Source organism: Protopterus annectens, chromosome 2.part0 (genome assembly GCF_019279795.1).
Source record: "Protopterus annectens isolate FY-2018-M chromosome 2.part0, PAN1.0, whole genome shotgun sequence".
Classification (NCBI taxonomy): Eukaryota; Metazoa; Chordata; order Ceratodontiformes; family Protopteridae; genus Protopterus; species Protopterus annectens.
The window spans coordinates 189,676,186-189,748,274 of record NC_056728.1 but is presented as its reverse complement, the minus strand read 5'-3'; positions in this window follow the sequence as shown (position 1 = coordinate 189,748,274).

Here is a 72,089-nt window from a genome sequence, read left to right as displayed (position 1 = left end):
AAGACATTGGGAACCTTCACACAGTTGAGCACACCCAGTTTGGCTTTGTCAAATGCAGATCATGCTTCCTGAATTGGGTGGATTTCTTTGAGACAGTTACCCAGGCTACAGATGATTGAAATGAGCTCCACACAGCCTACCTGTACCTCGCTAAGGCCTTTGACACCATTCCCCAGTCAGGTATCATAGATGAACTCACCAACCTGGGGATGAATCCATACATCACAAGATGGATTGCAAACTGGCTCACAGATAGATCCCACAAATTAAGAGCTGCTGGTTACATGTCAGACTCTACACCGGTAACAACTGGTGTCCCCCAGGGTTCAGTCCTGGGGTCCCTCCTGTTTGGTATAGACTTCTCAAAAGTACATGCCAACACAGGAGGGTTGTGGTTGACTAAGTCTGCTGGGAACTGTAAAGTGTTTGCCATAATAGATTCCCCGAATGACACAAATATTCTCCTGAAGGGACTCTATGAGACCGATGTGTGGTGTCAGAATCATGGCCTCAAGCTCAATGTGGAAGAGTGCAAAGTAATCCTCTTTGGTGAAAACAAAGTACCCACAAACTACCACATAAGTGTCACCCCCCTTAAAAATGACAAGGTAATAAGGGATCTGGGGACACAAGTAGATAGTCATCTTTCCTTTGACAACCATGTTGCCAAAGTGATTGGGAAATCCTATGTGACCCACCTAATCAACAAAGGGTTTGTATCAGGATCAAAAGAGGTAGTGGTGGCTCTCTACTCTTAAGTAATCAAACCCATCATTGAGTACAGTGCACCATTTTGGATGTACTCAACTAAGCATATCCAGCAGATGTAGAGACCACAGAGGTACCTCACCAAGAGGATTACTGGCCTCAAACAGTTGTGTTATGCAACACAACTGATAAAACTAAATCTGTTCTCTGTTGCGTACCACCTACTCAGAGGCACACTCTGCCTAACATACAGAGCCATGTCCAACACATAACTGTTGAACATGCTCCATCTACGGATAACAAAATTGAGTCATACTACACACTCCATGGATATGAACCTCATCACAACAGTGAATACAACATGCTGGTGAGATATAGTACCACCCCAGACACTTGCCTTACTGTGGAACAGAGTCCCAATGTACATCAGACAGAGCCCCTCGCTGACACTCTTCAATAGGAACCTTGATGAGTGGATGGAAAACAGACAATTCGCGCTAGCCATCACATCAGCAGCCCCACTAGAAAGGGGCTTAGGGTACTAACTATTAGAACTAGGGCTTGGGAGACTACCCAATGGGGTGGTGAAAGCTGCACAACTTGCCTAGGCAAATATATGCCTTCATGAAAATAGTCTACTACATACCTATGAACCTATGTGACAGGTACATGTCTACATATAGTAGATGTGTACGTCATTGTGCAGTCATGTTGTACAGCAGGCACATGGACCACATACACTGTAATGCTTACAGATACCGGTGGCTGGTCTGTACATTGGGTGGTGATGTGCACCTCATGTCTTTTGTGCCATTGGGATGTGTGCTGGGTGGGACAGTATAGATATATAAAAAAATATATATATATATATATATATATATATATATATATATATATATATATATATATATATCTGCCTGAAGGCATATATTAGTATGGCCAGAGTGTGCAGCTATCACCACACATGGGTTAGTTCCCTAGGCCTCTGTGTAGCAGAGCTGATGAAGTGATCCATGGTGTGACAGTTCAGTTTCACATACACTCATCAAGGCTCCTCTGGAAGAGTGTCATTTAGGGACTCAGCTTAATGTAGGTTGGGAGCCTGTTCCAAAGCAAGGGAAGTCTGTGAGTTAGTAATATATCCCTCCAACATGTTCTATTTATTGTTGTGATGATGATATCCCTAGAGCATGTGGCACGGTGAGCTTGGATTTACTTCAGATAGCGCATGTACATCAGTTCTGCATTGGACATGGGCCTGTCTGTTGGGCAGAGATCTCCTGAGTAGACAGTATGCAACAGAGTACAGATTGAGTTACTTTAGTCTTGTTGCATGGGGCAACTGTTTGAGGCCAGTAATCCTCTTGTTGAAGTACTTCAGTGGTCTTTACAGCTGCTGAAGGTGCCTAGTCAGATTCATCGCAAGTGTGTTGTGGTACTCTCTGATGGGTCAAATGACTGATGAGTAGAGGAAACCTCCTTTGACCTACATGCAAAGACCTTGGCAATTTGTGGGAACACATAGCATGATTTTCTAACCACTTTGTGAATGTGTTTCTAGAAGTAGAGATGACTATCCACATGTGTCCATAGATCCCTTAGTATTATCTCCATATTTAGGGTGTTGGCACCTATGTGGTATTTGTATGACTGTAGCTAGAGGCCATAATTTTGCCACTGCATCTGTCTGACTGAGACCCTTTTTAAGGATGTCTCTGTTGTCTCAGACATCGATTATGACAACCTTTTTGCAGTCATCCACAAACATTGCTAAACATAGCCCTCATGCCTTTGACTGTATTTCTGAAAAGTATACACCAGACAGGAGGGGTCCCAGGACTGAGCCATGGGGGACAGCAGTTGTTACCAGCTTGAACAGGAGACCACAATTCTTACCTTGTGGGATCTATCTGTGCCCCAGTTAGCAATCCATCAGATGACATACCTGTTTATACACAGGTTGTTGATTTTGTGGATACAACATGTGTGTGGGATGTTGGAAAATGGCTTTTCAAGGTCTATGTAGGCCATGTGGAGCTCATTTCATTGATGTATGCTCTGGGTGACTGCCTTGAAAACTGTCTAGCAGGTTTAGGAACCATGATCTGCCCCCGACCAAACCAAAATGGGTAGGGTTGTGTGTTTGTAGGCTCCCAATAGCTCTGTTTATGAGTTCCATAAAGATCGACACCATGGCCTTGCAGATCAGGCTTATTAGGCTTATAAGACTATAGTTTCCATGGTCTGTTGTGCACCAATACTTGTGGAATGTGCCAAACGTTGCTGTAACCTGTTCAACAGTTTCATATCCTGTACAGGGGTGAGTCTCAACAGACTGTTCAGGTGCAGGGTCTGTTTGTTTTGGAGTTCACATATGACACAGCCAGGGACACCATATCATCCCATAGATGCCGTGTTTTTAGGTTTTGATAGAGCTGTTTAACCATTGTATATGTGATTTTTGGGTTTTCACAATCTCCAGGTATGGTAATGGGCCCTTTTGTCAGTGAGAGGGGGGTAAATATGTATGAACCTGTCTGACAAGATGTTGGCAACGTCAGTCATGTACATGTATTCATTTACACTTTGCACTAACTCAGAACGTATATGAGTTTACATTGATATTTATGACATAGCAAAAGAAAGCTTCATGGTTCTCTATGGACTCTTTGATAATATTTTTGCCAGAACATGGCTTGGATAATGTTAGGAGTGCTCATTGTTTCTTGATGATACTGATTGGAGATTTATTGATCTTCTTTGCATTTTCACTTTCATTGAACAACTTAAGTACTTGTAGTACATAGTTTAATTATGACAGGGGTCCAATATATTATATGGGTCTGTTTTCATATCACTGTGCGCGCAAGGCAGGATTGGTGAATAGTGACAAGTGTCTGGACTAAGAACTGCCACTGCCAGATATGTGAGACCCATTGCTGTACTCAGACATGGCCTAAGTGTGTGAGCATGCCCAGTATGACCTTTCAGTATGTTGTTGACTGACATTTGCTAAATTTGTTTAAGTGTGTGAGCATGCCTACTATGTGCATATATACTATATGTGTGTGAAAAATCAAGTTGTTTTTTACTTCAGGGCTTACCTTTGTGTTGTACATCAACAGGAAGCATGCTGTGACTGCAGGGCTTCCATGAGTCAATTTGCATAGACTTATCAACATTTCTACATACGGGGGGACAGCTATTATTTGCACATTTCTACCCGGGGGGCACACCTGATTGTTACTGTGGGTGTACATAGGATGAGGGGTACACCTGACACTTATACACATTTGCTAGGCCTGCACTGCTATGTCAGGTACTCCATTTCAGTCTGTACTGTTGCCTATCGTACTGGCTTGAGGCATACCACTGTACTACAGACCTTAGCTTCAATTAAACGCATATTAGTTTGTGACTTCATAGCCTACCAAACCCTTCACACTGCCTGGCCTGCTGTTATCTGTCTGCATAGGCCTGGGGGGAGGTTACTCATATGCCTCTTCAGAGGGCATGATACAGCATTTGTTTGTGTTTGCATTTGTCTACAATTGTCCTGCTGGCTGTGACTGTTAGGTATGTGACCACAATTGGTATGTATGAGTGACTTAAGTTGTGTCTGTGCCAGTGAAATGCTGTCATGGCTTAGTGGTTCAGTACTGTGACTATAGTGCACAGTATGCTGAGTTCAAGCCCTGTCACTGCTTTTTATTTTCCTGCTGGGCAGACCTGACTGGTTAAGGAACAGTTAAGCAGGTGTGAGCGTGTTTACCCGACTTTGCTCGACTTTGCCCAACATTGCCCAACGTTGTGCTGGTTAGCGCGGTGCGCAGCTGCACCCAATTGTATTTAAATATGCTCAATACTGGTAAAATGTGCTTAGCAGTGCTTTATATTGCTTAAAATAGGGACTCATGCCTCAGGTGGTGCTGCAGGGCTGCCTATGTCGGATGCACATATTACACTCCCTATACATGTTTGAAAAAAGGTAGTGTCAAGTTTGACATCCCTTTTACTGTATGTGCGAGTCAGAGAGAGGTGTCATTTCCAGGGTTCCTCTGAGTCAGTGTATGTGCTATGCGTTGCCTCTTTGCCAAGGCCAGGGCATTCTGGGCATGCCTCCTTCTGCCTACTGGGGCAGGCTCAGGTTGTTCCTCCTCCGAGTCACGCTGTGCCTGTGCAGGCCTTGGCAATGGTGGGGGACTGTTTGGCCCTGCCCCATGTTGTTCTTGCTGCAGCTGTTTCCACAGGATCATATTGTGTAGCATGGCACATACCATGACAGTTTGGGTACATGTGGTTGGTGAGCACTGCAAGACTCCACCAGATGTGTCCAGGCACCGGAACCGTGACTTGAGCATCTCAAACACACACTCAATTATGTTTCTTGTTTGTGCATGTGCCTCTTTATGGAGTTCTTGTTCAGGTGTGTGTGCATTTCTGATGGGCATCATCAGCCATGGCTCCAGTGCGTATCCAGCATCCCCCACTAGGTGACCATTAGGGATATCCCCATTGGCATATCTCTGGTACAGCTGCGTCAGATGCCAGATGTGGGAATCATGATAACTTCCAGGGCAGCCAGCACACACATTCATTATTATGCCCTGGGCATCGCACACGACCTAGCAGTTGATGGAGGGGAAGCCCTTGCAGTTGATGTAGATTCTACCCCGCTCACCAGGTGGTGCTTTGATGTGTCTGTGCGTGCAGTCTATTGCACCCACTGCCTCAGGGTATTCTGCTATTTGGTGGAAAAGATGCATATTGCTGGCCAATGCCTCACGGGAATTGGGAAAATATATGTGCTCACCGACATGTGCTGACATGGCATCCAGGAACTGGTGCAGTACCCTGGATGCTGATGCCTGTGAAATCCCCATCATATCACCAGTTGGTCTCTGGAAGGTACCTGTAGCTAGTATTCCTAGGCCAACACATACCTTGGTATCCACTGGGATGGGTTCCCCTCTGTTGGTTCTGTGTGAGAAATGGCCAGCACAGCTCAACAGTTTGCTGCAGGTGGTCTCTGTTCACCCTATAGCGCTCCACTATCTCCAGCTCATGTAGCCCCTGGTAGGTTACCCTGGGTCTGTACACTCTTCTCTGTCTCCTCACTGTGGGTTGCTCAGCAGCATTCACAACATCACCACCCTCAGCACCTTGCACATGTTGGTTTATGATAGCAAGAGCAGCCCCTAACATTTTGTCTGACTTTAAAGTTTTTAAGCTTTCCCTGTTTGTATACTGCAGTGTTGCAGAGTTCTTGGGAAAAAAAACAGGGAAGAATGCTTTTGCAGAGTTTAAAGTGCTGGGCTGGGCTAGTCTGCTACCTGTGTAATTGGCTGATTCTGATAAATTTCACCTGGAAGCTCTGCTAGTTCTCCTTGGTTAACTTCCTACTGCATCATTTCCTTCCTTTTCCCTTTCTGTTTCTGCCCAGGGCAGCGCCGCGCAAATGAGCGCACACTCTTTGTGCACGTTTGAAAGAAATTTCAGATATATTCACGGCGCACACCTTTGGTTTCTGGTTTTCAAAAAGGACAACTTTAGACACGCCTCTTGCAATCCTGAGCAACTCAGTGCAAACACAAGACACTGTGGTCCAATAAGCTTACAGCCTTTCTGACACACCCCCTCATGATGTTACCTATATTCTACTCTACTACTTACCTACTCCTACACTTACACTCTTGGGACATGGCTCACATGCTGGGGAAAATTGGGATTCACTATCCTTATCCTCATTTGCATAGGATTGCATACTAATGCATGGTTACATCTCTCACACTGAACTTCCCCCCCTTAGCAACCACTACTCAGTGGCCATGTTGTCTTCAGCCTGCCATTCACCTGCATGGCAGGATAAGCTTTTTAGTGAAAATGCCTATTTTTGGATATTTTTAAATTATTTTCTGTTTTTTTAAAGCACTGCATGTTTCCGCGGTGCTGCACTATGCTTAAACATCAGAGATCGGGGAAAAAAAGTTAGATTTTAATAATTTTAAACATTTTTAAATGCCAATGGCCTTATACTTGGCCATTGGCATGCTTCCTCAACTGTATGCATCCTTTATTTGGAGCTGTCATAGCTCCATATAGCTATTTGCAGAACGGTACTCCATTACCAATGGAGTACATTTCTGCAGATAACACTACTCTTCCACGGACAGGTTAGTGTTTCCTGGATTGCAAATTTACCTCATTTGCATAGCTTTCAACAGCAAATGAAGTAATTTGCATACCATGATGCTGTCCATGCAAGAGTAGCTTTAGAAGCTATAGTGCACACTCCTGCCGGCTTTTGCTGGATCGCTCGGCAGACATATTGCCTGTTTGACATCTTACTCTACTCTACAACTCCATGCAAGCTTTCGTAATTCCGGCCCCATAACATCAAAGTTTTGAAAGTTTGAAACTTCAATAAAAATATATTTTTTTTACATTTATGCAGAGGAGCAAGCCCCCTGCACCCTCCACACCCTCTAGTAATTAAATATAGCAACTCTGAGATTGCACTACAGTGAAGAGAACAGTAAATTTCATGTTCTGCACTGTACAGTGATCCATTTAAGCTGTTTGAAGTTTCAAAATTTTGATCTTATGGTCTCAACCATATGAAGTTTGAACTTTTAAAACTTCGTGCTTCTTCGATCTTCAAAAGTAGACCCATACACACACACTCACATATCTATCTATCTATCTATCTATATATATATATATATATATATATATATATATATATATATATCGGTGTGTGTATTCACTTCTTTTAAGACTAATGTACATTTATACCACCCAGCATATATCCATGTTGGGAGGGTACCATGACATATATCTGTTTACAAACTGCTGAAATTGATTGTGCCATTGAGGCAGAATATTTTTCCAGCATTAAAATATAAACTCAACAAAGGCCATGCTTACCAGTCCAATCTATTTATTTAATACAAAGCAATCTTAGACCCCGCCTTAATGGGAATGCTACATATCTGCAAGTCAAGATCCACTCAAGTAACCCACACACATGACCTCTGCCTGGTCTGTGATATCAATAGGACATGTTGGTGATGCAGATTTGTGTCCCAGAGACTCCCCCTTCTGTGGAATAGATCCCCTCTCCACAACAGCAGAGTACCTCATTAACTCTTTTTAAGCACAACCTGGATAACTGGATGGGGAACAGAATATACAACCCTGTAATTCCACCTGTGTCCCTGCTGGACAGGAGCATCAGGTGCTGACTTGTCAGAACATGGGCTAAATTCTTAGCTAGGCTTGTAAGGGCCTCAGGGTCAATAGCCTAGTAACTTCCTATGATCCTATGATAATGTTTGGTGTATAGTTTTTTTGACCAGAGAATCCTCAAAAGCCAGATGTTGGAGTTCAGATAATCTGCTTAGGTTTGCCTAGAAGTCCATAGGTAGGCCTTTGCAACCAATGTGGCATCTGAAATACTGGTGATGAAAGTTGCAGAATTCAGTTGAATCTGGATTAAGCTTTCCCATTGCAGAGGCTCAGGAAGATGCTAGTAATTCCCTTAAAGTGACATCAGTCCTAGAACCTGTTATGCTGGAAAGAAATGTAAGAGCTGATGGGTAACATAAGTTGTGTGAGTTGTTAGCGGAGATCATAGGTTGCATGGGATGCAGGTGGGGACCAAGGGATGTGTGGGTTACTGGTGGGGTCCACAGGTTCTATGAGTTGCTGGTGTGGAATCATGGGTTGTGTGCATTGTGTGGGTTGCTGGTGAGAACCATGATTTATGTGTCTTGCTAATGGGAGTCATGGGTTGTGAGGGTTACTGATGGGGACCATGCATTGTGCAGCTTGCTGGTGGGGGCCACACATTGTATGTGTTGCCTGTCATACCTGTGCGGTGATATCTGTTTATTGACTTCACTGATTAGTTAGCCAAGTAGATAATGGTTGCCCTTTGTTAAAGGTCATGACTATCCAGGATGTGTCTCTCATGCTGTTAAATGTCACAGTTATTCATGATTTGAGCTCATAGTGTTATACATCAGGGCTATTCATGATGTGTACATCATGCAAACCACCATGACTGGTGATGTGAGCTTATAGTGTTATACATCAGGGCTATTCATGATGTGTACCTCATGCATACCACCATGACTGGTGATGTGATCTCATAGCATTATACATCAGGGCTGTTCATGATGTGTACCTCATGCATACCACCATGACTGGTGATGTGAGCTCATAGCGTTATACATCAGGGCTATTCATGATGCGTACCTCATGCATACCACCATGGCTGGTGATGTGAGCTCATGGCATTATACATCTGGGCTATTCATGATGCGTACCTCATGCATACCACCATGGCTGGTGATGTGAGCTCATGGCATTATACATCTGGGCTATTCATGATGTGTACCTCATGCATACCACCATGACTGGTGATGCGATCTCATAGTGTTATACTTCAGGGCAATTCATGACATGTACCTCATGCATACCACCATGACTGGTGATGTGAGCTCATTGCATTATACATCAGGGCTATTCATGATGTGTACCTCATGCATACCACCATGATTGGTGATGTGAGCTCATAGTGTTATACATCAGGGCTATTCATGATGTGTACCTCATGCATACCACCGTGACTGGTGATGTGATCTCATAGTGTTATACATCAGGGCTATTCATGATGTGTACTGCATGCATATCGCCATTAATGGTGATGTGATCTCATAGTGTTATACATCAGGGCTATTCATGATGTGTACCTCATGCATACCACCATGACTGGTGATGTGAGCTCATTGCATTATACATCACGGCTATTCATGATGTGTACCTCATGCATACCACCATGATTGGTGATGTGATCTCATAGCATTATACATCAGGGCTATTCATGATGTGTACCTCATGCATACCACCATGATTGGTGATGTGATCTCATAGCATTATACATCAGGGCTATTCATGATGTGTACCTCATGCATGCCACCATGACTGGTGATGTGATCTCATAGTGTCATACATCAGGGCTATTCATGATGTGTACCGCATGCATACCACCATGACTAGTGATGTGAGCTCATAGTGTTATACATTAAGGCTATTCTGGATGTGTACCTCATGCATACCAGCATGACTGGTGATTTGATCTCATAATGTTATACATCAGGGCTATTCATGATGTGTACCTCATGCATACCACCATGACTGGTGATTTGATCTCATAATGTTATACATCAGGGCTATTCATGATGTGTACCTCATGCATGCCACCATGACTGGTGATGTGAGCTCATAGTGTTATACATCAAGGCTATTCAGGATGTGTACCTCATGCATGCCACCATGACTGGTGATGTGAGCTCATAGTGTTATACATCAAGGCTATTCAGGATGTGTACCTCATGCATGCCACCATGACTGGTGATGTGAGCTCATAGTGTTATACATCAGGGCTATTCATGATGTGTACTTCATGCATACCACCATGACTGGTGATGTGAGCTCATGGCGTTATACATCAGGAATATTCATGATGTGTACCTCATGCATACCACCATGACTGGTGATGATCAGAAGTACTGCCATAACATGGTATTAGCCATGCACAATGACATGATCTCTAACATGCAATAATCTCCTAAGGATCTTACAAGTTAGCATTTGCCCAAGATCAGGCATAGTATAACTGTGCATGGCCATTGCCATGGTGTTGTCTGGACAATGATTAGGGTATCATTGGCTCCAGATATTAGGGTGAGGTTGTACAGTGATACCTTACACACTAAGACATTGCCCTCAAGCTCTGTGCCAAACATCCACATATCATTGTCAAAGCTACACAATGGAAAGTGCCTCCATGCCACCCCTATGGGAAAGAGCAGCTTCAGTGATAGTCTTTAAATTCCTTCAGAGTCTAGCATGGGAAAGTTGAAATGGTAGTTCAGTCTTTGTGTGAATCAGCAGGGGCTACATATTATGGGTGTTTTGCTTAGTGTTGCTGAAGTGTGAAATAACATACTGTTTACCTGATATGAATTGCACTATATCTGTAGAGCAGGAAGACAGCATTATATACTGGGATAAATGTGGAAATAGTGCATCTGCCAGGCTTGATACTACCAGCGATGATAGTATCTGTTTACCATAATGGTTATGTCATCAAAGTAGGCAGGGCTGATGGCTGAGGTTAGTGTTTACTGACAGTGAATGTTATGTATTTTCAGGAGGAGGACTGATGGTTATTTCTACTGATGATGACCATCATGGTCACTCAGTGGGCAAGCAGGTCTGAGGTTGATGACATCTGCTAAAATGGTGAATGCTAAGGTATTCAAATATGAGAGAAGGCAGGTATAATTGTGGTGTCTGTTGCTCCTTTCCCTTAGGGTATCTCAGCAGGTATATTTGAGTTTGGTATCTGCTAATGGTGAAGGTTTGGGTATCCCATTGGATAGAACTAAGGGTAGTCTATGTTGATGATTTAATTCAAGATACCCTTTAAGCAGGACAGTTGGTGGGTAGTGACTGCTGATAGTTATTGTCAAGCCCTCATTATGTTCCTTTTCAAGGGAGACCCAAGAGAAGTTTTTGGTTAGGATGCTCACACAGATTCATATAATACAAGTGGAAGGTAAGGTAATTGAACATACAGTCACAGCATCAGGCCCATTAGTGCCATATAGAGTTATTCCTTTGAGGAAAACTGCCATATGGTAGCATCTAGGTCTGAAAGAGCATCATACTAGTTAATGTCATTGTAAGTAACTCTGCCTTATGATTACTCAGGTCCCCTTTCATCATTTGGGCCCTACCAGACTTTTTGTTATTTCCTCAACATGGTGTGATATGGGAGGGGGGGGCACATTTTGTAAGTTGCTGTTTGGCTCTTCTGCTCCTGTATGCTAGATATGGGGACATTTCTCTCGGGAACTACTGCCCTATTAGCCTGATGAGCCTGGTCTGCAAGGCCATGGAACATATCATCATAGAACTTATAAACAAAGACAACGGTAATCTCCATGCTCTGGACCCCACCCAGTTCAGGTTTGTAAAAAGCAGATCATGTCTCCTAAACCTGACAGACTTCTTTGAAGCAGCCACCAAAGCCATAGACCAGGGTAAGGTGGTTCACACAGCCTATCTAGATCTTGCCAAGGCTTTCAACACCATTCCCCACTCTAGAATTATAAATAAACTCACTAAACTAGGTATAAATCCCTATGTCACAAGATGGGTTTCCAACTGGCTCACTGACAGAACCCACACTGTGAAAGTAGCAGACTCCAAATCCGACTTCAGACCAGTGACAAATGAAGTACAACAGCGTTCAATCCTGGGTCCTCTCCTGTTTGTTATCTACTTCTCTGAAGCACAGGCTAACACAGAAGTTCTTTGGCTAATGAAGTTTGCAGATGACTGCAAACTAGGAGCCATAATCAAAATTCCTAATGATGTGGACATCCTACAAAAACGTCTCACTGTCAAAGCCATGGCCTCAAGCTCAATGCCAAAAAGTGCATTGTTATCCCCTTTGGTAAAAATTCTGCACCCATGAACTACCACATAGGTGGTAGTCTACTTAGCACCAAAAGTGTGATACGAGACCTTGGGATACAGGGGGGCAGTAATCTCTCCTTTGATAATCACATTGCCACAGTAGTCAGGAAATACGTCTATGTGGCACATCTCATCACAAAAGGTTTCTCATCCAGGAAAAAAGAGGTCATTGTTCCCCTCTACCCATCACTCATTAGACCCATTATAGAGTACAAATCCGCTTTTGGTATGTATCTCACAAGACATCTACAACAACTGGAGAGGCAGCAGAAATGCCTCACAAAGAGGATTACTGGCCTCAAACAGATGCCCGACACAGACCATCTAAAAAAACTCCAGCTTCACTCCATCACATATCGCCTACTCAGAGGTGGTCTATGCCTAACATACAAAGCTATGTCAAACCCAGAGCTGTTGGACATGCTCCACTTAAAGAAATCCCAATCCCTCCATGCTACACACTCTAGGGACATAAACCTTGTCACCACAATAAACATAACATACTGGAGGGATAGATTCCTGTCCCAGAGACTTCCCATACTCTGGAACAAACTACCTATCTATATCAAACAAAGCTCCTCATTAGCACTCTTCAAGAAAAATCTTGATGATTGGATGGGAAATAGTAAATTCAACCCGGGGATCACTTCTGTGGTTCTGCTCAACAGGGGCACAGGAAAATAATTTTCTTGGGTGGCAAAGCCAGGGTACTTTTTTGGCTAGACTTATATAGGTCCTAGGGATAATAGCCTAGTACCTGCCTATGAACCTATGAACATCACTTATAGCAGTACTATTTCTAAATTACTTTTTCTATATGAATTTACAAAAAAGGCCATTCAATACAACAAGGCTTATTTAAATCATCTATATTTGCAAGGGTATCATAGTAACTTAGGCAAGTGGTAGTGTCTGATGATAACTGTTTTTAAGATATATCAGTAGGTAGAACTGCAAATGTCTTAGTATCCTGTGAAAATGGTCATAGTATCATGTAGTCTTCTAGTTTTTTTTTATTGGAATACACGCCTTTTGGAGGTGACCTTTCTTATAGAGTGTCTTATTTGTATTAATCCCAAAACATCTGGTTGTACACAGTTTTCACATAATGGTGCCTTTAACAGCTCTTGAGCATTCACCTATATCATACATAGTAATAAATAAAGACAAGGCTGCATTTTTATTAATACAAGTCAGAACAGCAAAATTTGGTACAAGAGTACAATATTGTTCTTTTACCTGTGGAAATTTGTTAAGACCCAGTATATGAGCAATTGATACTGAATTTTCTGGAAGCAATTCAGCAACCATAGAAACTGCAGAAGATGACGAGTGACAGTTGTAATTTGCAACTTCATTGCTCTTGCCAGATAAGAATCAAAATGTAATTTCAAGGCATCTAATTGCATTTCCACATGAGTCATAAATTTCAAACCCCACAGTTACGTTTGGCATCACCAGTGGGTTTCTATTTGTATTCTGTATTGCAAACATTTGCCAAAGCAAGAGCATATGCAAAGCTATCAAAACTGGGAAAATATATAAAGATATAAAATGTTTATTAATCTATGTATGAATGCTATAAGCACGAATTATGGAAACTAAGATTGTCAGCATTGAAATATATTTGTAGCTAAACCATAAAATCATTCAGTGCTTAACAAGCACATTTAAAATAAAATAAATAAAATAAAAATTAAATGCTGTATGACAAAGGGGGACACTGCCAGCACAGACAGCTATCTGGAATTTTGTAAATAGTTATATGCCATTGGTGAATATCAACTTGATTTATCTAAGATGCTTGTGTTACACATGTATTAGAACTGTATGTCATATAAGATGCTTGTGTTACAAATGCATTAGAACTGCATGTCATATAAGATGCTGGTGTTACACATGTCTTAGAACTGTATGTTATATAAGATGCATGTGTTACAAATGTATTAGAACTGTATGTCATATAATATACTGGTGTTACAGATCTATTAGAACTGTAGGTCATATAAAACGCTTGTGTTACAAATGTATTAGAACTGTATGTCATTTAAGATGCTTGTGTTACAAATGTATGAGAACCATATGTCATATAAGATGCTTGTGTTTCAAATGTATCAGAACTGTATGTCATATAAGATGCTTGTTTTACAAATGCATCAGAACTGTATGTCATATCAGATGCTTGTGCTACAAATGTATTAGAACTGTATGTCATATAACTTTCTTGTTTTACAATATATTAGAACTGTATGCCATATAAGATGCGGGTGTTGCAAATGTATTAGCACTGTATGTTGTATAAGATGCTGGTGTTACAAATGTATTAGAACTGTATGTCATATAAGATGCTTGTGTTATAAATGTATTAGAACTGAATGTCATATAAGATTTGTGTTACAATGTGTTAGAACTGTATGTCATGTATGATGCTTGTGTTACAAATATATTAGCACTGTATGTCATATAAGATGCTGGTGTTACAAATGTATTAGAACTGTATGTCATATAAGATGCTTGTGCTACAATGTATTAGAACTGAATGTCATATAAGATTTGTGTTACAATGTATTAGAACTGTATGTCATATAAGATGCTTGTGTTACAAATGTATTAGAAATGTTTGTCATGTAAGATGCTTGTGTTACAAATGTATTAGAACTGCATGTCATATAAGATGCTGGTGTTACAAATGTATTAGAACTGTATGTCATATAAGATGCTTGTCTTACAAATGTATCAGAACTGTATGTCATATCAGATGCTTGTGCTACAAATGTATCAGAACAGTATGCCATATAACATGCTTGTGTTACAAATGTATCAGAACTGCATGTCATATGAGATGCTTGTGTTACAAATCTATTAGAACTGTATGTCATATAAGATATTTGTGTTACAATGTATTAAAACTGTATGTCATATAAGATGCTTGTGTTACAAATGTATTAGAAATCTACTTCATATAAGATGCTTGTGTTACAAATGTATTACAACTGTATGTCATATAAAATTCTTGTGTTACAAATGTATTAGAACTGTATGTCATATAATATGCTGGTATTACAAATGCATTAGAACTGTATGTCATAGAAGATGCTCATGTTACAAATGTATTAGAACTGTATGTCAAATAAGATGCTTGTGTTACAAATGTATTAGAACTGAATGTCATATAGGTTCATAGGGTCATAGGTAGGCATTAGGCTATCTGCCCAAGGGCATTTGTAAGCCTAGCCAGAGTGTGTCAGCTTCCACGGCCCCATTGATTAATTAACTGAGCCTCTGTCAAGAAGAGCCAATGAAGTGATCCTGTATGTATTTTCTGTTACCCATCCACTCATCAAGGTTTCTCTTGAAGAGTGTTAGTGAGGGGCTCTGCCTAATGTAGTTAGGAATTGTGTTCCATAGCATGAGGAGTCTCTGTGACAGGAATCTATCCCTCCAGCATGTTCTATATATTGTTGTGGCGAAGTTTAGCTCACTAGAGCGAGTCTCTCACAGTGACTTGGATATCTTTAGGTGGAGCATGTCAATCAATTCTGAGTTGGACATGGCTTTGTAAGTCAGGCAGAGATCACCTCTGAGTAAGTGATATGCCATTGAGTACAGCCAGAGTTTTTCCAGTTGGGCTGCATAGTACATATGTTTGAGGCCAGTAATCCTCTTGGTGAGGTACTTTTGTGGTCTTTCCAGCTGTTGGAAGTGTCTTGTGAGGTACATCCCAAATGGGGCATTATACTCTATGATGGGTCTGATGAGTGACAAGTAGAGGGGCACAATAACCTCTTTATTTCTAGATGCGAACACTTTAGTAATTATATGGGCTACATAGAAGGATTTCCTAACTACTTTGGCAATATGATTGTCAAAGGAGAGATTACTATCTACCTGCCTCCCCAGATCTCTTATTACCTCTTCTGTGTTAAGGGGGCTGCCACCTATATGATAATTCATGGGTGTTTTGTGTTTCCCAAATGGGATGACTATTCATTTTTTGACATTTAGCTTGAGACCATGAGTTTGACCCCAGGTGTCCATCTCAGTAAGGCCATTTTGGAGAATGTCCGTGTCAGCTGGAGAGTCAATTATGGTTCCCAGTTTGCAGTCATCGGCAAACTTAGTTAGCCATAGTCCTCCTGTGTTTGCCTGTACTTCTGAGAAGTATATGCCCAACAGTAGGGGTCCCAGGACCGAGCCTTGTGAGACACCACTTGTGACTAGTTTAGAGTTGGACCTGGAGCCCACTATTCTTACCATGTGAGTTCTGTCTGTAAGCCAGTTGGTAACTCATCTCGTGATGTAGGGGTTTATGTTTAGGCTGGTGAGTTTTTCTATAATTCCAGAGTGGGGAATGGTGTCAAAAGCCTTGGCGAGGTCAAGGTAGGCTGTGTGAACCACCTTCCCCTCATCTATGGTCTTGGTGACTGTCTCGAAGAAGTCAACCAGGTTTAGTAGGCATGATCAGCCCTTAACAAAGCCAAACTGGGTCAGGTCAAGTGTTTGGAGGTTCCCAATGTCTTTGTTAATGAGTTCCATGATGATGCACTCCATAGCCTTGCAGACCAGGCTAGTCAGGCTTATGGGGCAATAGTTACCAGGATAAGTTGTGGCCCCTCCTTTGTGGAGTGGAATAACCATTGCTGTGTGCCATTCTATGGCCATGTAGCCTGTGGAGAGGCTGAGATTGAACAGTGTGCTTATATGGGGAGTTATTTTGTTCTGTAGTTCATGCAAGATGCAGCCTGGGACACCATCTGGCCCAATTGACGCTGTGCTTTTGGCTTTTAAAAGGGCTGTTTTCACCTGTGCGTCTGTGATTTCTGGGACACTACACTTTTCTGATATTGTTGTGGGCCATTTTAGGGTTGAGAGGGGGTGAAGTTTGCACTGAATTTATCTGCCAGGATGTTGGCAATATCAGTAGGTTCAGTATATTTTGTGCTATTTTTCACTAGCTCAGAGCATATCTGTGAGTTGCCACTTAGATTCTTGACATAGCTAAAGAAGGCTTTGTGGTTATCTTTCGAATCCTTGGCTATTTTTCTTTCAAAGTTAGCCTAGGATTATTTTATGAAGGACCTTAATTTCTTACTGATAATGATCAGGTATGTCTTTCCTTCTTGGGATTTGCTTTTTTTCTGAACAAGTATCCTCCTTCTATTGTATAGCCTGTTTATAGCAGGGGACCACCAGACTGGTTTCCTTCTCTTAAGGGAGTGAGTCTTGGTTTTGCTAGGGTTGGCACAATCCATGCATCCTTGTAGGTGCTCATAGAGTGCATTTGTAAAGGTTCCTGCATCTTGGACACTGTTATCCTTTAGTGTGGGGTATCTAATCTTACTACCTCTATCTTAAGTAAGGTGAAGTTTGCTATAGAAAAGTTTTTCACTGTGGTTTCCTTTGTTGGGGGTGGTGGTGTGGTGTGGACATCCAGATTGATTAGTTTATGGTCTGATCTAACCAGTGACGGGTTGACCACCGGTACAGAACACCTGTCGCCCGTGTTGGTGATGACCAGGTCCAATATGTTTTCACCTCTGGTAGGGGAGTTTACCAGCTGATCCAGGGCATTCGAGTTGATAAATTCCAGGAAGCGCTGGACCTGGGAGTTTGTACTTGAGTAGTTTTCCCAGTTAGCAGTAGGGTAATTGAAATCGCCCAATATCAGGGTTTTTGGTAGGAAATTCATGTTTTCCAGTGTCTCCAGAAAGGTGGAGTGGTGGTCCTGGGTCATGGAGGGTGATCTGTAGCAGGCCACAATTTGCATTGCAGATTTGCCCAATGTTAGTTGCACATGGATGATCTCAGAGGTATCATGCTTAGCCACTGACCTGGAGTTGTAGGTATCCTTGATTAATATGGATACACCCCGCTTGTGTTACAAATATATTAGAACTGTATGTCATATAATATGCTGGTGTTACAAATGTAATAGAACTGTATGTCAAATAAGAGTGCTATAAATGTATTAGAACTGTATGCCATATAAGATGCTTGTGTTACAAATGTATTAGAACTGTATGTCATATAATATGCTGGTGTTACAAATGTATTAGAACTATATGTCATATACGATGCTTGTGTTACAAATGTATTAGAACTGTATGTCATATAAGATGCTCATGTTACAAATGTATCAGAACTGTATGTCATATAAGATGCTTGTCTTAAAAATGTATCAGAACTGTATGTTGTATCAGATGCTTGTGTTACAAATGTATCAGAACTGTATGTCACATAAGATGCTTGTGTTACAAATGTATCAGAACTGTATGTCATAAAAGATGCTTGTGTTACAAATGTATCAGAACTGTGTCATATCAGATGCATGTGCTACAAATGTATTAGAACTGTATGTCATATAAGATGCTTGTGTTACAAATGTATTAGAACTGAATGTCACATAAGATTTGTGTTACAATGTATTAGAACTGTATGTCATATAAGATGCTTGTGTTACAAATATATTAGAACTGAATGTCATATAACATTTGTGTTACAATGTATTAGAACTGTATGTCATATAAGATGCTTGTGCTACAAATGTATTAGAACTGTATGTCATATAAGATGCTTGTGTTTCAAATGTATTAGAACTGTACATCATATAAGATGCTGGTGTTACAATGTATTAGAACTGCATGTCAAATAAGATGCTTGCATTACAAATGTATTAGAACTGTATGTCATACAAGATGCTTGTGTTGCAATTGTATCAGAACTGTATGTCATATAAGATGCTTGTGTTACAGTGTATTAGAACTGTATGTCATATAAGATGCCTGTGTTACAAATGTATTAGAACTGAATGTCATATAAAATTTGTGTTACAGTGTATTAGAACTCTATGTCATATATGATGCCTGTGTTACAAATGTATTAGAACTGCATGTCATATAAGATATTTGTGTTACAATGTATTAGAACTGTATGTCATATAAGATGCTTATGTTACAAATGTAGTAGAACTCTACACCATATAAGATGCTTGTGTTACAAATGTATTAGAACGGTATGTCATATAAAATGCTTGTGTTACAAATGTATTAGAACTGTATGTCATATAAGATGCTGGTGTTACAATGTATTCAAACTGTATGTCATATAAGATGCTTGTGCTACAAATGTATTAGAACTGTATGTCATACAAGATGTTTGTGTTACAATTGTATCAGAACTCTATGTCATATACGATGCCTGTGTTACAAATGTATTAAAACTCTATGCCATATAAGATGCTTGTATTACAAATGTATTAGAACTGTATGTCATATAAGATGCTGGTGTTACAAATGTATTAGAGCTGTATGTCATATAAGATGCTGGTGTTACAATGTATTAAAACTGCATTTCAAATAAGATGCTTGTGTTACAAATGTAGTAGAGCTTTATGTCATATAAGATGCTTGTGTTACAATTGTATCAGAACTGTATGTCATATAAGATGCTTGTGTTACAAATGAATCAAAACTGTATGTCATATAGGATGCTTGTCTTATAAATGTATCAGTACTGTATGTCATATCAGATGCTTGTGCTACAAATGTGTCAGAACTGTATGCCATACAAGATGCTTGTGTTACAAATCTATTAGAACTGTATGTCATATAAGATATTTGTGTTACAATGTATTAGAACTGTATGTCATATAAGATGCTTGTGTTACAAATGTATTACAACTCTACATCATATGAGATGCTTGTGTTGCAAATGTATTAGAACTGTATGTCATATAAGATGCTTGTTACAAATGTATTAGAACTGTATGTCATATAAGATACTGGTGTTACAATGTATTCAAACCGAATGTCATATAAGATGCTAGTGTTACAAATGTATTGGAACTGCATGTCATGTAAGATGCTGGTATTACAAATGTATTAGAACTGTATGTCATATAAGATGCTTGTGTTACAAATGTAATAGAACTGTATGTCAAATAAGAGTGCTATAAATGTATTAGAACTGTATGCCATATAAGATGCTTGTGTTACAAATGTATTAGAACTGTATGTCATATAATATGCTGGTGTTACAAATGTATTAGAACTATATGTCATATACGATGCTTGTGTTACAAATGTATTAGAACTGTATGTCATATAAGATGCTCATGTTACAAATGTATCAGAACTGTATGTCATATAAGATGCTTGTCTTAAAAATGTATCAGAACTGTATGTTGTATCAGATGCTTGTGTTACAAATGTATCAGAACTGTATGTCACATAAGATGCTTGTGTTACAAATGTATCAGAACTGTATGTCATTAAAGATGCTTGTGTTACAAATGTATCAGAACTGTGTCATATCAGATGCATGTGCTACAAATGTATTAGAACTGTATGTCGTATAAGATGCTTGTGTTACAAATGTATTAGAACTGAATGTCACATAAGATTTGTGTTACAATGTATTAGAACTGTATGTCATATAAGATGCTTGTGTTGCAAATATATTAGAACTGAATGTCATATAACATTTGTGTTACAATGTATTAGAACTGTATGTCATATAAGATGCTTGTGCTACAAATGTATTAGAACTGTATGTCATATAAGATGCTTGTGTTTCAAATGTATTAGAACTGTACATCATATAAGATGCTGGTGTTACAATGTATTAGAACTGCATGTCAAATAAGATGCTTGCATTACAAATGTATTAGAACTGTATGTCATACAAGATGCTTGTGTTGCAATTGTATCAGAACTGTATGTCATATAAGATGCTTGTGTTACAGTGTATTAGAACTGTATGTCATATAAGATGCCTGTGTTACAGATGTATTAGAACTGAATGTCATATAAAATTTGTGTTACAGTGTATTAGAACTCTATGTCATATACGATGCCTGTGTTACAAATGTATTAGAACTGCATGTCATATAAGATATTTGTGTTACAATGTATTAGAACTGTATGTCATATAAGATGCTTATGTTACAAATGTAGTAGAACTCTACACCATATAAGATGCTTGTGTTACAAATGTATTAGAACGGTATGTCATATAAAATGCTTGTGTTACAAATGTATTAGAACTGTATGTCATATAAGATGCTGGTGTTACAATGTATTCAAACTGTATGTCATATAAGATGCTTGTGCTACAAATGTATTAGAACTGTATGTCATACAAGATGTTTGTGTTACAATTGTATCAAAACTCTATGTCATATACGATGCCTGTGTTACAAATGTATTAAAACTCTATGCCATATAAGATGCTTGTGTTACAAATGTATTAGAACTGTATGTCATATAAGATGCTGGTGTTACAAATGTATTAGAACTGTATGTCATATAAGATGCTGGTGTTACAATGTATTAAAACTGCATTTCAAATAAGATGCTTGTGTTACAAATGTAGTAGAGCTTTATGTCATATAAGATGCTTGTGTTACAATTGTATCAGAACTGTATGTCATATAAGATGCTTGTGTTACAAATGAATCAAAACTGTATGTCATATAGGATGCTTGTCTTATAAATGTATCAGTACTGTATGTCATATCAGATGCTTGTGCTACAAATGTGTCAGAACTGTATGCCATATAAGATGCTTGTGTTACAAATCTATTAGAACTGTATGTCATATAAGATATTTGTGTTACAATGTATTAGAACTGTATGTCATATAAGATGCTTGTGTTACAAATGTATTACAACTCTACATCATATGAGATGCTTGTGTTGCAAATGTATTAGAACTGTATGTCATATAAGATGCTTGTTACAAATGTATTAGAACTGTATGTCATATAAGATACTGGTGTTACAATGTATTCAAACCGAATGTCATATAAGATGCTAGTGTTACAAATGTATTGGAACTGCATGTCATGTAAGATGCTGGTATTACAAATGTATTAGAACTGTATGTCATATAAGATGCTTGTGTTACAAATGTAACAAATGTTATATTTGTGTTACAATGTATTAGAACTGTATGTCATGTAAGATGCTTGTGTTACAAATGTAACAAATGTTATATTTGTGTTACAATGTATTAGAACTGTATGTCATGTAAGATGCTTGTGTTACAAATGTATTAAAACTCTATGTCATATAAGATGCTTGTGTTACAAATGTATTAGAACTGTATGCCATATAAGATCCTTGTGTTACAAATGTATTAGAACTGTATGTCATTTAAGATGCTGGTGTTGCAATGCATTCAAACTGAATGTTGTATAAGATACTAGTGATACAAATGTATTAGAATTGTATGTCATGTAAGATGCTGGTGTTACAAATATATTAAAACTGTATGTCATATAAGATGCTTGTGATACAAATGTATTAGAACTGCATGTCGTAAGATGCTGGTGTTACAAATGTATTAGAATTGTATGTCATAAGAAGCTGGTGTTACAAATCTATTAGAACTGTTTGTCATATAAGATGCTGGTGTTACAAATGTATTAGCACTGTATGTTATATTTGATGCTGGTGTTACAAATGTATTAGAACTGTATGGTCATATAAGATGCTTGTGTTACAAATGTATTCTAACTGTATGTCATAGAAGATACTTATGTTACACATGTATTAGAGATGTATGTTGTGTATATGAAACTGCTGGTACCGAAGTGTGTATTGAAAAGGTTTTTGCAGAGTGCTGCTTGAAATGTAACCACAGTGTGCCCTACTGGAATAGAACAGAAATGTAAATGCACAGTTGTAACTCTGTATATATTTTAACAGTGGAAACTGGAATACAGGAAGTTAACTTCAGAAATATAGCTGGAATGAACTTAATTTATGGCAGCAAGAGATACAGGTCTGTGCTGACAAGCTTAGTTTCTTGTCTTCGGAGTAAACTAATTACTATCTCTGAAAGCATGAGGAATGCAACTGTCTTATGACTTCCAGCATCTCCCAAAGATTTGAGGTCTATGTATTTTCACAGGTAGATCCTAAATACTGCCAAGCTTCCGCAGTAAGAGGTTCACCTGGGATAGATTCAGATGGCAAGAAATTATGTCATTCTGCAAGCTATCCATCAGTAATATTTGATATATTAATTTGAGGAGTCTTCTAGTGAGACAGAGCATTCTGTATTCTGTTTTTGACCTGACAACAGCTGGAAGATCCATTCACCACTTCTGCCTTGCTCTGTAGGTAGGTTTCTAGGGAACAGTATAATTCTCTTAGATACAGTCAGGAATATAGCAAAGCTTTGTTTAGATATTTTTATTTCTTTTATTTGACACTATCCTCCAATGTTTAAAATATTTCCTGAGGTTTTGAACTCTGATGTCACTATGAATATATATTTAATATTGTTGTGTTATTTTATTATTTATTATTAAATATATTTAAACCTTTCATTGTGGCTGATCTGAGTAGAGATATTTAAGTTCTGAAAGTACTTGCATATTTATTTGGTGACAGTGTGTGGACCACTCCTAATTTGCTCTTGGTCAAACTACCTTTTGTATTAATACTAACATTACACAGCAAGACTGGACACCCTTTGTTAAGGGCCTTAAAGTACCTGATAAGGAGTTGGCTGGTGGCAGTGATAACTACCTTACAGTCTGGGAAAAAGGGGGCATAGCTAGTAAACCTGTGCCAGCCTTTTTCCAGGTGCGTGTGTGTGTGTGTGTGTGTGTGTGTGTGTGTGTGTGTGTGTGTGTGTGTGTGTGTGTGTAAATTAAACCTCAAACAGTGTGTGTGTCAACTAATTGGCAGGGAGGCAAAGTATTGATTGGACAGATAGGGTGCTGGAAGTCTTGGTTTAGCCACTCAGCTGTGCCAGTGGGGAATCTTATTGGGGATCTGGATAAAGAGGGAGAAACCATCCCCAGAATGACTGTGGTCTCTGTTTGCTCTTTAGGGAAATTGCACTTGATGCAGAGAGCTGCATCTGATAACACTGTGCGTGTACCTTGTCATCTTCTCAGTGAATGTCCCCCACTGTTGATATTGCTGATAATTGAGGCTCTTGGTTAATAGTCCAGTGGTGGGTCATCACATTTATTGCTGAGCAGTGGTGGGATATCCACATATTAGGATTAAGTGGTTTGGATAATAAATTCCTGTAGCCTGTAAACAGTGGTTATTAAGGAAGGTGTTTGTACTCTCAAGCAGCCACATGGTAGATATTCAGAGTTTCATATCACAATAGTTTTATTATTATTATTATTATTATTTATTTTTTTGTTAGCTTAGTTAGTCAGGGAGAGCAATCGAGGGTGTCAGTAGAGGAATATGGCAAGCTGACAAGGAGCTAGTTTGCTGAGATGTGCCAAGCCAAAGGATTGAGGCATACCACGTGACTAAAGCAGAAATGATTCCAGCCTTACTCACAGCTGCATCACAGACAGCAACCAGGAAGACAACCAGACTGGCCTTGGGGATGTACAGCTCTCAGAAAATGGACAGTTCAACCTTTCCATAGAGGACTTAAAAATCTGTCTGGAGTTAAAGAGACTTGAACTGGAGGCCAAATGGTTGGAACTAGAATCAGCCGACAGACTGAGACATCTTGAGACTGAAGAAAATGAGAGAATGAGATGTTTGGAGGCTGAATAAAATGAGAGGTAGAGAAAACATGAAAAGGAAATGTTGACTCTTCGCCAGGGTCATGGAGGTAATGGGGAAGGGAGTAACCGAACCCCAGAAGCAATAAAGGTCAGCAAATTTCTTCCACAATTTATAGTGGGTGATAATTTTGATAATTTTATTCATATGTTTGAAAGGTTATGTAAACAGTATAATGTTGACCAAGTGCTCTGGGTGCAATTTCTGACCCCCCTTCCTTACTCCACTGTAAAGCTGTAACTGCTGTTTCTAAATTTCCGTAACTGATTGGTTAAATTATAATAACGTTAAAAATTGTTTATTAGAGTGTTTTAAGTTAACACCTGAAGTTATAGACAAAAGTTTTATGAGCATAGATGCAAGGCAGATGAAAGTGCGTGTGTGATTATGTTGCTGAGTTAAGCACTTATTTTCATAGATGGGTGAGTGGGTGTCAGGTCACCACTTTACAATGGTTGGCAGACCTTTTGGTGAGGAAACAAGCCCTTAACACTTTGCCTGAGGACATGAGAATCTGGCCAGCAGACAGAGAATGTAATACTACAGATGCACTGAGGAAAAAAAGGGAGACCTATACCTAGCAAGCAGGGCACACTGCACAGGAAAGGAATACCAAGTGCTGCACATGGGTCTAAGGGAACCCATGGTGGCCAGCCTAAACCACCCCAACAGAGTCCGCCGGTAACAAGGGAGGCCGCTATTTCAGGTACACGGCCAGGATAAAGGGTTAAATGTTTTAAATATAACCAATGGGGCCATGTAGCATATATATATCCACAGAGACAAGGTGGAGAACAAAAGGTGGGAGAGCCAGTAAGTGATAATGACAGAATACCAGCAGTACATTGTTTGAAGACAACAAGGGTATCAAACTACCACAAGAGGTTATATCCTATCCAGGCCATTGATAACAGAGACACACCCTCTGACCTAACTGTTGTGAAGCCTGCAATGGTTAAAGAGGAGCACTACTTACTTGGGCAGTCTACTCCAGTCAGAGCTTTAGGAGGGACCCCATTCCAAATTCCTTTGGCTAGGTTTCACCTTAACTGGGACGGTGGAAAATGAAGCAAGCAAGTAGGTGTGTTTGAGGATATCCCTGCAGATGTCCTGATAGAGAATGATTTTGATAATGCAGTACCTTATGTGCATGCAGTTACACTCAGGCTTGGAGACAGGCATGTGGGTCTGGTAGCCGGGGGGGACCCAGACAGACAACACACTTGAAGCCAGGACTGGTGAGGTGGCTACTTCAGGGAGGGAGCTACCCTGTAGCAATGAGACTGAAGGTGAGCTACAGCTGCTGCTGGGTACCGATGTTCCCTTGGACAGAGTGACTGCAAGGGCAGAGGTGAGTACGCAAGCTGACAGTGAGACACCACTGTCAGAGGATACAAGACATCCTGTGGAAGGGGAGCTGGGAAGGGTTACAAAGAGAGAGTTAAGACAGGCTCAGCTCTCAGACCCTACATTACAGGGCTTGAGGGAGGTAGCCAGAGAGGCACCTGATTCTTAAGGAAAGGGGGAATCTGTGTACTGGGACAAAGGGTTACTATATAGAGAGTGGATCCCTGAAGGAGGGCTAAAAGGTGAGAGAATACAGCAGTCGGTAGTGCCCAGAGCCTACCATCTGGCACTTCGAGCCATAACCCATGACATTTCCTTTACAGGTCATATGGGCCATAAAGCATAATAAGAGACACATTATGCAGAACTTTTATTGGCCTGGGATTTCCAGGGATGTAGCAGGCTACTGCAGGACCTGTGAGGAGTACCAAAAGGTAGGCAAGGCAGGAGACAAGGTCAAAGCTCCTTTGGTGCCTTTGTCTGTGATTGAGCAGTCAATTCAGAGGGTAGCTATGGATATTGTGGGGCCTTTGAGTACCCCAAGTTTCACAGGAATAAGTATATCCTAGTGGTAGTAGATTATGCTACCAGATACCCTGTGGTGGTAGCCCTGTCCTCCATTGAGGCAGAAAAGGTGGTAAATGCTTTGTTAGAGATTTTTAGCAGGGTAGGTTTCTCAAAAGAAATACTGACTGACAGTGGTGCCAATTTCACACCAGACCTGTTGGCTTGTCTATGGGAGTTTTGTGGGGTGAAGCACATAAATACCACCCTCTACCACTCCCAGACTCTTGTTGAGAGGTTAAACTCTACACTAAAGAGCATGCTACAAGAATTTGCAGATCAGGATAAGACAGAGTGGGGCAAATATCTGCCCCATCTGTTGTTTTCTTACAGAGAGCTGCCTCAGGAATCCACAGGTTTTTCACCCTTTGAGTTGCTGTATGGGCATAGGGTGAGGGGACCTCTAGATTTGATTCATGATGAGTGGAACAGTGAGTGTGAATCCCACAAGGAGTCTGTTGTGGCATATGTCCTAAACCTGAGGGCAAGATTAAGGGAACTCAAGGGCTTGGCCCAGGAGAAACTGGCAGTATCCCAGCAGCAGAAAAAGCTCTGGTATGACAGGAATGCTCGAGCTAGAGAGTATGCTGTAGGGCAACAGGTTATGGTTTTCATTTCTGTCAGACACAGCAAGCTGCAGGCAGCTTGGGTGGGACCCTTCAAAGTGATAAAGAATATCAGTGATGTTAACTACACAGTATAACTGCTAGGCAGAAGGCAGGAGCACAAATTGTACCATGTTAACACCATGGAACCTTACCATGATAGGAAGGCCCTTGTGCTAAGTATTTTCAAAAGAAGGCAGGAGGGGTCTGAGGAGGACTATGAGTACAGCAAGCCAGCCAGAAAATTCCCAAGTTACTATGGTGGAGACTAGGATTGCAGGCATATGATTTGACAGTGCAAAACTGTAATGGGATCAGCAATGCAAAGGCAGCTGGAATCTCATGACAGGCACTAGAGTAATGTATTCCCAGATAGGCATATCCCTCTTAATAAACTTTTCTCAAGGGTCACTTGAAAACCTAGCTTGAGTCTTTGCAGGGAAAGTGTGACAAAGAGGATACTGAGTGTCACTCACCAGGTCAGGACAAAACAGGCGAGCATTGTGGGTTCTTGTTGAAGCAGCTTTACTGTACATAAACACATCATGAGTTAGGGAGTTCCGTAACTTTAACTTATAAACAAACTATCATGCACATTCTGGCTGCACCTTCAAAATGGCACTGAAGCTGACCATGCTTGGTATTTATATGCACACCCAGATCTTGGAAATGCTTCTTAAAGGTACAACACGCCTGTTATTCTACATCCTCCCTCTTTGTGAAAATGAGTTAGAATTTGTCACTGAAATTAATAAATATGCAGTTTACATAGAAATGACTGTCATCATGCAGTTATACAAAGTTATATACATATATACAACTATGCCCAAGTTGCTGTGTATTTCACACTAGGTTTTGAAATTTGACCATATCATGTGACATAAAATTTGGGATCTGGTTTAGCAACTGGGATCGTCTCTGCTGACTGTTTAATCTTAGAAACACTGGAATCATCTGCTGGAACAGTATCAGGAGTCGAGACACATTCTGGAACAGGAATGTCATCTGGATTGCTCTGAGAGTCTTTATCACAGGTTCTGCTACAGGAAGAAAATGTCTGCAATTTTGTCTGCACTCCACACCCTAGGATTTATCAAAATAGGATCTTGGCTCTGCACAAGTATTCATTACTTGACCAATCTGGTCAAAACCTTTTGCTGTCTGTATCCTCACTGTCTCTCTCTTTTTTCAATGGATGAGGAAATCTGCTCGACTTGTCACAGCTAGACTTATGGAAAGAATGCTTTCTAGATAACTGGACTTTGATTGCTTGGTTGTTCTTAGCTTTACACCTCAATAAACTAGAACTGATAGGCAATGTTGTTCTGGTTTGCCTAGATAGAAGTCTCTGAGCAGGTGAGCCAAGTATATAGTCATGTGGTATGTTTCTGAGATTGAGTAAATTAAAAAAATATCAGTTTTATCACGCTTTGACTTTTCAAGTAATTGCTTTGCACTCTGTGCTGCATGTTCAGCAGGTCCATTTGATTGCAGCTACTCTGGACTACTAGTAATGTGTACAAAGTCCCATTCTCTGACAAATTTCTGAAACAACAGACTAGCGAAATGTGTACCATTGTCAGAGATTAATTTCTGTGGACTGCCATGGACTGAGAAATGGCATTTCAACTTAGTAATGACTGTGGTAGAAGTTAAATTAGGTAGTAGATCGCTCTGGAACCAATTTGAATAAGAGTGTACCAGTACTAAGTTGTTGTTGTTGTGTCTTTCAGCGTTTCCCGGTTAGGGGTCGCCACAGTGGTACTCCAGTCCACTAATGATTGGTAGCTGATTTTTACATGCCAAGTTACCAGCCCTGATGCACAACCTTCAATGAAGGTATGCCCATTAACGCATGTCTCCACGCAGAAGACGCTCTAGCTGAGAATCGAACCGGACAGCGTCTTACTGTAAGGCGACAACGCTACCACAGCACCACCTCTAAGTAATGCTGATTATTCCCCTCAAATATGTCAGTATCTACAATTGACCAAGGTAGATCAGGAATTTGACTTAGCTGAAATGGCTCTCTTTGTAAATGTGCTTTGGTACTGTTATATACCGAACAGGAAGAAAATACTCTATCAATGTCTTTTGCTAGAGAAGGCCAAAATACTAGTCCTCTTGATAATTTCTTAGTAGATTTGGAACCTGGGTGACTACGATGCAAAATCTGGATATACTCTTGTTGTAAGGAAGCAGGAACAACAATTTTAGGACCTTTGAAAATATTGCCATCTTCCATCAACAACTCATCTCTGTAAGGAAAGTAGGTACACTCGATTGCTTTGACAGCCATCCAACACTGATATAGTGATTGCGCTTTTACAAAACTGGATCAATCCTTATATGATCTTGTGGCCCATCAAGTCTTGTGGTAGAAAAATTACACACTTTCATGACATCAAAGTCAAAATTTTCTGCAATAAGCTGTTCTGTTGTATTTCTGTGTGATCTGGATAAGGTATCAGCCATATAAAGAAGTTGTACTTTTGAAATTTGAGCATCATTCTTTGTAATCTTGCTGGAGCTGAATACATAGGCTTTTTTAAAATAGAAACCAAAGCTTGATGATCAGTTTCAATCTGGATTTCTCTACCATAGACATAATCATGAAATTTGGAACATGCAAACACTATTGCCAAAAGTTCTTTCTCAATTTGAGCATATTGCATCTCAGTCTGGGTAAGTGTTCTAGATGCATAGGCTACTGGCTTGCCTTCATGAAGAATAACTGCTCCTAAACCAACTTTTGAAACATCACAGGAAAGAGTTACTGGCTTGTTGACATCATAGTATTTTAACATTGGAGGGGTAGCAATTTTCTGCTTAAGAACTTCAAATACTCTCTGATGCTGGTCTAGCCATAACCAAGATACATTTTTACATGTGAGCTCTTTCAAAGGTGCTGTCAACTCACTGAAGTCTGGAATAAACTTGCCTAAGTAATTGACCATACCAAGAAAATGCTGTAGAGCTTGAACATTATCTGGTGCTGGCATTTCAAGAATGGCTGCTTGTTTGAACAGGTCTGGTCTCAAGCCAATATTTGTAAACACATTACCTACATATGTAACTTCTGGTAGCCTGAATTTGCACTTTAGAGGATTGAGCTTTAAGTTCACTTCACGTGCTCCATCAAGAACTCTCTTAAGATTTCGATCATGCTCTATTTTGTCATTGCTTTCGATCAATATATCATCTACTATTATGGCACAAGGATAATCTGAAAAAAATTGCTCCATTGCATGCTGAAAGAATTCACTTGCAGAATTTATTCCAAATAGCATCCTGAGGAATCTAGATCTTCCAACTGGAGTACTGAATGTAGTCAATAATGAAGATTTGCGATCAAGCATCTCTTGCCAAAATGAACTCTTTGCATCCAAGACAGAAAAACAGTGGTATTCAGTATTATTTTATTTATTTTTTATTTTACATTTGATAACCGGGGGTGTCTGACTGACCCAAAAAGGCCCTTTTTCAGTAGAGGCTTGGGGAGAAAAGCTCCACACAAAAAAATAATTAGATATTTAGACATGATCATATATAGACAAATTACAATAGATATATTTTTAGAGTGGTATGCAGCACATCAACAGTTACAGTGGAGAGAAGCAAGAACACATTCATTTAAAAATAAAGGTAATTAATATATTTGTGGTGTACAGCTGAAATTTGGATCATTAGAGCTGTGGGTTTCCTCCGGGTGCTCTGGTTTCCTCCCATATCCCAAAGCCATGCTGTAGGTGGATTGGATACTCTAAAATGGCCCTAGGCATGAGTGTGTGCCTTCTGTGGAAGGTTGGGTGCTGGGCTGGCAACTCGACACTGTAAAACTCCACTGCCAATCATGAGTGGGCAGGTGATCCGCTGTGGCGACCCCTAACTGGGAAAAGCTGAAAGAAGAAGAGAGCTGCAACCTCTTTGTACGCATGGGATGATGTGGTCTCTTCAATGCTTTGTTGAAATCTCTTGGGTCAGTACATATTCTGATTTCATCTGGGCCTTTCTTATGAGCTGCTACCATGCGCAACACCCAGTCAGTAGGTTCTGCAACTGGACAAATTACACCTTGTTGAACCATTTTGTCTAACTAAGCTTTGACCTTATGCTGCATAACTATCAGAACTCTTCTTGCTGATCGGGTAACTGGACTGATTTCTGGATCTAATTTCATAGAATACACAACTGGAAGTTTGCCCAATGTTTCATCGACAACATCAGCATACTCTTAAAAAATAGTATTGGTGAAGCTGGAACTAGGAAATGTGCTTATCAGACGAACTTCTTTGGTAAAAGAAAGCAACAACTGTCTCTGAGACCCCGTAATTATTGCACAAGTATTTGAACCACATAGAACAATAGGTTATAACAGTTATTGGCCAAATAACATGAAAGCACTACTGAGCCTTTAGTTTGAATCTCTTCACCTCCATAAGCAACAAGTTTCACACAACTAGTCACATTTAGTTGTTCACCAGCTCTGACTCTTGTGAAAGTATCTGCAGATATGACATTACACTTTGAACCAGTGTCTGCCTTGAGTTCGGTGGCTTTACTTTTGATCCGGACAGTACAAAACACATTTCTTGTCAATAAATCTACTGCATCAATCTTTTCACTAATCAGTGATACACCATCTACATAGAAAGCAAACTGATCATGCAGGTCTATTTGATTAACTTGCTTTTTGGAGTGACCCTCCTTTATAACTGTGTGAGGCTTACTCGATTTACAGAAATATTTGGAAATGGTTCCAGTTCTTACACTTGTGACATTGCTGACCAAATGCTATGCTCCTTTCTCTTTTGGACTCATGGTTGGCACCACAATTGTTTGACAGTTAACAATAAAGCTTGATTTGCATTTTGCTGATTCACTCTTATGCTGTACTGAGCAACATCTGTTTTACACTGAATAGCCTTGGTTCTGCACTGAGCATACTCCTTTAATTGAACTGGTTTTTGAATGTGCTAGAAGACTACAGGTTTTCCCTGGAAGTCACACAGGGGCTGCTGTTGCCACATGATTAGGCCTACTTTTGCCTGTTACATGTTGCATGCTGTCTACATGAGCTCTGGAGCCCACTGAAATTATGCTCTTATCACTAGCAAGCATATTTGTGTGCCTCTCTGTAACCTCATGAATCTGTCAAATCTCAATGGCTTTACTCAGCACTAAATTACTGTCACAAAGCAGAATTGTTCTTACAGCAGCATTATTAATACCACATACAAGTCTGTCCTTTATTAACTCATCTTTTAAATCACCAATCCTACATGTTTTAGCTTTGTTTCTCAGGTCAGTAATATAAGCTGTGAAAGTCTCCCCTTACTTTTGGTCTCTCATGTAAAATAAATGCCTCCTGAGTGTAACTTTAGACTGGGGCCACACATCTTTCTAAATTTGTGCTTTAAACACTCAGGGTCTTCCCTTGATTCAGCCTGCACAACAACACAATGAGTTTCTCCTTCACCTTCATACATTGCTGGTGCATAGACAAATGAACACTCCTTATCAATGGCTTCTGACTCTGCTAGGTTTAGTAAAATGAATGTCCTGGTATGTGTATCTTTATCAGAATAAGCTGCCTGTATGAATATATATTGTATTCTTGCTCAAATACTTTCCATTTCTCTGCAATATTCTGATAAAACACAACTGGTTGTGACTTGCAAAATCCATCTGCCGTATTGACATATCTCAATGAAAACTCTTGCAAATATGCATGAACAGACAGACTTGTATATACACATATACATGTGCTTGAAATTTATGCCAGTACTTGTACCAACACAACAAGCCTTTGTACAACTGTATTTCATGAAATAAGTTTCCTGGGCACTGCAACACTTTGAAATCTCTTTACTGTAAAAGTCACTTGCCTTGTGATTATTTTTCTATGTTGTTGTTGTTGTAGTATATGAGCCATTAATCTTGTGTCATTTATCAATAGTTTACTGTATGAGCCTTTGTCTTGTAACTGCTTTAATGCTAAAGCCATTTATCAACATTTTACTGCTGAAGTCATTTATCATCATTTTAAGAAATATTTCAAACAACTGCACAGTGTGAATAAACTGAGCAATACTAGATGAGGGCAAGAGGCATTTCGAAGCAACTGTGCTGTACGAATACACTATCGAAGTAATAACACTTTACAAATGGATTGTCAAAGCAATTGCAATTTGTGAATAAGCTATCTCAGAGTAATGACTCTCTCTGAATAAACTGTTTTAAAGTAATTGCACTTTGTAAATAAATGTTTTCAAAGTAATGGCACTTTGTGAATAAACTGATTCGAAGTAACTGCGTTTTGTGAATAAAACTTTTCAAATTAATGGCACTTTGCGAATAAACTTTTCAAAGTAATGCGATTTGCAAATAAACCATTTCGTAGTAATGCCAGTTTGTGAATAATTGTTTCAAAGTAATTGCAATTTGTAAAGGTATTGGTAGAAGAAGCTCACAGTGAGAAATACCTCAACATAACTACACTTTGCCAATAAACAGTACACAACACATTGGAACTTCTCCAAAATGGCTGCAGTTTCCCAAGCAATTCTGTACAGTGCAAAAGGCACTCTATAATGGCGGCACTCTGTTAACAGACACACCCAGGCACAAGAACTTCTCAAAATGGCTACACTTGACTGGACCTCACGAAATAGTTGCACTTTGCACACAAAAAACTCTTCAGAATAAATGCACAGTAATAAGTACACACTGTAAGCGCTTTTACACACTTTGAGATACTTCAAACAACTCTAGTTATGTTATTCAAGGCTTTGATCAATTCAAAATAGTAATTTGTGCCAAACACAGTAGTTACCAAAACACATGCAGTCGCCTTTGCTTTACTTATACTCAATGTGCCCTTTTCTGCCCATTCTTTTGTAGTCATTTTGCTCATTGAATCTCTTAATGTGCCTTTTATGCCCTCTTGTTATATTCGCTACACTCATTTTAATCTCTTTTCATGCCCGTTACACTTTCTTGTGTTCATTTTAACTCTAAACATCTTTGTTTTAGAATTCTGAGGTAATTCTAATCCCTGTATGTACTTTTTAATGCTCATTTTATCAAATAACCCACTTGCAAACCTTTCATCTGATTAATGAGCTCTTTTATGCTTCTTGTTTGCTTAATAAACATTTCTGTGCTATTTGTTTGCTTAATAATACATGTTGTGCCCTGCCCTTGTAATGCTCTGTTTAACCTCTTTTAATAGATAAATCATTTGTGTGTGTTCTCTTTTACCTTTGGCTTGTCTTTGGCCCTTTTTTGCTCTCAGCTCTTTTAATTTGCCTTTGCCATTACCTCTGCACCTCATGACTCTGAAGAATAGTCTCTGCCATCCTGGTTCTGGCACAATGTCACTCGCCAGGTCAGGACAAAACAGGTGAACATCATGGGTTCTTTTTCAAACAGCTTTATTGTACATAAACACATCATAAATGAGTTAGGTAGCCTTAACTTATAAACAAACTAGCTATCATGCACATAGATGTTAACATTCTGGCTGCACCTTCAAAACAGCACTGAAGCTGACATGTGCTTGGTATTTATATGTACACACAGATCCTGGAAATGCTTCTTAAAGGTACAACACACCTATTATTCTACACTGCCAGCACAGCTATCTGGAATTTTGTAAATAATTATATTTTGTTTGTGAATATCAACATGATTTATATAAGATGCTTGTGTTACAAATGTATTAGAGCTGTATGTCATGTGTATATCAAACTGCTGGTACAGAAGTGTGTGTTGAAAAGGTTTTTACAGAATGCTGGCTGTTTGAAATGAAACCACAGTGCGCCCCACTAGAATAGAACAGAAATGTGCATGCACAATTGTAACTGTTTAAATGTATATATTTTAACAGTGGAAACTGGAATACAGGAGGTTAACTTCAGATATATAGCTGGAATTAAATTAATTTATGGCAGCAAGAGACACAGGTTTCTTGTCTTTGGAGTGAACTAATTACTCCCTCTGAAAGCATAAAGAATGTGATTGTTTTATGACTTCCAGCATCTACCAAAGATCTGAGGTCTATGTATTTTCACAGGTAGATGCTAAATGCTGCCAAGCTTCCAACAGTGGGGGTGTCAGCTGGGACAGAGTCAGATGACAAAAAATTATGCCATTATGTCATTCTGCAAGCTATCCCAGCAGTAATATTTGAGATATTAATTCAAGGAGTCTGCTAGTGAGATTGAGCATTCTGTATTATGTCTTTCACCTGACAACACCTGGAAGATGTATTCACCACATCTGCCTAGCTCTGTAAGTAAGTTTATAGGGAACAGTATAATTCTCTAGATACAGTCAGGAATATAGCAAAGCTTAGTTTAGATATGTTTCTTTATTTATTTGAGACTGTACTGCAATGTTGTATTAAATATTTCTTGTGGTTTTGAACTCTGATGTCACTGTGACTATATAGTTAGTATTGTCTTGTTCTTTTACTATTTATTATTAAATATAATTAAACCTTTCATTGTGGATGATCTATGTAGAGATATTTAACTTCTGAGAGTACTTTCATATTTTTTGGTGACACTCTGTATGCCACTCCCAATAATAACATTACACAATAATATTGGACACTCTTTGTAAGGGCTTTAATGTAGCTGATAAGGAGTTGGCTGGTGGCAGTGATAACTACCTTATACTCTGGGCAGAAGGGGCATAGCTAGTAAACCTGTGCCAGCCTTTCCCTGGTGTGTGTGTATGTAAATCAAACATCAAAGAGTGTGTGTGTCAGCTACTTGGGCAGGGATACAGAGTACTAGTTGGACAGAGAGGGTGTGGAGGTCTTGGCTTGGCCACTCAGCTGAGATCTTAACTCTATATCTATGCCAGTGGGGAGTCTTACTGGAGATCTGTAGAAAGAGGGAGAAACCAGCCCTGGACTGACTGTAGTCTCTGTGTGTTATTAATGGAAATAACACTCGATGCAGAGAGCTGCATCTGGAAATACAGTGTGTGTATCTTGTCATCCTCTCAGTGTACATTACCCACTGGCCAGTGGTAAGAACTGAGGCTCCTTGATTACTGGTCCAGTGGTGGGTCATCACAATGCATTGCCATATATTTTGTGTTACAATACTACGGGTGCTATACATACATAGGTGCACCTTTTTTGTATAAGCATTATTTTTATTTATTTTATTTATTTTACATTTGTTGACTGGGATAGACCGACTGGATGCATGTCCATTTTCAGCAGAGGCCCGGGGAGAAAAGCTCCAAGGGTAAGCTGATACAGCATTACATGATACCAGCATTACATATTACAAACAGACTATTTACAAAGATTACATAAGTAAGCAAGTTAAACAAGTTCCACAGGTTACAGTTAATCCTGAGCACAAGTCAGGATTAAATTAAATTACACAGTAAACTGGTTAGCAGATTTTTACACATGGCAGCAAGTATGCCAAGGTCATTCCAACACATGTGAGAGATGCAACCATATAGCCAAACTGAAGGCTAAGCTCTCTCAACTCAGTACTGGCATAACCAGTCAGGAGGAGAAGGAAACCACACTCACTACAATTCCAGTCTCACATAGACCTACCACGACAGCAAACCAAACACATAATCACACAAAAACATACTCGGAGGCTCTAAATAAAGATCTGCCTAAGCAGCAGAGACCTCCAAAGCAGACACCCAAGCAACCGCTACCCCAAAACAAAACACGTGCAACACATATCTCACAAAGCCAGTGTGCCAAACAGTCACAGCCCTTAAGACTAAACAACACACCTGATACACTTGTAATAGGTGACTCTATCGTCAGGCACACTGACGTCCCACTCACCAGGCTGAACAAGGAGGGGGTTACGGTGAGCAGCCTGTCGGGCGCTAGGATCCACCACATAACACAAGCACTCAGGTCACTCCAAGGCAAGTACAAATATGACTCAGTCATTATCCATGCTGGTGTGAATGACCTGAGATGTACCTCCCTGGATTACATGAAAAGAGACATAGAGGAGCTCTCTGAACATGTAGCCCAGGCCGGTATGACCCTGACCTTGAGTAGCATCTTACCCTCACCAAGAATGATGCCACAATATGAAGACAAGATGATCAATTTCAAAAATTGGCTTAAGTACTGGTGTCATTCAAAGGGGATCCAATGCCTGTCAGCTTGGGATGATATGCTCGACAAGCCACGATGCTTCGCTAGGGACGGCTTGCACCTGTCACCCCTGGGCTTTCGGATATTGGCAAAGGCTCTTGCTACCCCCATAGTGTCTTTTTTAGGCAAGGCTCAAAAGACAAACCCACCTCCATAGGTATCACAAGGGATAAGAAACTAAGAGTAATGCTACTCAACGCCAGAAGTCTAAACCTCAAGATGCACACACTCGAAACTCTCCTTAGAATGGAGAACATCGATATCTGCGCAGTAACAGAAACCTGGTTCAGGGCTCCCGAGAGCACCCCAACACTACCAGGTTATAGCCCATACCATGCTTTTCAGCCCCAAAACTTGGACCGAACCACAAAAGGAGGGGGAGTATCAATATTCATCAAAGATACCCACACCTCCAGGTTGGTGGCAAAGCACGAAGCATCAGAGACTATCCATGTGCAACTAACAGTGGGTAAAACTGCCTTCCAGTTTATAGCCTGCTACAGACCACCCTCCTAAACCCAGGAACCCCACTCGGCCTTCCTGAGAACACTGGAAAATATGAAGGTCTCTCCAAACACCATTATATTGGGCGACTTCAACTACCCAAACATAGACTGGGAGCATTACTCTAGCTCCAACACCCTAGCCCAAAGGTTCCTAGAATTTATAAACTCAAATGCTATGGAACAACTTGTTACCACTCCCACAAGAGGGGAAAATATACTGGACCTGATCATCACCAACATGGGGACTCTATGCTCCAGACCAGAAGTGTATCCCTCACTGGTAAGATCAGACCATAAACTAATCTCACTGGATATTCACATCCCAACCCCACCCCCTGCCCAGAAAACCACAGTGAAAAACTTCTCTAAAGCAAATTTCATACTCCTCAAAACCGAGGTGGAATCCTTCAAAGCCCCCGAGCCTGTGGAAAATACGGCCCAGACCGCAGAATCCTTTATAAACGCATTCTATGAACACCTTCAGGAATGCATGGATCATGCGATCCCAAATAAAACCAAGACCCAATCCTCCAAAGGCAGACGTCCTGTCTGGTGGACCCCAGCCATAAACAAACTATACAATAGAAGGAGGAAGCTACTAAATGATAGAGCAAAATCCCAAAAAGGGAAGGCATCACTGATCAGTATTAGCAAAAAACTACGGGCACTCATAAAATTGTCTAAGGCCAGCTTTGAGAGAAAAATTGCACAGGACACTAAGGATAATCACAAGGCTTTCTTTAGTTATGTTAGGAACCTGGGTGGGAATTCCCAGATATGCTCAGAATTAGTCCAAAATGACAAAAAATACACCGAACCCACAGACATTGCCAACATCCTAGCTGACAGGTTCAGCGCAAACTCCCCCCTCCCTCCCCACCAAAAGGGCAAATATCTATCCCAGCAGAGTGCTGCCCCCCTGACATCTCAGATGCTCAGGTAAGAGCCACCCTGTCCAAAGCAAAAAACTCAGCATCAATGGGACCAGACAGTGTCCCGGGCTGCGTCCTACATGAACTCCAAGAAGAGCTAAACCCAAACATAAAACTACTGTTCAATCTCAGCCTTACTACAGGATATGTGCCCAAAGAGTGGCGTACAGCAACAGTGGTCCCTCTCCATAAAGGTGGTGCCTCAACAGATCCTGGAAACTATCTCCCCATAAGCCTGACTAGCTTGGTCTGCAAAGCTATGGAAAGGATCATCATGGACCTCATAAATAAAGATATTGGGGACCTACAGACACTGGATCCTACCCAGTTCAGCTTTGTTAAGGGCAGATCCTGCCTCTTAAACCTGGTTGATTTCTTTGAAACAGTCACCAAGGCCATTGACGAGGGGAAGGTGGTCCACACAGCCTACCTGGACCTCGCAAAAGCCTTCGATACAATACCCCACTCAGGCATTATAGATAAGCTCACCAGCTTAAATATAAACCCCTATGTCACTAGATGGATTGAAAACTGGCTCAAGGACAGAACCCACATGGTTAGAATTGCTGGAGCCATGTCAGACTCCAAACCAGTTACAAGTGGTGTCCCACAAGGCTCAGTCCTGGGACCTCTCTTGTTTGGTATATATTTCTTGGCGGTACAGGCCAACACGGAAGGACTGTGGCTGACCAAGTTCGCAGATGACTGCAAACTGGGCGCCATAATCGACTCTCCAGCCGACACAAGCATCCTCCAAAAGGGCCTCATAGAAACAGACAACTGGTGCCAGAGCCATGGCCTCAAGCTAAATGCCAAAAGTGTATAGTCATCCCTTTGGCAAAACAAAGTGCCCACAAATTACCACATAGGTGGTAATCCATTAAGTACAGAAGAAGTAATTAGGGACCTGGGGACCCAAGTTGATAGCAATCTCTCATTTGACAACCACGTGGCCAAAGTGGTTAGAAAAACATTTTATATAGCCCACCTAATCCTGAAGGGATTCACATCTAGATCAGGGGAGGTCATCGTGCCTCTTTACTCATCCCTCATCAGGCCCATAATTGAGTACAATACCCCTTTTGGGATGTACCTTACCAGACACCTGCAGCAACTGGAAAGACCCCAAATGTACCTCACCAAGAGGATCAAAGGGCTCAAACAGATGCCATATGCTGCTCGGTTAAAGAAACTCCAGCTCTACTCAGTGGCATACCGCCTGTTCAGAGGCGATCTGTGCCTGATGTATAAAGCCATGTCCAACCCGGAATTAATGGACATGCTGCACCTCAGAAAATCCAAATCCTATCGAGCTACTCACTCGAGAGACTTGAACCTCAGCACTGAAATAAATAGGACATGCTAGAGGGACAGATTCATAACCCAAAGGCTCCCTTCACTCTGGAATAAAATCCCAGTCCAGGTTAGGCAGAGTCCCTCATTGACTCTCTTCAAGAGGAATCTTGATGAGTGGATGGGAGATCATAGGTTTACCCCGGGTATCACTTCTTTGTCACTGTTAGACAGAGGCACAGTATACTAACCTCGAAAAAGGACATAGCAAAATAAATTTAAAATGGGTGGCGAAAGCCAAACACATTCTGGCTAGGCTTATAAATGCCCTAGGGCAGATAGCCTAGTATGAACGTATGAACCTATGAACCTATAGATAACTATACATTGAGTTGTAAATTACCATGGCAGCAAGTATGCCCTTTACTGTGCTGGTGTAGAACATAATTTTATTTATTTATTTATCATTAACTGACTTAATTATGGTGCTATATAAAATGCGCACAGACAATTATAGAACAAGCTGTGACAGGTACCACTAAAAAAAAGCTTCAAGTACCAAAATAGGATGAGGAAAATATGCTAATACTCACCCCTAGACAGGGTGTGAAGCAGAGTTTTGCTACAACTGACACAGTTTATTCATACAATTTATCTGTGAAGGTAAAGCCTGAGTGGGGGGATTTTGCCATGTTTGGGTAAATCTGGCTTCACCCTTAGTCCACTGATAATTAATAACATGTGGTGCTGCAGTAGCATTGTCGCCTCACAGTATGACATTGTCCTGTTCGATTCTCAGCTAAAGCGTCTTCTGTGTGGAGACATGCGTGAATGGGTGTACCTTAGTTGAAGGTTGTGTGTCAGAGCTGGCAACTCGGTACATAAAAATCTGCTGCCAATTATTAGCAGACCGGAGTTCCGCTGTGGCAACCCCTAACCGGGAAAACCCGAAAGATACAACAACAGCTGGAATCATTTTGAAAGATATTAAGAGATGGTGGCTGTATTTGTTTATTAACTCATGCAGGCATTTTGCTTTCAATGCATATTTTGTTTATTTATTTAACATTTCTTTACTGTGAAATTATGAGCGGGACAGAGCCCATTTTTCAGTGGGGGCCCAAGGAGAAACTCTACAGGTGCATGTCGGAATGTTTTTGCCTAAAAGTGGAGATATGCTTGTTCCCCTTAAATATACTTTTTTAACTTGGTTCATTATTTTAATATATGCACAACAGCCAGATGTTTTAGTGATTTTCTTAATGGATGTTTTTGAAAGTGATAACTATTGCCTAAAACCAGCAAAAGGATTGCATTTAGGCAGACAGACATTTTAAGGACAGGTTTTAAAGTGGTGCAGACTTCTGTGTAATACATGTCTGAAGGAGAGATATCAGACCTTATTCTACCTCTCTGTACTCCTATTGTGCCTCTTGCATCGATGCAATACTGTTTATAATCTGATGTCATATGTTTACTGTTGTTTCCAATTTTTAAATCACTGTTGGATCTTTTCTCCCCAGGCCTCTGCTGAAAATGGGTTTCTGACCCAGTCAGACTTTCCCGGTTACCAAATGTCAATAAATAAATAAATAAAATGATGTTCTACACCAGCAGAGTAAAGGGCATACTTGCTGCCATGGTCATTTACAACTCAATGCTGCCATGGTCATTTACAACTCAGTGTATAGTTATCTATGGCCATGGCATACTTGCTGCCATGGTCATTTACAATTCAATGTATAGTTATCTATGACCATGGCATACTTGCTGCCATGGTCATTTACAATTCAGTGTATAGTTATCTTCCAATTAGCGCATTATAATTCTTAATGTTCCAGCACCAAGACTGATGGTAATGTTTCCAGTGGTGAGAAAATGGTCTATAAATACGAGATGTAAACCAATCTCCCCCCACTTGGATTAATTTACTCCATAGGACTGTAGAAATGCTGACAGTGCTTCCTGAGCTGTTTCTCAAAATATCCTTTTCCAAAATCTTTCTAGAAACAAATGTCAGTAACTGTTGAACTGTAACAGCCTCATAAAAACTATAAACATGAACACTGTTCAACATACAGAGCGGTTCTTGTGTTTTGACATTCTGACTCATAATTATGGCAAGAAGTTCAAATATTGTTCATATTTTTGAAAACAAGAAACAAAATCACAAGTTTCACACCAGTCAGATAGCTACTCTATGCAACCAAGTCGTCTCTTTATTTCACCTTCATAATGAGATCTCATTTAACATTGTGTCACACAATGATTTTGACAAAAATATGGACAATATTATATTTTTATTATCTGAAATATACACAGACTGTTACATTTCAGCAACAGCACTACAGACTATGTATAACTAGAAGATTTGTCTGTAAAGATGTCAGCATTCTGTTGATATTACAATACTGTTCACATAGTATGTGGTGTTCTACATCTGTCCGCAACCCCTTTGTCACACATAGGTTTGCAGTACCACTTCAACAGTAACAATCATCTAGCGCCAAGGTTTACTCTGCCAGGTGGTTAGCCCTGTCATGGTAATTCTTCTACACCACACCCTTGGTTGCACACTCACACCTATGACCAATTTACAGTGCCTACAGTACCTCAAAGAATGTTTTCATGCCAGAAGTATTCTTACTTTGGGTTCATCAGCTGAAGTCCAAACCTCCAGTTACAATATTTAAGTATGACTTTTGGCATACAGGGGCACCATGCTTGCACTGGATATTAAGCTTGGTGTCCAAAGTGTGATTGATTTTACATTGCTAACACATAACACGAACACTCTCATAGACTGTATATAACACAAGGATGAATAACACAATTTCCTTTACAAGAAAGTTAAGTTTATTCTGGTTTTAAGAACTTTTAACTTTTTGTAATTCAACAGTTTAAGATGGACATTGGGGTGGTGACTTTGTTAGAAGTCTTGAAAGCAGGGACATTGTTTGGGTTTTGGCAGATGAAATTAGCAGCTAATCATTCTTCTGGTCTCAGTAACAATATTAGCATTAAAAATGTGATGAGACTAAGGCAGTAGGTATATAATTAAAATAGTTGAAACTAAATTAATTTCCTTATCTAAAAATAAAGAAAAAATAAAAAAAATAATCCTGACTGACTGCTTTGACACAAGTTATTGGATGAAAGGTGTGAGAAACATTTTTGACTATAGTTGTGTTATCTGTTTTAAGTATTTTTTGTGCACGGTTTTATTTTGGAACTTTTGACTCAACCAGTCCCATTTTTAATATCTCTTTTAAAACAATGTAAAGAACAAGTTTCATTTAGTACTGGAAGTACAAATTGCTTATTTTAAAAGTAATTTTAGCTGTTTTATTTAGTTTCACAATCAGATTTTGCAGTATACCATTAACGCATTTCTAATGCACTAATTGATGTCAACTTATGCTAATGAATGGCATTTAAGTTGCCTTAGAAATGGTTGTAAATTTTCTGACCATGTCTCAAACACAAGAAGACAAATGCACTTAAAGTTTAATAAAGTACACTCTCAGTGAGGCTGTGTATAGGGTGAATTTGTTTTTATTGTTATTGATAGCATTCTAAAAGGTAATACTTAGTTTAAGGTTTTAGTCTATAATAGAAAATGTTATAGGTAATAAAACAATAATACTTGATAAAAAATTAGAAGCTCATTATTATTCAATTTCCTATAAGGCTCATAAACATTCAGCTAGACTTTTAAAGTTGGTTATTATGGACAATAATATTAAACATTTACAGACTATAGAAACTAAAAGATCACACACCGATTCATGTTGATTTTCCAGTAGAAATTTTAGCAACTGCCAATACTTTCAATCCATATTTATTAAAAAAAAAAAATAGCAATAAACACACCCATTTTACTTTTCCAGGGAGCAAGCCTCCCCCTGCATGTGGGGAAGAACTATCACAACCTTCAGCTTATATAATAACTCCACAGTTATGCTACAGTAGAGAAAACGACAACCACAGTGACAGCTTAATATGGTTTGCAGTTCTATTTCTGCTCAAGAATGCCATTCCCACAAATAACAATTGTACATTTCACTGGCAGCTGTTGGACACTCGTACTGATTGGATATTTTCTTAGTTTATGTCTTTCTTTCAGGCATTATATTCCAGTAAAAAACAGATGGTTTTGCCTTACTCTTAGATTTTGTTTGCAGCAGTTGTATGAAGATATATCAGTACTAGGTCAAAAAAATCTGAAAAATGTATTATGAGACAATAACTGCAGTTGTGTATCTGTAGTTTTGTATGTCTTCCCAGAAAAGGGTAAATCTCCTGGATCTGATGACATTCAATATTACAGCTGAAATATATAAGAAATTGCTTTTCCAAACAATGACTATGCTTTTAACAACATTTAATAATGTTTTAACCTCTGAGAATATTGCTAATTTATGGTATTAATTCTTGGAACTTGGTTCCCACCAAGAGTTACAGTGACACCCTTTTATGCTCTTCAAACAAACCAACAGCCTTTACAAATGGCTGCTAAAGTTGTTCCTATTTGCATAGAAGTTAAAATGGTTTGTATAATTACTAATTCACCTCCATCAAAGTAGATTTGCAGAGGTGGCTGCCTCAGGACAATATCAAGACGGTCTTGTCACTTATTAAACAAGTATCCATTTATTTAGCTTAGACTCATAAACTAAACAACATATGTCATTTTAGTTAATCAGATTGGAATTCCTAGCCCTGTTAAATAATTTAATCATGTCATTATATGACATGACTACAGGAGTTAAAATGGGGTCATCCAACAGAATATTTTTTGTTAGAACTGTGAAACAAGGTTTTCAACTATTCCAGCCTCTTGTCACAATAACCACTGTATCCCTAGTGCAAAGTATTAGACAGAATAAGGACTCATTAGCATAGGATACTATACATAGGAATAAGAATATGATCTCATTATTTCAAAGTAATAACCTTATGTTTGTAGCTATTTTCAGAAATACGGGTTATTAACTTTTTATAACACACTGGACTGGATTCCATAATGACTGACCTGGACTTGAGGGCAGCTTCTATCATCCTCATACCTCTCACCTGTACAGATTTTCACAGAATGTCCAGATTTATGTCTCAGATTTTTGTTCTTTTTCTCATAAAAATTGTATTTTTCTGGCAAATCACTGGAAATAATTGAGGGTTGAAGTCAGAAAACAATGACAAATATCTGAGTTTCAGACTTTATGTCCTTCAGAAAATTCATGCTGATGCAAAACCTGTTATTCTATCAGCTTTCTAAGTTTGTAAGAGCAATATTTAAAAAGTGTCCTTATTTTTGGTCCTTTGTTCTGCCATTTCTTGATCTAAGAGGTTGAGAGGTATTATCCTGCAATGCTACCATAATAATAAATCTCAGGCACTCCCATGCACAGTTGGTAAGGTCATGCAGTATGTCTTATGCTACCCCCATGCAAAAACTACAAGCAGATTGAGTGCATGCTGCACCGCTAACAGGTAATGTCATTCAGAAGATTCTATGTAAATGACTCTCATTACCTGTCACTGGCATATCATGATGACTGATGAACCTGCCGGATAGCTATCAAAGCCCTCCAGTATCAGCCACCTGCATATTGCACATTACACTGCAGTATAATTGATAAACAGTCTGTCATGCATGGATGCTCACATCACAGAATACAACAAAGGCATGCTATGGGGATTGCACCCCCATTAGTACAGCCCAGATCCTGTATGTAGCAGTGATCTGAGCTGTTTGTGTCCATTGCGTCATGCAGTTACTTAGACATTTTACACTGGCGCCTAAAACCAATGTAAAATATCTAAGCTAGATGGTACTGCGAACTTGATTCATGTTTTACAACCAAGCATAGGGCTCCAAGATTCCTTAGTAGCATAACTTATTCTGCAATCTCACTGACATCCTTCATATTTTAATTTTAATAAAGACATCTTTAGCATCAGTCTTTGCTTTATCCTACTCAGATAATTTAAATCAAATGTTAATGTAAGTTCATGTAAGTTTTAAGTATCAGTTAAACTTAATTTAATAGTCATTACTGTATAATTGCAAAACACGATTAAACAGTGATCAAATCTCTTCAACCATTTTAAGCAAAAAAAATATTAACATGTAAAATGATCTTGATTACTCAGGTTTTTCAAATTCTTTATACAGTTTCATTTTTGCTTCTCCTGTCTTCAGTAAAGAAATAGAGTAGGCATATACATACTGTATGTACCCTAACAGACAGGTTTGCACATCAAAAATATTCCTGATCATTGAAAAATAGAAGGTTCGACTTTTCTTAACATTCGTATCTATTGTTATACCACAACATTAAAAATTAATTTTCTTCCTAATGAAATATTATTTAATCAATACAAGGAAGCTAGTGGTCAGCTGCTATCACTGTTTAACCTTACCCAAACAGAGCTCCCCCATAACTGATCCTTCCAGTTTTCTCTAGTTGGGTGGGTGATTGTTTTTTGTGCATTGTGTGCACAATCTAGACCTGGTGGTAGCCCACTCTGTCAGCTCTCACTCCAATCCCCTACCATACCCACATTCCCACATATCCCCACTCTCCTCTAATTTGTACTTATCCAAACCATGCCCCTAGACCCACCTCACCATTCTATTAACAAATTTTAAACCCAAGCTATACATATAGTAAACCACCTACTATTAATGCTCCCACCCCTATCTAATTACCTTCAATCATCTCATACAACAAATCTCCAGTTCCTTCTCAAATAATTCAAACTTCTAGTACCCCCTAAACTTATTACATCATGTTCCTAATCAAACCATCTTCCATAGTTATACTAATACCATCTATACTATTCTTAGCTCACTATTCTACTTCCTCTGAAAAGTATCTCATCACAAAATACCATTCCCCTACCCTCCCACTAATAGTAAACCATAATCAGTCCACCTCAAATATCAAAATCTCCCTACAAATACACCATCACTCTAACTTACTTCTCTTTACCATTAAATATATCCCAGCCAATACCCACCAATCATCTCTCCTCACCTACCACAGACAAATTACCAAACTCAAGCTCCTTCTGCTCCACTTGCAAATCAAACTATTATCAGACATCCACTATAACCCAGGCCCCACAACTATCCACATACCCAGTCTCTCATCCCTCCTCCACTTCTAACCCAACTACTTCCTCCACAGACACCCCACCCAACTCCCCACTGCCAAAGAAAAATAAATTCAGTCTACTCATAATCATCTTCAACTTCAGAAGTATTACAAACAAAGTAAGTGAATTCCACACTGCCTTAGCCCTCTACTCACCTGACATAGCTATCATAACCAAGACATGCTTAAAACCACAAATAAAAGATGAAACAATACAAACCAATGGCTATAATCTGATCAGACATGATAGGCTGAACAAACGTGGTGGAGACTTAGCAGTCTTGTACAAAAATTACCTTAACCTTGTACAATTAAACTTTTCACCTCCTGATACCCCCAACTCTGAAACACTAACTACAAAACTAGTCATCAGTTCCCATAAATCAATAATAATGTTTGCTACATACCTTCCCCCAGGACAGAACGTAGCTACCTTTGAAAGCCTCCTATGCTGGGTTTCATCTAACTTTCACCAAGAAACAATAATATTTGGTGATTTCAACCTAGATTGGTTTACCTGGACTTCCAACAATCCCATCAGCTTTATCAATCTTGACAATTTTTCCCAAACTATTAACTCTCTTTCGTGTATCAACAAGTTTTCCAAAAAAGAATCAATATTAGATTGGATACTCACTAATAAACCTAGCTTATGTTGCCAAGCAGGCTGTGTGCCCGACTCACCTAGCAATCACTGCCCAATCTTCTTTAAAAAGAAAAAAATTCACTCCCCCAACAACATAATATTTAAAAATATGGGTCTATATTAATTCTGAGAAAACCCATTTCAGTGAATGGCTCTTTGCCAAATGTCATCCACTGAAATCTAACTCCCTCAAATGGTGATTTCAGTGAATTTTTTCCTAGGGAGAAAAACGCTAGGCCATTGTGAAGACTGGTGGAGAAGGGTGAAGGCTGCCAGCCTAGCCAGATAGAATTTTATAGATAATTCTATCATTTGTAAATATGAATGTTGAAATACAAACTTGTTTTCTGAAATGAAAGAATATGCTGTGAAATGCTGAACTTAAAACAATGTAGGAACATTGCCCTATGCTGTAAAGAAAGCCTAAGTCAAGCATTTCTTGTATGTCCTTTGAAATTATAATTATTTCATGACTGTCTTTGATGTTTGCAATTCGGCTCTGGCCAGGCTAGATGAAGGTTTCCTGCCTATTGTTTTTAACTTAAGGAATACTTACTAGAGTTTACATGTGGAATGCCTTTTATTGATGTGGTTTCCTGCAGCTGCGATATAACAAAAGAATGTAGTATCTGTCAGCCTGGGAACCCCAGGGAAGTGTAAAAATGATGTAATGGGAATCAGGACTGAAAATAGCAATTTAAACAGAGAGAATCAGAAGGCATTAAGCATTTTTGTCTTGACTATCCAACTCACAGAACTGTCTTGCTCTACATGCAAGTTATCTTAGACTTGTGTTTTCTTTTAAAAATAGCTAGAAACTAAAAAGATTAGACTAAGTGTTTTTCTGTGATGTCAGAACTGTACTACTGAATTATTTTACGTATTTCTCTATGATCTCTGAACTCTTGACTAGCCCCGTGTAGTAGAAAGTATTGTCTTGTGGTTTTAATTACTTATTATTAAATATTTTTAAAACCTTGGACAGAGTGACTGCAAAGGCGGAGGTGAATAGTAGTACCCAGGCTGACAGTGAGGCACCACTGTCAGAGGATGCCAGACTTCCTGTGAAAGGGGAGCTGGGAAGGGTTACAAGGAGAGAGTTGAGACAGGTTCAGTTCTCAGACTCTACATTGCAAGGCCTGAGGCAGGTAGCTAGGGAGGCACCTGATTCTCAAGGAAAGGAGGAATCTGTATACTGGGACAAAGAGTTACTGTACAGCGAGTGGACCCCTGAGGGAGGGCTAGATTGTGAGAAAGTACAGCAGTTGGCAGTGCCTAGAGCCTACCATCTGGCACTTCTAGCCATAGCCCATGATATTCCCTTTGCAGGTCATATGGCCCTAAAACATACAAAGAGGCATATTATGCAGAACGTCTATTGGCCTGGATTTCCAGAGAAGTAGCAGGGTACTGCAGGACCTGTGAGCAGTGCCAAAAGGTAGACAAGGCAGGAGACAAGGTGAGAGCTCCTTTGATGCCTTTGCCTGTGATTGAGGAGCCATTTCAGAGGGTAGCTATAGATATTGTGGGTCCTCTGAGTACCCCAAGTTCCACAGGGAAAAAGTACATCCTAGTGGTTGTGGATTATCCTACACAATACCATGAGGCAGTGGCTCTGTCTTGCATTGAGGCAGAGAAGGTGGCAAATGCTTTGTTAGAGATTTTCAACAGGGTAGGTTTCCCAAAAGAAATACTAACTGGCAGAGGTGCCATTTTCTTGTCAGACCTGCTGGCTTGTCTGTGGAAGTCCTGTGGGGTGAAGCACATGAAGACCACCCCCTACCATCCCCAGACTAATGGTCTTGTTGAGAGGTTAAACTCTACAATCAAGTCCATGCTACAGGCATTTGCAGATCACTTTAAGAGGGAGTGGGACAAATATTTGCCCCACTTGTTGTTTGCTTACAGAGAGGTTCCCCAGGAATTCACAGGTTTTTCCCCCCTTTGAGTTGCTGTATGGGCATAGGGTAAGGGGACCTCTAGATTTAATTTGAGATGAGTGGGAAGGTGAGTGCAAGTCTCACAAGAAGTCTGTTATGGCATACGTCCTAAACCTCAGGACAAGGCTCAGGGAATTCATGGGCTTGGCCCAGGAGAACCTGGCAGAAGCCCAACAACAGAAAAATGTGTGGTATGACAGGAATGCTTGAGCTACAGAGTATGCTGTGGGGCAGAAGGTAATGGTTCTCATTCCTGTCAGACACGACAAGCTGCAAGCAGCTTGGGAGGGACCCTACAAGGTGGTAGGAAAGGTAAGTGATGTTAACTACATGGTGGAACAGCTAGGCAGATGGCAGGGGCACAAATTGTACCATGTTAACATGATGAAACCTTACCATGATAGGGAGGCCCTTGTGCAGAGAATTTGCAGTGGATTGCAGGAAGAGTCTGAGGGAGATCTGGGAACTGATCTCCTCAGTGAGGCTTGGGATGACACCTCAGTGGAAGGGGTACCAATGTCCCAGCAGCTATCTCCTTACCCAGGTTCAAGAAATCTGAGTAGTGTTGCAGGAATTTGGGGACATATTCACTGAAAAACCAGGGTGCACCCACCTGGTGCAGCACCAGGTGGATACAGATCCCCAAAGGCCTATTAGGCAGGCCCCTTATAGAGTGCCTGAGAGAGTCAAACAGAACCTTAGGGAGGAGGTACAGGAGATGTTGGAACTAGGGGTGATTCAAGAGTCCAAAAGTCCCTAGGCCTCCCCAGTGGTGCTGGTGCCAAAGAAGGATGGCAGCACCAGGGTCTGTGTGGACTACAGGAAATTAAATAGTCACACAGAGTTGGATGCTTACCCCATGCCTAGGACAGATGAGACCCTAGAGCAGCTGGTTGGGGCTAAGTACCTTGCAACCATTGATCTTACCAAGGGTTACTGGCAGGTGCCCTTGACTCCCAGTGCTAGAGAGAAGTCAGTCTTTGTGATTCCTTTTGGCTTATATGAGTTAACAAAGATCCCCTTTGGGATGAAGAATTCCCCAGCAACTTTCCAGAGGCTGGTAGATAACATCCTAGCAGGAGCCGAAGGATTTGCCCTTGTTAACCTAGATGATATTGCCATCTACAGCCATTCCTGGCCAGAGCACCTTCAGCATGTCTGGGAGGTGCTTCGCAGACTACAGAGGGCAGGATTGACCATTAAGCTGAGCAAATGTCAGGTGGGTGTGGCAGAGGTCTCCTACCTAGGACATAGAGTGGGGAGTGGTAAGATAAGGCCAGAACCTGCCAAAGTGGAAGCTACTCAGGCATGGCCTGCAACTGTTACTAAAAAGCAGGTATGGGCATTTTTAGGGACAGCAGGGTACTGCAGAAAGTTTGTTCTCAGTTATAGTACCATAGCTGCTCCCCTCACAGACCTGACAAAGAAGAACAGGCCAGATAAGGTAGTGTGGACCCTAGCATATGAGTAGGCATTCCAGAAGCTTAAAGAAGCTTTGGGAGGACCCCTGTGTTAGCCATTCCAGATTACAGCAAATAATTAGTTGTGCAGGTGAATGCTTCAAACCATGGGGTGGGGGCTGTACTTAGCCAGATTTCTTCAGAGGGGGAAGAGCACCCAGTGGTTTATCTCAGTTGTAAGCTCCAACCCAGGGAGGAATGCTATGCAGCTGTAGAAAATGAATGTCAAGCCATAGTGTGGGCATTGCAAAAACTTCAGCCTTATCTGTATGTAAGGAAATTCACTGTTATAACAGATCACAACCCCCTAACATGGTTAAACAGAGCCAGCCAGCAAAATGCCAAGTTGCTAAGATGGAGCAGAGGGTTGCAAGCATATATGTCAGTGCAGCACAGCAGTGGGAGTAGCAATGCCAATGCAGATGAGCTCTCAAGAAAGGGAATGGGGTGGGCATACTCAGATAGACCTGACCGTCTCAAGCGGCATTTCTCAAGGGTCATTTGAAAAACTAGCTTGAGTTCTCCGGGGGGGGGGGGGTGAAGGGTGAAGGCTGCCAGCCTATCCAGATAGAATTTTATAGATAATTCTATCATTTGTAAATATGAATGTTGAAATACAAACTTGTTTTCTTAAATGAAAGAATATGCTGTGAAATGTTGAACTTAAAACAATGTAGCAACATTGCCTTCTGCTGTAAAGAAAGCTAAGTCAAGCATTTCTTATATGTCCTTTGAAATTAAAATTATTACATGACTGATGTTTACAATTCAGCTCCGGCCAGGCTAGATGAAGGCTTCCTGCCTATTTGTTTTAACTTAAGGAATAATTACTAGAGTTTACATGTGGAATGTCTTTTATTGATGTACTTTCCTGCAGCTGCAAGATAACAAAAGAATGTAGTATCTGTCAGCCTGGGAAGCCCAGGGAAGTGTAAAAATTATGTAATGGGAATCAGGACTGAATATAGCAATTTAAACAGAGAGAATCAGAAGGCATTAAGCATTTTTGTCTTGACTATCCAACTCACAGCACTGTCTTGCTCTACTTGTAAGTTATCTTAGACTTGTGTTTTCTTTTAGAAATAGCTAGAAACTAGAAAGATTAGACTGTGTTTTTCTGTTATGTCAGAACTGTACTACTGAATTATTTTAAGTATTTCTCTGTGATCTCTGAACTCTTGACTAGCCCTGTGTAGTAGAAAGTATTGTCTTGTGGTTTTAATTACTTATTATTAAATATTTTTAAAACCTTTCAACTGTGGTTGCTTTTGTAGAGATAATTTAAACTCCTTAGAGTACTTGCATGCTTTTGGGTAAATTGGACAAAGCCACTCTAATAGCTTTAGCCCTGGGCTATACTACCAATTGGATAGTAATATTGCACAGTAATAATTGGGCACGCTTTTAAGGGCCTTTGGGTAGCTGATAAATATTAGTGGGTGGTGGCACGTGGTACTACCATATAGTCTGGGTAATAGGGGCACAGCTGGAGAACCTGTGCCAGCCTTCCCCAGAAGTATTTGTATAAACTCTTATCTGAAAGTGTTTGTGTGTGTGTGTGTGTGTGTGTGTGTGTGTGTGTGTGTGTGTGTGTGTGTGTGTGTGTGTGTGTGTCAGCTACTTGGGCAGGGACATGAAGCACTGTTTGGACAGAGAGGTTGCTGGAGATTTTAGCTTGCCCAGGTAGGCTGAGCTCTGGACTCTATAGATGTGCCAGTGAGGAGTCTTATTGGGGACCAGAAGAGCAAGGGAGCGACCAGCCCTGAAGTGACTGTGATCTCTGTGTGCTCTTAAGGGAAATTGCACTTTACTGTGTGTATTTGTTATTCTTTCCTCATATATGAGATGCCGTCTCTGGTGTTAGTGGTGAGGATTGAGGCTCCTTGATTGCTGGGCCAGGGCACGGGTGTCACAGCCATCATCAGGAATTTGCCCTTTTCCCCACTGTAGTGTGATCTTGGAGATGGTATATTTAGTTCGGGGATATGGGGGCATTGGAGGGTGTGGGGGTGAAGACCCCCACTTTGGAGGGTTTTAAATTTTGTGAGTTTTTAGGTTGGCCATGTGTTTTTCCCCCTAGAAAAAAAAAATCACTGGAATGGCTGTTTGAGGGAGTTAGGTTTCAATGGTTAGCATTTGGCAAAGAGACGTTCGCTGAAATGGGTTTTTGCAGAAGTAATGTAGACTCAAAAATGTAAGCTCAAAAAAAAAAACTTCTCCCCCACTACATTCAACTTACTACTTCAGCAATGTGACCAGTCACCATTAAAATACCTCCACTTAGACCTAGCTGTACAATATTTTAACAACTTATCCCTTGAAATGTTCAGTAACATATCTCCCATTAGAAAACTGTGGGTAAAAGCCAAAAAATTCCTTTGCTTGACAAAAGACACTTACCTACTGCTTAAAGAAAAATATAGGGCTTGATCTAATTGCCAAAGCATGAAAAACAAAGACTTCCTCACCTCCTACAAACAACTTCATAATCAAGCCAACACTACAGTCAAAAAAATATTTCCTATCTTGTCAATAAAGACATCAAAATAATCCTAAAAAATTCCAGCAATGCATTAATCAACTCCTCAAACCAGGAAAATCCTCCACACCATCCACCAACAATACCTCTGACTGTATTGCATCACAATTCAACACTTACTTTATTGATATTGTATCTTCCCTGTTATGCAACATTTCCAACTCTCCCCTAAAAAATAATCACCTCTACCAGTGTTGACCCTAACTCCTTTACTATCAAACCCATTCAAACCAGCCACATAAAAACTACTTTCCAAGTTAAAACCCAGCAGTCCTGCAGCCAATGAGCTCCCCAATGAGTTTCTAAAGCTCGCCGCTAGTTCCATCATTATCCAATATCTATACTAATGAATCATTCAGTTTCTGAGCAATACATACCAATTCTCTGGAAGATGCCACACATCATTCCTCCTACACAAAGGTGGTCCCTGCACAGACCTCTCCAACTATTGACCTATTGCCATCCTCTCCCCCTTAGTGAAAATCCTAGAAAAAGCTATTCATCAACTTCTTGATCACTTCCTCAAAAATAACCTACTGTCTAACTCCAAACATCATTTCCAGCCAAAGCATAGTACCAACACTGCTCTTATTAACTTCACTAATACTCTTAACCTTCTCAAAAACAAATACCAGCTAGTCCCTACAATCTTCTTTGATATTAACAAATTATTTAATACAGTATCACATCAACTACTCTTAAACAAACTGGTGGCATACAACCTCAGTATAACATCCTTAACCTGGTTTCATAGATACCTTTCAAATAGACAGCAAGCTACCAAGTGGGAAAATAAAATTTACCCACTACTAACTGTTTCAGTAGGAGCCCCCCAAGGATCCATCCTTGGTCCTCTACTTTGCATCATATTTGCCAATGACCTTAGCATCATTTCTAAATTAGCAGCTATCATTTAATATGTCCATGATGCCTCTATCTGCTCAGCCTCCTCATATCAAGAACGTCAAGAAATAACACGAAAAGCTCTCCAAAAGATAGAAAACTATCTCACCACCCATCATCTAATACTAAATCCAAATAAAACAAAATAGTTTGTAACAAAACAACTAAAACAACCACCCCCTCAGTATTCACTCATCTAATGGTAACAATAATCACAACAAACAAATAATCCACAAACCCAACAACTGCCCTGCTCTTACTGACCTAGTCCAACCTAACACCAGTCTTAGGTCATTCAGATCTTGGACAAACTAAACTTAAAGGTTACTAAATCCCATAATCACTATGGAGACTCCTTCTACTCATATAAAATTGCCAAAACCTGGAACCTATTACCTCAACATATACCAAACAATCCAGACAGCCATGCTTTCAAGTTACAACTAAAAGAATACCTCAGCACTCACCAGACCTGCCCTTGCACATCCAGGTTAATTTCAAACATACTAACCTACTATCATTACAGCACCTACTCAACCTTTGCTATCTATCATCTAACAGCTGCTATCATGAACACGTGTTTTTTAAACTTTTCTGAACTGCAAAATTTGTTTCTGTTAAATTTTCTTTTACTTTTCTGCTATGCATTTTACTGTATTGAAGCCTTGTTCCTGTTGTAATATTTCTACCAAATTGTACTTTTTTTTTCTTTTAAATGCTTTGTATATAATTTTATAATTCGTATATAATTTTTTGGGGGACTTTTCTCACCGGGTCTCCACTGAAAATGGGCTCCTTTCCCAGTGGGACATTACCCAGTTAACAAATGTAAATTAATAAATAAAATAAAAAATACATCATTTTTTCTTGGCAATACCAGTTATGTAAGTTTCCATGGAAATATACTCAGTCCCAAAATCTATCAGACATTATTTCGAAAGGTAAGAGATAATCATCCCCCAGTATGAAATATATACACAGTGGGTCCATGTCATAAGATTGAAAGTTCAAAAGACTGAAAACAAAAATATTTAAAACTCAAAATATTGAAAACATTTTTAATGCATGGGGCAAGGCTGCTTACACCCCCTGTAATTATATATACCAACTCTGAGATTGCAGTGCAGTGAAGAAGGGGCAAATTCCCATTTTTTATATTTTTCGTTTCAGCTATTTTGGTTTTCAGTCATTTGAACTTAAATCATATGACATAGACCCAAACATAGCACATGTATTTGAAAATTATTTTTCAATTTTTGATTAATTCAGTAACATTACCTATGCAAAAAATGTCTTAAAAGCCTTCACCTGAATCTTGCTCTAGCCCTATAAGTTATTCTTATTAATTCCTATTAAATATGTTAGACCATATTACACTCCCAGGTAGACATTCTTATTAATTCCTATTAAATATGTTAGACCATATGATACTCCCAGGTAGACATTCTTATTAATTCCTATTAAATATGTTAGACCATATTACACTCCCAGGTAGACATTCTTATTAATTCCTATTAAATATGTTAGACCATATTAAACTCCCAGGTAGACATTCTTATTAATTCTTATTAAATATGTTAGCCCATATTACACTCTCAGGTAGACATTCTTATTAATTCCTATTAAATATGTTAGACCATACGATACTCCCAGGTAGACATTCTTATTAATTCCTATTAAATATGTTAGACCATATTAAACCATTCAAAGACATGCATCTGGAGCATTTCTCCCCAGGCCTCCGCTGAAAACAGGCTCTGTGGAACCTAGTCGGACTTTCCCGGTCAACAAATGTTAAATAAAATAAATAAATAAAATAAAAATATTACCCTCCCAGGTAGATGCATGTACTTTAGTAGTGTAATAGGTAAGTAGTACAGTAATGTCTTTTTTGGCTATTTTAAGCCTAGATAATTTCCATTCAAAGGTGAGACTCATGCCCTGTACCTAAACTCCTTAACCATTGTGGTGCTCCCCCACACACACCATCTGTTGACCTTACTATTTAAATATTACCAGGTTCTTTAGTGGATAAAATTTAAATAATCCTTTAGTTATATACTAAATGAAAGCAGATCAGTGTTATACTTGCCCAAAATACCTTAAATAATTTTGCATTTTGATCAAAATTCAGAAAAGGCACTTAGACTTCAAATAGATATCATTCTATTATTCATACACACTTGACACTGAAAAGGATATCTTTACTGAATTTTCAAAATTCAAAGTAGCAAAGTATATTCAATGATCAATGTATATGACACAAATTCAGAGCCTAGTTAAGGTGATTTTAAGAATTTGCCACTAATCAACACTGGGTCAAAAACAATATAATTACAAAAAGAATCTAATCCTTTTTAGAAAGTTGGGAAAATATCTAAATTTCTCACATGGACAAGTGCAGCATTTCAAATTTTTGTGGTCCTAATATAAAAAGAAAAAACTTAGATTATACTAACATATATTATTTCTTGTATTTGAATGATGTGATTAAATTGACAGGGCTAAACATTTGTTGCAAGTACCTATCAAGTACCTGCATTTCAGAATAATATCACCCTAATCAATGTACACCGAATGGATGACAAAGCAAGACTTTTTAACCTTTCCTTGTGAGTCAGATGTTTAACAGTAATGATTTGTCTTGTAAAGCACCTCTATACTTGTTCCAGTTTTTTTTTTCAATGGTGAGATTTTATACATACCATTAATGCTCTAATTGTGATCTGATAACTGCCTTAAATATTGTGATTAAAATTGCTACATCCCTTTACTATGTATCTTAATATACTTAAATGCCACATAAGATCTTAATATCATGTCAAGTCCTTCTGGAAGTAATTTAGCATCTACTAAAATACCCAGGTCCCTAGACAATTGGGCCACTGCTAATAAAAACATTGTCTAAAGCGTGTGGATAAATATGATTGTTCACACTTTAGAGGAAAACATACCTTTTTATATTACATCTCTTACGAATATTTTCAGTCCATGTTAACAGTGAATCAACAAACTGGACTTGAAGTTCATCATGGGTATTATTAAAAATTCCCTCATCCCGAGTACTGGTGTGATTCACAAATTTGCTTAGCCACAAATTTCTTGATACAAGCATTCTGAACATAAATAACCCAAACAATAAAAGACCAAGTATGGACCCTTGGGGAACGCCCATACCAACAACTTTGGAAGCTGAAAAGTCAGTCTGTATCATTACTCAACCTGTCGTGCCTTGTAACTAACCACAAACCCCCTTAGTAACATGTGTTTACTTGCAGATCCTGTAGAGCTTTGATAATTTCACTATGAGGTACATAATCAAAGGCCCTTGCAAAATGTAAGTATATCACATCTATGGGCAAACCTTTGTCTAAAACCATTGCTACATTAATAACATTTGTTAAACATACTGAAACAAAGCCATGTTGGAATAAATCCATACCTATGGGAGAGTTGGATAAGAAAGGTAATACTCTTTTTGAAACATTTATCTAAACTACTAGTCAGGCAAATTGGATTGTATTCATCCACAGCCGAACATAAGCATTCCAATGACAACTGCTTACTTTCATTTACTGGTGAGAAAAAATATTTTTAATGAATTGTGAAACAAATCTGTCAAACTTTGAATCAGACAATCACCAATGTTTGCCAAAAAGAAACCATTTAAACTCTCTGAGCGTGCAGAAGAGGATTGTTTGATTTTACTGACTGCCTTGGTAACTGAGCACCTATAAATTACAGGGCACACATCAAAATGTTAACGGAATCTCTGAGAAAGTCACACCCTTGTTCTCAGCCTTATCATGAATCATTTCATTACCATTCTGGAGATGTTTTTAATAGAATTTATTATGTGGAAAACACTGTACATCAGAAAGACTACAATAAGTTAATTTTGGTTCAGGACGTTTGATGATGGCACTGATATACTTTACGTATTTGCAGTTTTATCTTTTGTGACTGTTCCTCCATACTGAACCATTTCTGGCTGTACATAACACTTTATTTTCAGATCTTATGGTAGAATAATAAGGCAGTATCTAAACAACTGGTGTTTTTTTATTGTTTCCATTCCAGTATGTGCACAGTATCACCAATATAGTATCCTTTGCCCTGGAGTTTACCGGCACTAACAAGGGAATGTATTATCAAGTTATAGAAAACTGCACCATGTTCTAACAAAACAGGAGTGGGAGACTGGTCAGGCAACCATATAACACAAATTCTCAGTACAAGTGTTTATAGATGATAATGGAGCAAATGTAGAAAATTATGTAATAAAGTAACCTTTATTGTTTGAAGCTTAGACAAGCACAAGTTTTGGATGCAGCCTAATATTTATAAACTCAGTTAACGACAGTCTTTCGTAATAATCGTTACCTTGTTTAAACTGTATAGTACAAAACGATGACTGCATAAAGCTAAGCTGCAGTTGCTCAAATTGCTTAGTGCTGTCTTTCATTTAATTCCTTTGCATCTCCATCTTAGGCCTTCTTTGTTATAGTTAATTGTTTGTGTCTTTCGTCTTTTCCCGGTTAGGGGTCGCCACAGCGGAACTCCAGTCCGGATTGGCAGTAGAGTTTTACGTGCTGGCTTGCTGGGCCTAATGCACAGCCTTCAATGAAGGAACGCCCATTCACGCATGTCGCCACAAAGAAGACGCTCTGAGAATCGAACGGGCAACGTCTAACTGTGAGGCGACAATGCTACTGCAGCACCGCAAAATGTTACCGAGTAAATATGAATGAAAAAAGGAAAATAATGGAAGGAGTGTTAACGGGAAGCCGAAAATCTGTCGCCAGATAGCTGACTGATGTTCACATTGGTGAGCCTGAAAGATCCACAGCAGCCTGTCATGCAGGCCATATTTGAAGACCTGTGTTGCATTTCCCTCTCAAAAACAAAATGTTTAAAAAATATTTTCAGTTTAGCTGTTCATGTGTATTTGATAGCAGTTTAGTGAAACATACAGTCTGAAGATGCAAAAGGTGGGTGGTGATTAACACTAAGAGCAACAGAAAACAGTAAGTTAAGCATGTGTGTGTTGACAATCCGAGGACTGCAACTGTGTTAATAGGAATATTGGAATTCCTTTGTGAATGTAGGGAAATATATGAATCTGCTGTATCTGAGAGAATTCTTCCTACTTTTGAGGTATAGCAAATTTATGCAAAATGGCTTTACTCACTCACTGGTGAAATTTAGCATTTGCAGCAATTACTGTTTAACTTCTTGAAGTTTGAGCTTTATAGTTTTGGGGTTTTCAGTTGTGACAGGGAGCTGTTTATCATAGGTCACAAAAGTGCAGCTAGATTCCTTTCTGAAATAAAATGAGACATGAAGGAATAAAGAAGAACTTATTGGTATTAAACTACACCTATGTAATCTTAGCGAGATAAATAATAACTTTGGGATAAGATTAACTTCACCATTTCCTTTTCATGTAATAAATGCCCTATGTTGCCTTTAAAGACTTTGGGCCAGATTCAGGAAGCCTCCGTGTAAGAGTTATAACTCTTACACGGAGGCTGCAGTTAAACTGTGTGATGTCAGCATGTCATGCATATGCATGAGGTGCATGAGGCATGCTGAATCACACTAGTAACTCTTACACGGTCCGTGTAAGAGAGTAGGGGGCGTGTCTGTAGGCTAAGCCCTGCAAGCGGACACGCCCCCGGAAGACTAGAATGGCTGAAAGTAAACAGCCACGAGAAAGGCCATGGAAATGTGAACAAACACACTACACAACACATGCCCCGACTGACCATCAGTGTATAAAGTGAAGAGATGTCATAAAATTAAATTAAAACCTTTTTTTTTTGTTAAACCCCGTAAATGTTTGCTACTGTGCGCGCTTGTGTGCGCGGGTGTGCTACTAGCGCAATCACAGTTAGCAGTCAGTGGAAAAGGATATAAGAACTAAATATGCAAAGCAAGCCAAGAAGTAATAGCTTAGCGGTAGAGTTGCCGGCCTAAGAGTAGGCAGGCAGCGTTCGAGCCCCCACAACAACCTTTTTTTTTTTTGTAAATAAGCACTAAAAAGCCCCCTGACAGTATTGTACAAATGTAAATGTATTCCCTTTTATAAAATGGAATGAAATGGAGCATATATTCTGAAGTAACACAATAATAAAAATAGTCAGAAATGTACTGATAGCTAAGCTGCTGTGAGACGGAGTGCCCGTAGCTGAGTAGTGTTTAAAAAGCTTCAAACTGCGTGCCCGTTGCTAAGCACCGGTTTAACAGGCTGAAACTGTTTGCAACTAGCTGTGCTCAGCTGAACATGTGTGTCACTAGCCAATTAAGGTTTATCCCAGCGCACACCGTTTGCGCACCGCTCCCACAAGCTAACTGCCAGTGCGCATGCGTGAGCTCCGCGCAAACGAGCGCAGACCTGGTTTTAAGTGCTTAAAAGTGCTTTTGGCATGTTTGATTGACAGGTCCTCAACTAATTTCTGTCAGGAAAATCAAAAGTCAGTTGCCAGAGTCGAACCCAGGATACCATGCACTAGAGTCAAGGTACTACACCACTAAGCCATGACAGCAATACCATGAAATGCAGAAATAGCATATATATGGGATAAAATCCAGAATGGAGCATGAGAAAGCATTTTCAGTGAAGTAGATACAATTCCAAAATGGCCAATCAGAGAAATGTGCGGGAAAAGCGGCATATATAAGCCCCATAGGCGGGAATACACAGCAGAAATGATTGTAGAACAGAGCTGCAGTCAGAATGAGTGGAGTAGGTGAGGGACGTTGCTTTCGAGCACAGCGTTGGGGCGTTGAGGAGTCCAGATACATGGTCTGGCTCCTTGTCCATCATCACGAGGCCCAACTCATGCAGGGCCAGGTCTCATGGGGAGCATATAGGGCAGAGGCATGGGACCAGTTGGCTCGTGATCTGACCAGTGCTACTGGCATTCCATGCACTGGTGAGCAGGTCCGTCACCACCATGCGGACCTGAAGCGGCGCAAGCAAGACCAGTTGACCGAATGGATCCAGGAGGCCCGGGATATGCCCAACGCCCCACTACTGAGTAAGTTATATTTTACTTATGTATGTAAGGATTTCAACTAGCTGATACCATGGAGATGTGTAGTCCAATATTACTTATTTCGTATTACAGCTGCAGGTGTCCGCTCTATGAACCGCGAGATGCATGCCCATAGGCTGGTGCGGCTGCGCCACCATGCAGGTTAGTAACCCCACCCAGTACTTGTAAATAAATATTATACTGTAGCATGTATCAGAACACTGCAGTGTATTGATTAAAAGTAATATAATGTGCAAGCAAGATTTGAAAGTCTGCAGGTATGGCTGCAACAAGTTCATCAGTATGCAAGTGTAACTGGAAATATAATTGATAGAATTAAACAGTGCTGTAATACAGATGTCCCACCATTAATTAAATATAGTGTAACCTGCAGTAGTCTCAAGAGTACAGCTTCAGAATCTGAGGTAGTCACATGTGAGATATATCCCCTGTTGAAATGCTGAATCATGACAGAAGTGAGGCTGTTGGAAAGTGTTTGAATCACCACTAGTCTAACATGTGAACAAAGCCTAGAAGTAGCAACCTGAACTGTGAAGTTGCAGGATGTGTGAGAGTGACAGAAAGGGTCATGTATGAATAAATAAAGTAGTAACAATCCCTGAATATATTAGCCCCAGTGTGTTTCTACAGAACTAAATGCATGTGGGAAGTACAACTTAATATCCCAAACTGATTTCAGTGTGTCAGAATCTGGAATGTCTAGGCCAAATGCTGTATATGGTGATCACAGTAAAAAATTTGCAGATAGAATGAATGATTATCTGACAGACTAAACAGCCATAGTTGTCCCCTGTCCTGTCATCAAAGTGTAGCAGGATGATGTATCTGATCAAATTCAAAATAAGTAGGATAGTGATGTATTTGTAACAGGTGTAGCTTGACAGTCAAATAAAATTTATTTTGAAACATCAGCCTCAACTTAATTGTGTACCTATTACAAATGTAAATCAATGTGTAACATATGAATGTGTCATCACTTTCTATCTCCCCAACCCTATAATTCCATATAACAACACCCACTAAATAATGGTATGTGAACATTTCATTAATCATGGACATTTGTCCGTTTCAAAAATATATGCATGTCTGTTCGTGCATGTGCCCTGTTCATACCTGCAAATCTGATGGCCTGTTGCCATTAATCAACCCTGCATGTTGTTTGACTGTGTATTTCTGTTCAAATAATGCATGTGATATTGATATGCCCCTTGTTCAATGGTGTTAATATCTGGGTGTTTGTTTGATGGGAATACCAATGCATGCTGTTACAACTAATCTGAATGGAATAAAATGCCACTAACCCAAACTAACATAACTACTCACAAACCTAGAATGCTTGGGAAGGCAGGTCCCAGCGGACCCACCTCTCCCACCTCAGCTGGTGACTGCACCTGGCACTAGTGCCCAGGCCGGACCCCCTCCGGTGGCCCTGTGCCACCTTCGGGTGGAAGCGCTGCAGGATGGGGCCCGTCCCCCCTCTGCAAGTGTGGCCGGAGGGGTTCGTCCACTCACCCTCTGCGGTGTCCGGTCTGTGGTGCGAAGGGAGATCCAAGACACTGTTCTTGGGCCCCTACGCCAGCTTGAAGCTCGTGTGGCACAGCTAATGGCCCCGCCTGTTGCCCCGCCTACACAGCCCCCAGCACAGCCCCGTCCTGGGCTGTGAAGGAACAGTGGCAACTGCCTATGGGTGGGGATATCAGTTCCACTGTTGCCATCTGTGGGCTCATGCATCTTGGAAATCCCAACCTCCGTCCCCGTCAATTGTGTAACCCCCCCACGTGTGTCATACACCGCCCCTGTATGCGTCTTGTCTGTCTTGTCTGTTAACCTACCCAACCAACCTCCCCAGCTATACCGACTTCCTTCACCTGACATACCACTCTCACCTGAAAAAAAAAAAAAAGGGCACTCTGTACCCATAAAAAAATTACACCCCATACATAGCTGTCCATGTCGCACACATGTCTGCTTGACATTGAAACAGTTAATTACAATTGGCTCTACAACAAATATTAATGTTGTCCTGACACCTCTCTCAGGGGTGAAAGGTTTCCAATTTCTCACCAAAATACATGGAAATGCACAGCTGTTGCTGCCAAAGACATGGGCATCTATGGGCCTTACCTACATCCCTCCTGCAAATCCCACGCTTGTTTCCCTACTGTCTTACCCTCTTTGTGACCCCTTTTTCACCACTTTCCTGTCACCCCTTTTTCTTTTCTTTCAAAGAAAATAGCGCAGGTGTGCGCTTGTGTTAGCGGAGCTCACCGCCAGTGCGCATGCGTGAGCTCAGCAAAGCGCAGACCTGGTTTTAAGTGCTTAGAAGTGCCTTTATGGCACTTTGATTGACAGGTACTGTACTCATTTTGAAAGTCTGGAAAGAAAAATAAATACCCACTGTCAGTCTCGAACCCAGGACCTTGGTAACATTAGTCTGTATGACTTACCACTAAGCCATGCCTGCGTTCCAAGAACACAGTGCTAAAATAAATATAACATGTAATAGTAGGAATCAGTATAAAGGCAATATAGGAGATGTACTATCCAAAGCATGTCAGGTAGAGTTTTAATGGCCAAATTACTGGATTCCCATACTAGTTCAGTGTTAACAGAAACAGCCCTGCTACCTGTTAGCTTGTACATAATAACGTAAGGTAATGTACATATGTGAAGGTATGTATATCTACACATACATATATATAAATATATATTAATACATATGAAATATAGTTGTAGGTCTCAGTAGCCATACACACTCACTACAGGAAACAGTGAACATAATTGCAGCAACCTGAATCTGCAACACAGCCTGACCCTGTGTGACCTACTTACCCTTCTAACTGCTTAAAGGTGGCCTCAGCACTTTGATTGACAGGTCCTGTACTCAGTTTGAAACTTTGCAAAGAAAAATAAATTCCCACTGTCAGTCTCGAACCCAGGACCTTGGTAACATTAGTCTGTATGACCTACCACTAAGCCATGCCTGCTTTACAAGAACACCGTGCTAAAATAAATATAACATGTAATAGTAGGAATCAGTATAAAGGCAATATAGGAGATGTACTATCCAAAGCATGTCAGGTAGAGTTTTAATGGCCAAATTACTGGATTCCCATACTAGTTCAGTGTTAACAGAAACAGCCCTGCTACCTGTTAGCTTGTACATAATAACGTAAGGTAATGTACATATGTGAAGGTATGTATATCTACACATACATATATATAAATATATATTAATACATATGAAATATAGTTGTAGGTCTCAGTAGCCATACACACTCACTACAGGAAACAGTGAACATAATTGCAGCAACCTGAATCTGCAACACAGCCTGACCCCTGTGTGACCTACTTACCCTTCTAACTGCTTAAAGGTGGCCTCAGCACTTTGATTGACAGGTCCTGTACTCAGTTTGAAACTTTGCAAAGAAAAATAAATTTCCACTGTCAGTCTCGAACCCAGGACCTTGGTAACACTAGTCTGTATGACCTACCACTAAGCCATGCCTGCTTTATAAGAACACACTGCTAAAATAAATATAACATATAATAGTAGGAATCAGTATAAAGGCAATATAGGAGATGTACTATCCAAAGCATGTCAGGTAGAGTTTTAATGGCCAAATTACTGGATTCCCATACTAGTTCAGTGTTAACAGAAACAGCCCTGCTACCTGTTAGCTTGTACATAATAACGTAAGGTAATGTACATATGTGAAGGTATGTATATCTACACATACATATATATAAATATATATTAATACATATGAAATATAGTTGTAGGTCTCAGTAGCCATACACACTCACTACAGGAAACAGTGAACATAATTGCAGCAACCTGAATCTGCAACACAGCCTGACTCCTGTGTGACCTACTTACCCTTCTAACTGCTTAAAGGTGGCCTCAGCACTTTGATTGACAGGTCCTGTACTCAGTTTGAAACTTTGCAAAGAAAAATAAATTCCCACTGTCAGTCTCGAACCCAGGACCTTGGTAATATTAGTCTGTATGACCTTCCACTAAGCCATGCCTGCTTTACAAGAATACAGTGCTAAAATAAATATAACATGTAATAGTAGGAATCAGTATAAAGGCAATATAGGAGATGTACTATCCAAAGCATGTCAGGTAGAGTTTTAATGGCCAAATTACTGGATTCCCATACTAGTTCAGTGTTAACAGAAACAGCCCTGCTACCTGTTAGCTTGTACATAATAACGTAAGGTAATGTACATATGTGAAGGTATGTATATCTACACATACATATATATAAATATATATTAATACATATGAAATATAGTTGTAGGTCTCAGTAGCCATACACACTCACTACAGGAAACAGTGAAGATATATGCAGCAACCAGAATCTGCAACACAGCCTGGCTCCTGTGAGACCTACTAACCCCTTTAACTGCTTAAAGGTGCCTCCAGCACTTTGATTGATAGGTCCTATACTCAACTCAAAAACAGAATATGAGCATACTAGTAGGCCCTACCACAAGACCATTGTAACACTAGTCTGTACGACCTACCACTAAGCCATGACTCTCATACAGGAATCTTCTTCTTCTTTCAGCTTTTCCCGGTTAGGGGTCACCACAGCGGATCACCTTGTCTGCACATTGAATGGCAGTGGAGTTTTACGGTGTCGAGTTGCCAGCCTGGCACCCAACCTTCCACAGAAGGCACACTCACACACACACCTAGGGCCAATTTAGAGTGTCCAATCCACCTGCAGCATGTCTTTGGGATGTGGGAGGGGAGGACATGCAGACTCCGCACAGAAGGCACCCCAGACAAGGATCGAACCGGAGAACCTCTTGCTGTGAGGCAGCAATGCTAACCACTGCACCACCGTGGCTGCCCACTTTCATACAGGAATATAGTGCTAAATAAGTGGAACATGTAATAGTAGGAATGAAGATAAAAGCAATATAGGATGTGTACTACCCAAAGCATGTCATGCAGACTTTTATAGTCCCAATTACTGGATTCCCATACTAGTGTAGTGTTAACAGAAACAGCCCTGCTAATTGTTAGCTTGTACCCAATAATGTCAGCTAATGTACATATATGAAAGTATGTATATGTACACAGATATATATATATTTATATAGCAATACATATGACATATAGTTGTAGGTGTCAGTATGCATACACACTCACTACAGGGAACAGGCAAGATAAATGCAGCAACCTGAATCTACAACACAGCATGAAGCATGGGAGATGTACTGACCTTCACACTCACAAAACACTGTCAACAGCATACCAGCATGGTCCACGCCTACAATCTGAAAGGGCAACGCCTATCTCACATACCCTTTTATAGCAGTGTCCTGAAATCACAGTGAGACATGCAATCAGTACACACCCAGCTGCATGCAATTAGCAAATGCTGCCTTACAATTGGTGCAGAGGCCATCACATGGACCTATGCAGATACCTACAAAAGCATTGAGTACCCACACTACACTCACACAATACATTCATTGCACAAACACTACGGAGAAAGAGAGAGAGAGAGAGACAGAGAAAACAACCAAACAAATATTAGGACTGCCAGCAGCAAAAGCAGCAGCAAGCAGCAAGGAGCAAGCAGCAAGCAGCACCACTGGCACAGCAACAGCTGCCACAAACACAGGTAATGCAAAGTAGCAGGTTAATCCTGTGTATACTGTGACACCTCCAAATGTATCATAGTTCACCATCTATAGGTATGTCCATGAGATAGGTTGTGTGTACATAGTCCTGAAATATAAACATATGTAGTATTGTTGTACATGTGACCCATACCTAACACTTCCATAGCTTAGAACACAAGGCCAGTTGTGCATATGATGCAGTAGTTCCCAGGGTCAGTAGAGGTTCCTCCTCATTGGTGTGGGACCACTGTGTATGTATGGCACTGTTCAAGTACATATCCTGTAGTATGGCCAGGGATTAATATCAGTCTGTCATGTGGTGCTATGTCCTCCAGGGGTGAATGTAGCACACATCCAGGGATACCATTTCGTAACAGTGATGATATGTGTTCTGCAATGATGAGGGTGGCTCTCACCTGGACATGTGAGAGGATAGGGAGGTTACAGTCATCTGGGATAACTAATACCACATGTGTAGGAGAATGGGGGGGGTACCTGCACCTAAACTGTCTGCAACAATGTTGCCAATATCTGTGCATTTGGTGAATGTGAAGCATCTTAACACTGCAGACAACAGATGCCTTCCGTCATGTGAATCTGCCCTGTGCTGCAGTAGCCTCCTACTATTGTTATACAATATGCCTGTATCTGTAGTCCACTGGACAGGATTAATAAGTGGTGTGCAGTTGTTCTGGGTTAGATATGTGTGTGCACAGTACATGCAGTATGTGGGATGTCTGTGGTAAGCATATGCAAAGGTGCTGGCGGTGTGTGTTGTGGCTTCCACTGGCCCAGTGGGCTGCATGGATAGCATCACTGTCATAACTACTGAATAACTGTGTAATTACATGCATACATAGCAAGGTAGTGTACTGTGCTTGTGGTGTTGTTCGGATATGTATATCCAGGCTGAGTAATGTGTGTCCACATCACAGGGTTGGATGACAGCACACATCCAGCATGTATGGATGAACACCCAGAATGTGTCAGACGTGTCACCTGTGCAGAAGTATCTGGCCATTACCTGTGCATCCCCCACAACACACACACATGCAACATATGGCAGAAGTACTATAGCAGTACACACATGTTCATAGGTTCATACTAGGCTATTTGCCCTAGGGCATTGGTAAGCCTAGTAGAATGTGTTTGTCTTTTGCCACCCAATTACAAGTTATGCTGCTATGCCCTTGTCCGACGTTAGTATACTGTGCCTCTGTCTAACAGTGACATAGAAGTGATACCTGGGGTACAACTATGATCTCCATCCACTCATCCAGATTCCTATGGAAGAGAGTCAATGAGGGACTCTGCCTAACCAGTAGTGTGAGCTCATTACAGAGTGAAGGGAGCCTCTCGGTTAGGAATATGCCCCTCCAGCATGTCCATGTATGTCAGTGCTGAGGTCCAGCTCTCCTGAGCATGTGGCTGTATGGGACTCTGATTGCCTGAGGTGCAGCACGTTCATTACTGCTAGGTAGGACATGGCTGTATATGGCACGCACAGATTGCCTCTGAAAAGGCAGTATGCCACTGAGTCCAGCTGGATTCACTTTACCTGGGCAGCATATGACATCTGTGTGAGCCATTGCATCCCCTTGATGATGTACTGTTGTCCTGTACCAGTTGCTGTAGGTGTCTGGTTAGGTACATCCCAAAAGGTGCATTGTACGCAATTATAGGCCTGATGATAGATGAGTAAAGAGGCACAATGACCTCCCCTGCCATACATGTGAATCCCTCATGATTAGCTGGGCTATATAACATGTCTGTCAATCCACGTTGGCCATGTGGTAGACAAATGACAGACCGCTACCATGTTTCTTCCCCAGGTCCTCAACTACGTCTTCTGTACTCAATGGCCTAACACCTATGTTGTACTGTGCCACCAATGTGGAGGCGTGGGAATCTGCATTGAATACTGATACTCCCCCTCCCTTGTTCAAGTGTTGGGGCTGACAAGAATGGTAACAGCTATAACGTGGTAGTACTGGTGTGCTCCTGTGAAACCTGAAACAGGTTCATGTTACTGCACAGATATCGGTGTCCAGAATGCTAGGTAGGGTTTTGAGTGCGTGCATCCTTAGGTCTAGACGTCCAGTGTTGAGTAGCATCACTCTTACTTCCTCATCCTTTGTGATACAAATGGATGTGGGTTTGCCTTATGAGCCTTGCCTAATACAGGCACTATGGGTGTAGCAGGAGGCTCCGCCAAATGTCAATAGGACTGTGGTGACAGGTGCAAGCTGTCCCTAGCAAAGCATACCACCCCAAGATGGCAGGCATTGGCACACCTGTGAATGACACCAGTATGTCAGTCAATTGTTGGAAGGGATCATCGTGCCTTGATATTGTGGCATCGTTCTAGGTGAGGGTAGGATGCTACTCAAGGTCAGGGTCAAACTGTCTTGGGCTACGTGCTCAGAGAGCTCTGTAATGTCTCATGTCATGTAGTCCAGGGAGGAATGTGTCAGGCCATTCACAGCAGCATGGACATTGACTGAGTCATACCTGTACCTGCCTTGGGGTTACCTGAGTGTTTGTGTTATGTGGCAGGTCATAGTGCCTGACAGGCTGCACACCGTGACCCTCACCTCGTTAAGCCTGGTGAACGTGATGTGAGTGTGCCTGATGATAGAGGCACCTAGTACAGGTGTATGAGGTGTGTTGTTAACTGTTAATGGCTGTGAGTGTTCAGCACATTGGCTTTGTGTGATATGTGTTGCACATGTTCGTTTATGTGGTAGTGGTTGCCTGGATGTCTGCTTAGGAGGTCTCTGCTGCATAGGCAGAGCTGTGGTCCGAGCCTACAAGTATGATCATGTGTGATCATGTGTTAGGTCCGCTGTTGTGGTAGGTCTACGTGAGACTGGAAGTGTAGTGAGTGGTCCCCTTTGCCACCTGACTGGTTATGGTGGTATTGAGTAGACAGAGCCTAGCCTCCAGTCTGGTATATGGTTGCATCACTCACATGAATTTGAATTTGTTGTTAGGAGGAGGGGGTTGTCTGTGTACATGCATCTGTTCTAACATTGTCTCTGGAGTACCACACTCACCAGCTGGACTGGGGAGGGAACTGACAACTGACCTCTGGACATGCTAGAATACTATTGTGAATTCTGTAATAATTAATGATTGAAAACAAGGTCCAGTGGGGAGTGAGGGTGTACTGACATTACCTACAACTGCTGACTGATATAAAAGCGTCAGTGAGCAAGTGCCAGGTAACCTAAGTGCAATGTGTCACAATTAAGTAAATGCAACAATGACAAGCAGTCACTTGCTTTCATGTGTAACATGGAAGTACGTACAGTAAGCAATGCAGATATCAGCAGTGAGTCACAGATGTGTTGAGAAGCTGTGTACTATGTGGAAGTAGCATACCAGTGAAATAACAAGCTAACAGATAACAAGCATATAAACAAAGGTAGATCCAGGAGGCCTGGATGTAGTGTTTGCTACAACAAACAAGGTGTAGCAATGTCAGTAAGATACAGCTCAGATATGCAGGCACTATAAACCTGAAACCAGATGTCCCCAGCTATGAATGGCAGAGTACAGCCTATTGTCACACACGAGTGCAGACCACAAACCTCGTTAATGTTAAATAACTGGCCTGAAGGCCAACTGCCCATACCAGAAGTAATACACTTGTACACTGGGCCCACAATCAGCAGTTCCCAACTTCAATGGATGAAAGATATGTGTCCTGCCACCACAGTGCTTGCCACCAACCTCCCTAATGTAAAACAACCAGTCTGAAGGCCAAGTACTTAGTACAAATGACATAGAATGATAGCTACACTGTAATCAAGTTTTAACCAAGCAGTAATAAGTAGAAGTTAACACTCCCTGTATAGAATGTGTACCATGTATTGTTGAGATACTATGCTGATAACCTGTTTGTGTACCTTTCCAGATAGACATGGCACCTAAAAGGAACCCTGCCTACTCTGCTGCAGAGGATGACGTGATTCACCAGAGCCTGGTGCGTGACTATGCCATCCTGTTCTCACGCACCACCCAGAATCAGCAGGAAAGGTCTGCACTGTGGCAAAACCTCGTTAGCAGGATAAATGATGTTGGCATGCATGATAGGACATATGAGCAGGTGAGACATCACTGCAGTGATTTGATAAGAAATGTCCGCCAGCGTGCTGCAGATATCCGCAGGCAACAGGTTGCCACAGGTGGGGGGGTGGCCACACATCCCCCCCTCACCAGACAGGAGGGGCTACTGCTAAGTGTTGTGGATCCAGCCCCAGAACAACAGCAACACTCATGCATCATGATGGAGGTTGGATCCACACAGCAGCAAGACAACGAGCGTGCAGGTAAGATGCCATATTCATTTATTGTTATTACTTTTACATTTGTTGACCCAGATAGTCTAGCTGGATATAAGTCCATTTTCAGTAGAGGCCTGTGGAGAAAAGCTCCACACATAACGTAATAAAGGCAGACAGACAAGTTGTTAATACAGACAGCCAACATAATAGAATTGTACACC